Source organism: Astatotilapia calliptera, chromosome 6, assembly GCF_964374335.1.
Source record: "Astatotilapia calliptera chromosome 6, fAstCal68.1, whole genome shotgun sequence".
NCBI lineage: Eukaryota > Metazoa > Chordata > Actinopteri > Cichliformes > Cichlidae > Astatotilapia > Astatotilapia calliptera.
The window spans coordinates 33,263,470-33,326,232 of NC_137427.1; the positions used below are offsets into that span (position 1 = coordinate 33,263,470).

The window sequence follows — 62,763 nt, forward strand, 5'->3', positions numbered from 1 at the left end:
AAAAAGTAACAACAGTACACAATAACGTAAAGCTGAAAATGTGCTCTACACACATCCACCCTTACTTACCTCTGTGAGTAGGTGGAGGTGTGTGTGGGTGTTTGCTTTGTTTTGTTCGCGTTCTCTTGGTTTTCAACTTGTGGATTTAAATGAATTTGCTTATTAATGTGTGACTTCATAGTTGATGTTTTAACCAAGTCCACATGCTGAATCAGCAGTTAGCCCTCTTTATTCATCCAGAGAACCCAAACAGACGCCCACACAGAAAATGGGACATCACATGCACGCACACACACGTCCTATAAGGAAAGGGGCAGGACAGGGCAACTGAGCTACGACATAATAACCACTGGGCCAGAGAGGACAACGACGGATTAGAGAGTGACAGAGAGTGCAGAAGAGAGATCAGGGTCATTACAGAGTGACAGTGCTGAGAGTTAGCTAGAGCTGATAACAACACCAAAGAGTGAGTGATGATGAAGCTGGTGGTTACAAAAAACTGCAACACTGAGGGTTTGCTTTTTCTTTGGAATGTAATCATCACTGATAATATGTTACTCGTATTTGGACATGCAATAACCACACGCATATGTACTTGATAATGTCATTCCCTTTCAAGCTAACAGAACAGCTTGAGTTTTTTGTTTTAAAGCATCCATTTTCTACCACCTATCTGGGTCCAGGTTGTAGGGACAGTCAGGCAGACATGTCCAGAAGTCTCTGTCTCCAGCCATCTCTTCTAGCGCTTCTGAAGGAATACCATGGCTTTTCTAAGTCAGTAGAAAGACTTACAGTCTTTTCCAGTGAAAAACCCACTGCACCTTTACTGCTTCCAAAAGAATTAAGAGGAAAATTAGTAGCCAAATGGTGCTAAACAAATAAACTTGACTAATTCATCATTATCAAGTGTGACTAGATTTTGGCACTTTACTAGTCTGGAGAATTTAGGTGTATAGTCACAGTCTTCCCAGGAGTGGACATTCCAGCAAATCCATCCCAAGATAAGACTGAGCAATCCTGAGAAAAAAATGCAAAAAGAGGTGACAGACAGACAGACAGACAGACAGATAGATAGATAGATAGATAGATAGATAGATAGATAGATAGATAGATAGATAGATAGATAGATAGATAGATAGATAGATAGATAGATAGATAGATAGATAGATAGATAGATAGATAGATAGATAGATAGATAGATAGATAGATAGATAGATAGATAGATAGATTCACAGTTTCCCCTACACTGGTAAAGAATAAAAATGATAAAGCATTTAAAAAAAAAGAAATGGTATAATCTACAATAAAAGCAGTAGAATTAGAAAAAGACTGAACAAGTATGGTTTGTTTGGAAGAGTTTTTAGGAGAAAGCCTCTTCTCCCTGGACATGTTTCCATGTCCAGGGAGCAAACAATGTGTGCTGTATGCAGTATGTCAGAAAAGCTAAAAAGGGTACGGTGATGTGAAAAAAAGAATTACCAAATGAATTGGCTACCTTTGAATGATTAATGGGGCTGAAGACTGATATCAAGCAATATGTTTTTTCCACAGTCAGAAATCAACTTTCTCATGAAGGTTTTGGATATTAATGCTCAAGTTACGAATTATGGAGTGAACTTAGTTTTTCACAGCACTGCAAAGAGTCTTATGGTGAAAACTTTCTCTTTCACTTGCCTGTAACCCAGAAACCCAGCCCAAAACTGCACCAAAACAAACACGAGCACGTGAATGTTGTCATGTGAAAGCAAGAACTGTCCTTCCCCAATTCTTTGTACAAAGTTGAAAATCGAACTGCTGTCAAAAATAGAATAATTATTATTTTTGTAGATATTTTTCTTTATTAGCCAAGCATGGTTTTACTTAATCCTATCCTTAGTTTGAAAAGATCAGAATGACCCTTTACAAAAGACCATATAAGAGAGCATATAATTACATAATATCATACAAATATACAGCAATTCAGTTATTTTTTGAATTGCTTTGCTGTGAAAAACTTTCACCACCAAGAATGCCACCATCTCTCTGCAACTTTTCCAGCTGGCATCAGCACAAACGTGTGCAATAATCGTGTGGTCATAATGAGGATTTAAAATTTTAAATGATGCAATGCAGTAAAAGATCATTTTTAATGCATTTATAGGAAACAATAGAATAGATGTTAGTTTCAAACATGTTTACTTGGTGGAGACTTTATTTTTTAAAACACTACATACAAATACTTGTACATATAGAAACCTGGCAAAAAAAAAAATGTGACAATATTTTCCCATAAAGGTTGTTTTTCACGTTAGTTGATTTGGTTCCTTTTTTTCACTATTAAGTAATCTTCATGTGACTTTTTGAAGATGCACTGTCACAAAAATTGACCGGTTTTCTTTAGAAGCAATTGAGCAAAATAATTTTGAGGTTACTGTCGGATATTCAGGATTTTAAAATTTTCAATGGTTAGATTTCTGCACAATAAGCCATAAGGAAACGTATGTGTGGGTTTTGAGGATGTGAATACAAGCAGCGTTTTGCAATGAGGGTACCACATTACAACACCTTTCCCCAAGAAACCAGATACAAATATAGTTCTGGTTAGAAAGAACAATTCCTCATTTTAAGTTACTTCCCTTCCAATTTCATGAGAAGGGCAAGTGCACAGCAGTATATTGAGAAGGGTGCGATAAAAAAGAGGGAATGGAGGCAAATTGAAATGGATTTTAGCACGTCTCAGAGAAAAACAGGACAGGGAGAAGAAATGGAAGAGCAAGCACTTCATGTTTCACTTCTGCAAACCTCACTGGATATCTGGAAATGAGATAATGCCTAGTTACTGTAACTAAGAGCCCAGGGACAAATAAACTGGTTCTTAAAATACTTCTAGCTATCATGGGGATCTGCTGGCACCAGTACAACTCCAGTTTTTTTTTTTTTTCCAAGGACTGAAAAGAGGGTTAATGAACAACTGACTTAATGTCCCGGAGCAAATAAACTCTCCACAACCATTTTCACTCCAAGCATGAGGACACAGCCGATACCCTGTCCAGACCCTGTGAACTGAGTTCTCTGTGCAGGAAAGTTAATTTCTCAGTGGACCAAGGGGGAAAAAAGACACCTTATACATCCACCCTGAAATGACTGATTTGTGCAGACATGATGTATAAGAGAACAGCTAGTTTGAAATGGACAGACAAATTTTGGAGAAAACACTCTTACTCTATTGATTTTCTCTCTCACAGATATGTACAGTCCTGTAAGTATGACGTCAGCTCTTTGTAAGATAATAACAGGAAACTGTGCAAGAGGATGTGCGGGAAAACCGAATACCAAGCCATTGTATAAAGAATTAGAATGATGACAAATTTGGAGCACAAGACTTTGGACATATTTGTGCAGTCTTTGGGAGGGCCTGATATTTTGAGTTTGTACATTTTTAGAAAGTGAGGTCATTTGGGTGCCTCCTGCTACAAAAGGACGTTGTTCAATTAATAGTCTGTTCCAAAGTATTGGTTAGAATTGAGCTTTTCATCATAGTGGTAAATTGGTCTTAATTGTGACCCTAAACCAAGTTGAATTACAGCTGCTGTTTTGGAAAAGATGGGTTTTTCCAAGGATACCTTACTACATTATTAGTAAGCTATTACTAAAGATGTTGTAGTTCTCTTATAAGCCTAGCCCAGGGGTGGGCAATCTCAGTCCACGAGGGCCGGTGTCCCTGCAGGTTTTAGAATTGTCCTTGAACCAACACAGCTGATTTAAATGGCTAAATTAGCTCCTCAACATGTCCTGAAGTTCTCCAGAGGTGTGGTAATGAACTAATCATGTGATTCAGGTGTGTTGACCCAAGGTGAGATCTAGGTAAGATTTCAGCACACCTGAATCAAATGATTAGTTGATTACCAGGCTTCTGGAGAACTTCAAGGGATGTTGAGGAGGTAATCTAGCCATTTAAATCAGCTGTGTTGGATCAAAGACACAACTAAAACCTGCAGGACACTGGCCCTCGAGGCCTGGAGTTCGACACCTGTGCCTTATAGCCTACGTTATCTGGGAGTTAATTGGGTCATTAGGTGGGCACCATGCTTCATAGGTGTTTCGATGATAGGCCCACAATACCTCCAGAGTCCTCATTAGCAACATCTGGTGTCCCAGGTGTGCCCCCCCCCCCCCCTTATTTGGGTCCAGGTGCTGTCTCCAAAGTCAACTAATAGGCTGTTCGCAAATTTAGTAGGAGGTTTACCAATGAGCTTTTCCTTGAACGCCCATGTCCTTCATCAGCTTAATAGTTGACTTGCCCTCAAGTCCTCTGCCGCCAACCTGAAATGGACAAAATCTGGCTTTCCATGCATTTTGCTCTGCATCAGCTACTAGTTCAGCATACTTCAGGCTCTTGTATTCCTGGGCCTCTTCAACTGCGTCCTCCCAGGTCATTGTCAGCTCTACCAAGCAGGCAGTTTTAAGAAGTATGTTCAAATTATGTGATCAGGTCTAAGGCTTGTCATGATCTTTGTTGGGATCATGACACTGTTGGTTCTGTCCTGTGTGGATGTTTCAGCCTTGCTCAGCTCTGTTTAGAACCCAACCAGGAATGTTTATGTCAAGAGTTAGAATGACACACTTAATACACTTGTTCTGGGCTGCATGTCTGTGCAACCTGACTGTCTTACAACTTACACCACTGAAAGCACAGGAGCTCAATTTTACCTGGTAAGACTTGGAACTAAATTAATAAGTATTTAAAAGTGTGGGGCTAATTGTTGTTTAGTGGCTGCAGTTTAACAACTGAAAGCCAGACTGGAAACTTCACTTTCAAATGACACGAAAATCCCCTTAACAGGAAGCCTGGCACAATGCAAATAGCTGGAATGATTAAAACTAGAGAAGATTATGTGTTGGGGCTTTCCTCCAGTCACATTCAGCTCCTCAGTTTGTGTCCATAGCAAAGCCAGGACGTGTTTTGTTGTCTTGTTAAACTTAAAAATGCATTTTCAGAATAATGCGCACATTGATGTGCATGTGTGTGGTCTCAGACAGAGGGTGGACTGAGGACAAAGTGTGTGTGTGGGTGGGTGGGTGGCTGGTGGTGTTAGACAAGGCCGCACATGGAGCCACAACACCCTCACAGCAAACAACAAGGAGACCAAACTACCAGCTCAGCCCATACAAACTCACTCTCCCCACTTGACAACACTATTGTGGCAGAGGGAAGAAGGAGACTGTGTGTGTGTGTGTGTGTGTGTGTGTGTGTGTGTGTGTGTGTGTGTGTGTGTGTGTGTGTGTGTGTGTGTGTGTGTGTGTACAGACTCTGGGGTGGGGTGGTCATCTGAATTTCCTCCAGAGAGTGAAACAAATGGATTGAGGGAGATTCACTTCCCCATTGGGACAGACAGATAATATTGACACAGTCTGTCACAATGAGAGGCAGACTGAGCAAAAATTTCTGACCTGCCGTTTACTGAACGAACTAACTGCCTGACGAACAAACTAAATCAGAGTTCTTATGATGATCACTCACAGGATGTGTTTTGCAAGTAAACAATGCAAATTCAAAACAGCACCCAATTAACTGTTGTTACATCATTGTGAGCAGATGACATCTCCTCCTTCTTCTTCCCTGAAATCCTGACATCTGTCTGCTGCGAAATAACCCAAATCACTGCCAGGATGTAGGAGAAACAGTGTATCAAGCACTCCTTCACATTACTTCTGCTGCCATTCCTGTAATTCTTGCTATTGGTCCTTTAGGGATAACTGTTTAAGCTTTAAATCCTTAAATGCACCTTTACCTGTTTTGTGCAAGACATTTTAGATTTTAATTTCAGTTGTTTGAGTTTATTTTCAATAGGCCGACATGACTAAAAGTGTAATTTTATTGCTGCCAGCTTAAATAAAGCTTGATCATTTGGCAAACTGTATGAATTTCAATGGTCAGGCGCTGCTATTCAGTCAGATGCTGTCATCACAGAGACAAACAGGAGATGTACCTTTGTAATGGTACCTTCATACATTACCTTCAAAGTACACATAATGATAAAGGAAACCACAAAGATGCCACAGTGCAACAGCAGAAAGCTACCCATGCCTCCTCCAAGTGGACTAGGAAATCTGCCGTCCACAGCTGTCCACGTGCATGTGCACAAGATAGTATAATCCCATGCTTATGTCTGATTTAGACTTCTGCAGTAAATCTTTGTAGAGCCAGATATAATCTACGCAAGTGGCCAATGCACTCGCCAGGAGTCAACCTTGTGCATTATGCAAGTGTTTTATATGCAATGCTAGCCATAATAGAATCAAAGAAAATGCTGGGAGTTTTTTTTCCTCCTGGGTCTCCACTATTTCTCTTTTTGTGGCAAACTAAGTTCTCAAATGTTTTCACTTCTTTCCCTCACAACCATTCTGGTGGTTTCAGCAATTTCTCTCCAGGAATTTGCTGGCATGTGTTAGTACTTGTATTGAGCAATGGTCATTTTTTTTCTATTTTTAAACTGTTGTGAAAATTTTAACTGGATGAGTTTAGGAGGCACTGATGGTACTGAATAGGCCAATCACTACACGCAATGTGTAGTGACATTTCCAAGGAGGTGCACGTCAGGTTACAAAGTGGGGTCTCAAGCACAATTTACAATTTACATCATCAAAGATCCTGACAGCACAGATGGCATGTCCATCTGTGAAATGCTGATTGGAAAGGAAATGAAGTGACAGCAGAGTTTACAGGAAATGTATTTGTATGTTCTAACTTTGCTCTTCTCTGTGGCTGGCTGATGGACCAACAACAACACAAGCACGAGTGCCCCACAGACCAGTGTACCACATGTTTTGTACACTGCCCCCTCTGGCAACAGAGCTGTCTGCACACAAACATCCCTGGACTGCTGTCTGCTAGCATAAAGTATAGAGCATAATATAAACTCTGTGTCAGAGCGATAATTGTCGTGACATAATTGGTATCACAAGTATGTCACCCAAGAGACTGTTTCACCTACTGTTTCACTCTCTTCACTACTTAGGTTTAGATGCTAAAATCTACTACACTTGGTTTGGCTTGTGCATATTTAAGCAAGCAGCTTTGACAAAACAGCAACTTTTGACTTCATGGGAATGAAAATATCATGTGAAACTTCAGCGATCATGGGAGCGTAGTTCTTACTGTCCTGAGTTTTGGTCAGGCAGAGATGATTGCAGAGAAGAGTGACCCAGATAATCACCATCGTGTATTTACTTTCATCGTGTAAAAGTTGCATAACTTGTTTGTTTATATTCCACATTCTGAATAAAATTACACACAGCTACCCTTTTCCACAGCCCACAGATATTTACTGTTAATCTTACTGCAAGCAAGAAGAGTCCCTGATGTACTGGTTTGTGTATTCCCCTCATTCAGCCTGTGGATTTCAGGTGAATTTCTTTCTGATTTCTTTTATTTTTTATTTTTTGTGTGTGTGTCTTTAATTTCTCCTCTCCTCGCGCTACAGATATGTATGCACTCCTACCTGGCGTCCACGTATGTGGACATCACATTTTGTGTTGTCTAGACCAAAATACTGAAACTGATATCAGGCCCTCTACAAGGGCCTGATATCCGCTTACAAGGAGGTTATACTGCCACTCTTCTATCGAAACTTAAAGCGAATGTCCTCATATGTGGATCTAATTTTTCTCAGAAACCAAAATCAGGTAAAAAAACAAACAAAAAAACATCACTAATTCTTTGTTTTTACATTCATCAGGTCCCAATCAGCCCAAATAGCAAAGAGAAATGAAAATGCATGCCATGAAAGAGTGTGGGCATTCGAGGTTAAACACTCTTCCTGTAGATATTTATACACAAACAAATGTGTGTAAATCTTTTTAGCAAGTGCAGTCAGCTGGGACAGACTCTCTCTGAGTCACATGCAATGAAACCTGCTGTCTGTGTCCCTTCTCGCCTCAGATACAGTAATGGCGCACACAACGCAAACACACATAGTGGTGCGTCAGGAAGGTGTGTCTACTCATGTGTATACTGTCTGCATGTAATCATCTGTGCATGTTTTTCTGCTAAAACTGTGCCCTAACCACCGTGACCTCTAGATAAAGTGTGTGTGTGCGTGCGCGCATCTTGTCAGGAGTGTGTCAAACGTGGGAGTGACCGCTGCGCTGTTTACACACGACGCCTTGGTGCGACCTCGGAGGTTGCCGGTGACCGTGATTGGCTGCCAGCTACCAGCTCATTAAGCCGCTAGCATGGGGACAACGTACGAGGAGACACACTCTCCATTTGTTTCACAACACATGAACATAGTCACACACAGTCGTCAGAGGGACACCGCAGGCATGGCAGGCGGCCACGCGCACATGCCCGGTCCTGCGTGTGCGTACACACATCGGAGCGCACCGGCAGCAGAGAGTCTATCTGGCCCCGGTGACCCGGCTGAACTTTGGCTCACCCTCACTGGTTCTCTCCACCACACAACATCGCACCTAGATGCCTGTTGGCTGCTGGACCAAACCACGGGGTCATGACTTTGAGAAGAGAACAGAACTAAATCATTACAACAAAACTGGAAATGTCATGTTTTAGAAGAAAGAAGAGGTGAAGTAAATGTATGTAGTTTGGGGAAAGTCATTAAAAAATGGGAACTTTGAGGAACTAAGAAAAAAAAAAGAAAACTGAATTTTATCCTGATGACCATGTCTTTTCTTGACACCATCCAGCGGGTGTTGAAAGAGTGCTGTCAGCAAAATCACTGAGAAACTGTTGTCCATTAAAGATCACCTCAGGACAGGAGAATGAGAGGTAATCAATGAGTCTAAAGGACGAGTCTTGCCTATTAGAGCACAGGGCTTATTTTCATTCCTGTCACTAACAATATCATAGTACTCACCAAGTGAAATTACAAACTTTGAGAGCATGGCATCTTGGTGCCCTTTCTAACTGTCTGACTGCTTTTGCTGCTCCCACTATTGATTTTCTGCCACTGTACTCCGAGAACAGAGCAATTACCTTGGAAAGTAGAGTGACAGCCGATAAAAGTTAGAGTCCACATTATGTCAATTAATATCAAAGTGCAACCCAACGCAAGTATTATCCTGCAAGAAAAGAGTAAACTTTATAACCAACATGACTGATTTCTGAGCATTATAAGACTTTATTTGTTGCCAAGCCATAGTTCACAACATGTTTGTCTGAATTTGTAAGAATGAAGGAGTATTAGCACATAAATAATGGCACCGTGCACCGCATTTTTTTTCTGCTTTGTTATTTTGTTTGCTTGTTCTCACAGGTTGTTTTTGAGCATGAAGGGTGGATGGGAGAACATCAGCATCCATAACTCCTTATCTGTTTCTCAGAAAAACCATTGTCTTCATTTTACTCGTCTCAGTCGAGGAACAAACATGCCAGTGCAGCCTTTGCTGTCTATGGCCCACATCCAAACAAGGCCCTACACCTCCTCACTCCTCCACATTTACATGGCATATCTGCCACATTAAGTAACCTACTAGCCTTGAATGGGAGTGAGTTATAAAGCCCGAGTCTTTATTGATTTGGTGGCTGTTTACTAATGATGTTCTTTGAAGGTGTAACACCTGGTTTTTGTCCACTTCTTATAAATCTTAAGCGAACCTGGCCAATTAAGAAGCATAAGTCCATCAATCAATTAACAAAAACAAGAGGCGGTACAGGTGGTGACCACAGACCATTGCTCTCTCCTCATCTCACATGACTGATTTTACTCTAGTGATCAGGGGGCTCTTGGATGCTATTTGGGTGGTGCAAGATACACCAACACATAATGTCCCAGACGATTCAGACTGGGGGAAAATAAATGCCTTTAACTGGACTTTAAAACTACTTGAGCACTCTGGTCACATGAGGCCACCCATTGTAAAAAAAAAACAAAAAAACACACACACAAACAAAAGAAAAAACCCAAGGCCACTACACCAGCACAGCGTCTCAGGATTCAACATAACTAACAGCGCTCAGGGTATCTTTGGATAGCACTGCATAACTGGTCATTCCAGATCTTTTGCAGGCACCATCATAAAATTCGCCACAGCACCTTCAAGCGCTTTCTTCTCTCTCTGTGAAGAGAATAGGGCACCAGTAACAGACTAGCAAAGTTGGGTGTTCTGGCAAATCTCAGTTGATCGGCATGGTGCTTCTGTTCCTCATTACACAAAGGAGTAAGGAGGAACATTTGATGCTGCATTAAATGCAGCATCTAAGGAGCTGATCGCGGACTTCACTACAAAGCAGGCGAGGAATTACAAACCCCTCATCATCAGTGGCACGCCAGTGGAGAGAGTGGACAGTTTCCGATACCTGGGTGTCCACATCACTCAGGACCTGTCATGGTCCTGCCACATCAACACCCTGGTTAAGAAAGCCCGTCAGTGTCTCTTCTTCCTCAGAAGACTTAGAGACTTCCATCTGCCACTGAAGGTGCTCAAGAACTTCTACTCCTGCACCATCGAGAGCGTCCTGGCGGCAAACATCTGCACCTGGTTTGGGAACAGCACCAAGCAGGACAGACGAGATCTGCAAAGGGTGGTGCGCTCGGCAGAACGCATCATTCAATCAGAGCTCCCTGACCTGCTGTCCATCTACACTAAGCGGTGCAAGGCCAAAGCTAGGAAGATTATGATGGACCTCTCCCATCCCAACAATGGACTCTTCTCACTGTTGAGGTCTGGGAAGCGCTTCCGCTCCCTTAAGGCCAAAACAGAGAGAATGAGGAGGAGCTTCTTCCCCCAGGCTATTCGGGCCCTGAACCAGGTGTAGGACTGGACTCCCCACACACGTCACTATAAGACTGGACTCTCACACACGTCACCACACGCACCACCACACATTTCCTATAATCCTATAATTCCTATAATTTACAATCCTTATCTTTATAATCTCTTCTGCTATTTGCACATTCTTTGCTGTAAATTCCTAAGTTAATTTGTAAATTCTGTAGTAAACTGTAAATTGTAAATATTGTAAAACTTTCTTCTGTCATTTAATGGTCGGGCAGTGTACAGCTACAAGCATTTCACCCCCATGTCATACTGTGTATGGTTGTGTGTGTGTGTGACAAATAAAATTTGAATTTGAATTTGAATTTGAATTTGAAATATATTTAAATACACACAGCAATGTTTGCTGTTCTTATAAGGATTGCTACGAAACAGTAAGGAAGGTGAACATGTGAGAATGAAAGTGAAACTGAACAGATGTTTTTTCGCTTAGATCAATGAAGATCCATCTTCTAGTTTTATAATACTGTAGGAAACACTGACTGAGTTTCTGTTTCTGTCAGAGAAAGTGAAGTCTTGTGTTGTTTCACCCTGCTCCTTACCTAAGAGACCCTCCAGAGCTACAAGTGTGAAACCACAGAGTTACACTACATGATTGAGTGGGAGGTATGTAGGGGCCAGTCTGGAAGTGGGCCTTTGTGTTGGAATTCAATTAAGAACTTTCCTGGTTACAATGACCGAGGTACACCCTCTGGTTTATGTGGGAATGTTCTAGAGAAAGTGGAAAGACTCTTCAGCCTTTCTCCTATGATTTTACAAAAAAAAAAACATGCAATATCTTGTTTGTTACTATACTAAATATAGCTAAGCACAGTAATCTTCAAGCTTAGATTTGCAGCCTATCTCCAAGGCAAATTTGCCACATGTGAGCTATTATGAAGTGTTTATACATGTCAGGTCCTGGTAAAGGACATGCTGAGTCATCGTCCTTAAAGAAGAGAATCTGCTGACCAAATTAGCTTTGCAGGGGGAAACCCCCGTTACACAAGAGAATGACATTTAAACTGCTTCTCTTTCTTAAATCATCTTTATAACGAGTTTCCATGTTGCTGTCTCTACTTGCTATAGTTTCACAACTGTATATTTCAATGAGTTGATTGTTTTTTTCTGTTTGCATTCCAGCTCCTTCTCTCTTCTTGTTTTTTCTCGGATGCCATTTCTGCTCCACTCCACCCCCAGCTGAGCCCTCACCCGCTCCCTCCCTTGTCGTTCATCTTCTGGCCATTCCTGCACTGACACCCTCCCTCCCTCGTCTCTCTTTCACCATACGATACTCCTCTGTTGACATGGCCGTCCATGAGTTGCTATAGCAACCAGACATTTCTGCTGACCCCTACCTTGCTTTGCATGACAGAGCTGCAGGACGTGCAGTCATAGGGTGAGGATTATCGGTTCGGTCTGATTTATTGGCGCATGCACACAGCTGAACATGCACGTGAACGTGCACTTGTATTAGGCATGCGTTCACCTCCATTTAGAGACTCATGCATGCATGAACAGTCAAGTGAAAACAAAATATTCATTCAATATTTTTATTTTATATTAAAAATAACATTCATTACAGTAACAGTTGTACAACCAATAATTATAATCTGAAACAACAATAATTACACTTGAGAACCAGAGGATTTCACATCCCCCCTTTTTTTAAATAAGTTAAGAAATAAAGTTTTTCTTTTTTTCCCCGTGGAGATCATTTTCTAAAAGCATTTATACAATACAGTGTTGGCTATAACTGGCTCACAGCGATCTCTAACAGGCCAGGTCTTTAAGACTTGCTTTAATGTGGATATTCATAGCAGGTTATCTAAGCAGGCATTTAGCTGTTATTCCATTCCATTTTGATCTGGCAGTAGTACAAAATGAGCAGGTTATCGATATTTTCCAGTATATTTAGCTACAGTACACGGTAGAGCACTTCTCTAAAGTCAGTGTTGTATGGTCAGTGTACGGCTACTCCAGTGTTAGATAACTTTAGACATTTTAGGATAAGAGTAAGGTTTGGCATTGAGGCCTGAGCTGCACTCTGCAGTTTCCAGTTATCACCCCAGTGTAAAAATCCAGTTCTCCACGTCTCCAGTCTCAAATCGAGACCCAAACACTTAACTTCCAAGTCCAAGTCGGGTTCTCCATCTGATGAACCACAAAGTTGAAGTGAAAGGTGTTACAGTCGCCAATCAATGGCTGCAAACTGCAAAAAGAGTCGACTCTGTTTCAGCACCTCACACACTTCCACTCATCAGTCCAGATCAGCTGGACTTGTGGTTCAACCAAATAAAATCCAGTGTGTCAAACACCCTCTGGTCCACAGAGTTCATATGATTGCACTTTTATAAAATCCTTAACGCTGGATGGGCCGCGGCATCTCTGGAGCAGGTGACTCCGTGTGAAGCCGTCCATTGAAAACAGCAGCACTGTTTGCACCCTCAGCTCTGTCCACACAGTCCGGACTGTCCAACGTTTAAGAAACCCATTCTTCTGGTGTTTCCACATTCCTTTGGAGCAATGTTTCTGGCTGAAATCTTCCTGTTAGAAAGGCAAAAGAAAAGTCGGATAAGTCACATACGTTCACTGTCAGCTTTTTGTCTACACTGATATAATATTTACCTAATAACCCTTGGGTTACAGGGTATGTTGCATATCCCTACATAATAGGTTTGCCCTTACTTTTACCAAATTTATGTTTTGTTGTTTCTGCGCATTAGCTTTTGAAGCCTGCTGCTGATTCAAGATTCTTTATTCGTCACATGCATAGTTATACAAGTATAACACGCAGCGAAATGTAATACTTGAATCTTGAATCTTGAATTTAAATGCTGGCTGCCACAAAACTCTGAAGACTAAATATGGACAAATTCCTGTATTACTAATTACTGACAGAACCCAGCAGTGGCAGATGGATTTCAGAATTTTTACATTTAGCGTATTATCGAACAAAATATTAACACTAGTAATTAAAATAATGGCTCAATTAGTCTTGAAGACGTTTCACGTTTCATCCGAGAAGCTTCTTCAGTTCTAGGGTCAAATGGTGGAGAGACCCAGATTTAACCCCTGTGGGAGTATTCCCCCAGGAGGGGGAATAGGACCCCCTAATGATCCTCTACCTAATCACATGAGCTAAGGGGGGATACTCCCACAGGGGTTAAATCTGGGTCTCTCCACCATTTGACCCTAGAACCGAAGAAGCTTCTCGGATGAGAGGTGAAATGTCTTCAAGCCATTTAAAGAAGTCCAGACGCTTTTCTTTCCAAGCTCCTTAGACTACGATGACCTGGATGACTGAGAACCTTCACAGACAATGGCTCAATTATTTTATCAGCGATCCCAGCATCCATTCAGCTTCCATTTAAGACTTCCAAGTACCAGTGCACAGATTACCACCCTCACGTTAAACAATATTGTCCCTTCTACAAAGCTTTATATTCACCTCTCTCTTAACCCTTAACCCTGTCTGTCTCCTTGATCTTACCTCGCAGGTTTACATGATCATAGCTCTAATGGCTGCTTTGCTGATGCGTTTGCGGTTCTTCCTCCTGCGGCGTGGTGAAGCGGGACGAAACGGAGCTTTACGGGCTGAAGGCGAAATGGGAGCCGCCGTAGAGGAAGCTGGAAGAGATAAAACAGGCAGTAGAAACAGAATGAGTCAACTTTTTTCTGCAGTTGTTTGGCCAAGTTTGAACACAGAACCTTTTCTTGCACAAGTAAGTGAAGCAAAGAATTAACACATGGTATAGAAATTGTGCAGTGGCTCCAATTGTACCCTGCAGGGCACCAGATAACTTTGAAGCCTGTGTAACAAAGCCTGTGGCTGCCTGCAGGTTTTCCCACAGTCAGAAGTTCAGCCTTCTGACTGCAGAGCTCTCAGGGGATTGAGGAAGAATGGCAGGACACATGTGGCCATGTTGTTCAGTCATACATGTACTCTGAGCTGCTTCCTGCCTGGGAACGCGCACGAGGTAAAACTTACAGTGGAGTTGTGTGACAGGTGGCATTTGTTTGCTTGACTGTCAAATTGCATGCAACTTGCTGGAGCAGTGGAACACGAGTAAAGAAAGAGCCGGCTAGATTTTAATGTGGATCCTGACCACGTTCCTTAAAGGTGCGAAATATGAAAAAACAGAGCACTGGCCACCAAGATATGTCTTTCCAGTAAAAACTAAAATGATTGTTAACACTGAGTACAATCCACACATCCAGGGTGGTGGTGTGTATCCAAAAATCTGTCCAGCAGTGAGTTTGCTTTTCACACCTTCCACTTAAAAATGTATTAAAAAAACAATTTGGTTTTTTAATTCAGTTTTCAAAAATGCTGTTTATACACACACACACAGACACACACACACACACACACACACACACAGACACACAGACACACACACACAGACACACAGACACACACACACACACACACACACACACACAGACACACACACACACACACACACACACACACACACACACACACACACACACACACATATTTGAACAGTACCTGTTTTAAATGTAGTTGGCTTTGGTCTCTGGTGAGGATGAAGCGGATGTAGATGAGTCTGCTCACTCGGTTCTCTCTGTACCAGCTCCAGAAGTTTCTGCCTCCTTTCTGCCTCTGTTAAGCGACCGTCCTCACCGGTCACATTAGAGTCTTTTTTCTTCCCCTGATTGGCCAGCTCTGTGGTGGCCGAGTCCCCGCTGTTAGCTGAGCCACTTTCCTCCCTCTCGTTCCCTTCTTTTTGACTGGCTGTTTCAGTCTCAGCCTGTTTGTGATTTGTGACCTCTATACTTTTTTGGCTGGTCACAAAGTCTTTCTGAATGGTTGTTAATGGAAGGGTGGAGGTTTCTTCAAATTTGGGTGGCTCGGTTTGGCTGGCAGGGGGTGAGGCACTGTCTGACTGGGGAGTGTCGAGGTGATACTGCGTTCTCAGCTCTCGGTCCTCCGTTGCTCCGTGGTTGTACTGCTGTGGAGGTGACTGATGATGATGATGATGATGATGATGATGATGATGATGATGATGATGATGCTGATGATGCTGATGCCTTTGCTGATGCTCTAATAACTGTTGCTGCCTCTTTGCGTGATCGGGATGATGCACTTGGCCCCCACTGTGTGATGTATGCACACCACTTTCCTCCCTGCTCCCTTCAAACCCACTACCGTGCCCCACTTGCTGTGTACTTCCCATGACACTGTGCTCCGCCCTCGCTTCAGATGGCCAGCTGCTGACCGGCCTGGGCAACCCAGGCTGGGGTATCTGATGCACCCTGGGCTGGGTCCAGTGTACAAGCTGGGTGTAACTGCCATGCTGCCACTGCCTCACCGCCGGCTCACGCTCTTCAGGACCGTAATGCTGCTGGTTGTACTTTAGGTCATCGTGGCGATGGAGGTCAGCCTTGGAGGTCTGAGTCTTGGGTGAAGGGGGCTGAACGAGCCGGGGAACGTGGGAGGACAGTGGCGGCTGTTGTGGGGGAGGTGGAGGAGGAATGGGGTTAGAGGGAACAGATGAGGAGGAAAAGGAGGACAGGCTCTGGCACCTGCAGCTGACGTGATCTTCCACTGGGATGATGGGTTTTTCATAATGGGGCTTCTTGTTAATGTACTGAATCTTTATCACCTGGCATAAAAAAGGTGGAAAAAGATCACAAAATTAGCACAACTGATTGTGATTTTAAAAAAATCAGAAATACAGAACTAAACTGTGAAATTATCTCTGTATTTTTAATGAGGAAGTTTTTGAATGAGTAGCAAAGAGCTCTAATTGCTGTTGACACTTTCAGACACGTTAGCATTTCCAGGCTATTTGATGGATCCTAGTCAAGACTTGTTTTCTCTTTTTAAAAAGAAAAAAATGTTGATTTACCTGTTCTTTAAGCGTCATGCATAGACTCAGGTTGCAAATAAATTAACAATGTCAGTCTAAGTCACTTCAGGCAATCAAATAAAAATCACAACTCAGACCTTAGGCTAGCTTTTAGCCTTTGTACTCCTTTAAACTGGCTAATATGTTATATAATTCTGTAAATGTGCATCCAAAACCATATATTAGACAATATTAACCACTTGTGACTCTCAGTTACTCCCTGAAGTCATTAATGGGAGCTGCATGATCTGCATACCTGTAGGTATCTGGTGGAGGTGACTATAGGGACACACTCCATCCGTGGACTGTTGCAGCAACCTGAACACCGCTGCACCTCCACACATGGCGGCCACAATAAGAAGTTGGCATTGCGGCGATCTAGCATAGACCTCGTTACTTCCATCACCTCTGTTCGCACTTTACAGGCCGCCTGCTGGGCTGGCTGCGCCTCCACTGTTAGGAGAGAAGAGAGGCAAAGGCATGGATGAATTTGTGAGTTATAGTAGAACTAGCATACGAGGTTAAAAAAAATAAAAATAAATAAATAAAAGATTTTGAGGGATAAAAGGTAGATGCAGAAACTTACCAAGACTTCTAATGTAGCGACCATGGGTGCCTTTTGGGATAATATCATGCACGTCCTCTTCCTCTTCTGCAAAAGAAGAAAGGAGAGGGGATCAAAGGATGAAAGTTAGCAGTGAACTTAATAGCAGTCTTGGGTAAAATTAAGCAAGCACTTTCACAGGCAACAGAAACCCTGTAACATGCAAGTCCGTTAGGGCAGTTTTTAGCTAAACTCATTGTTCACTACACAAAGGAAGCCATTTTTTTCCTCCACTAAAACAATTAGGCTATTTTCTGCTACAATTTGTCTCGCTGCTGTCAAGAATACTGTTGAGGCGAGATATGAGCAGTTAAATATAGCTCATGCATGGAACTGTGAGCGTATGTTTGCACTCTCACATATGTCGTCATTTCACACTCTACCCTCTAAGCCCTAATTATATCCCTGGGTATAGATTGCATGTGGCTACTCCGTGTGTCTACGTGCAGTACATTAATGTATGAAGTGCTATTTGGCAGCACAAATTAATTGCCTGGTTCAGACAGAGAGCAGATCGTTAGGTTCTCAGAGGCTAATTTCTCATTTTATCTGAATATTTGTCTGTTTCTAATTGGATTGGAGAGCTGAATCTTGTCGTCCTCATTCATATATTAATATCTGACTCATTTAATTTTTGCTAGCCGGCTAATCAGCAGGCTGTGTAGCTCATTCTGCTAATTCTGATAGCATTTTATTTCATGTTAAATCTCTTTCTGAGGGCCAAGTCTTTCATGTTTTTATTAAAGTGAGTACATATATTTACACAGCGATAACAAGAAACTCTTCTGCAGAGAAAATGGAAAATGCAAAACTGAGAAAAATATATTTCTGAGCATAGCATAATGCTAATGAACATGTGCCTAAATGCTAACAGTAACAGTACTAGCTTTGCTAGCATTTTAGCTAACAAAAAGAATGGTAACAATAGCATTTCACATGATGGTGTTTACACCAGTTTCACATCATAAAGCAGTCAACTCTTCAACTGTTCAACTCTTTGCCTCATTGATTTTAAACACAGCATTATTGTTTATTATTGTGTATTGTATTTATCAATACACAATAAAAGTTTAATGGATAATTTGCACTAAATACAAAGTACAGCTCAGGCTTACGTCACTCATTTTGAAGATGTCAAACAACTTTTGTAACCTATTTGTGCAGGGAAAAGCCCAAACGTTAACCATTCAGTAGTACCAGAGAAAAATTCAGTGATTCAAGTTTGGAACAAAGCAAACTTAAATAAGATAGACCTGAAGCAGAGTTCCAACATCCACTGAGTCACGATAGAATTTAAGATGCTGAACAATTAAATTTGAACATTGGCATTGCTTAAAAAAAGAAGAAAAAAAGGCAGTAAAATGAGTCATTCGTACTTTGTCATCTCAGAATCTTGATAAAACTAAAACTCAAAAAATAACTGGCTTCATCCAAAAAAGGGAAAAAATAGTTTGATCTGCCATAAAAACAAACTTTGAGTCACTTCCTCGTGTCCTGTTTCTGAGCATCCTTCCCATTGCTGGTTCCTCTCTGTGGTTGACGTTATGTCACTGTTTTATTTATGCATTATGATCAAAAGTCTGTCTATTAATATATGTATCTGTGACTTGAGTCCTCTAAAGGGTAAGACTATAATTAATTTTTTAATCACCCGCTGGTGCGCATTTGTGGACAACTTAGTTTGGACTCTGTTTGAGGGTGCAGGCATAGCGGGGGGAGGTCTGTGCCTGTTATACAAACATCCATAACTCAAAACCAAGAGAGGAATCCAGAGCAGGAGAACAATGTAGTGACCTTGTGTTGAAGGCTTTTCTTTCTCTCTCTCTCTCTCTCTCTCTCTCTCTCTCTCTCCTTTTCAGTTTGTCAAACACACAAGGTCACTGCTACTCTCTCCTCCCATCTTTCCTCTTGTCATCAAACTGTTCTGTGGGTACACCCAAATGCTTACCTCCTCCACGTCAGTCTTATTACTTTCTGTATATGTGCGTGTGTGCGTGTGTGCGTGTGTGCATGTGTGCGTTGTGGTCATTAGTACCTATTGCATCGGTCTCCTCCTGCAGAAGTAGCTTCAGGTCTTCCACAGAGGAGATGGGAGAGTTCCTCACCAGGTCGACCAGAGATGAAGGGAGTGGATCGCCCTGTTGAGACAAACACAAGCATTTGTAGTAAATCATAATAATTTGCTTGGAAACAACTTCTATTGTGAGGTAAGCCCTACGGCAAATAGAACACACATGGATACATGGAGGTTTTTGAATTTCAGCATCTTTCTCAAAGTGACTTTGATACGCAAGATTACCAAGCCGCTAATCAAAGTGACATTGCATCCTGTTCAATTCAATACCCAAAACAGAGACGAAACCCCAACAACAGATAACCCCAGAGTGAGCAGGCACCTTGTGACAGTGGGAAGGAAAAAATCTCTTTTAACAGGAAGAAACCTCTGGCAGAACCATGTGGAAGAGAGCCAGAAATGAATGATAAAAAACTAATGACTAAATGCAGAGTAGTGTATAAACTCACGGAGAATGAAAAGAGGTGAGTCAAGAAGAAACACTCAGTGCATCATGGGAAACTTAACTGATGTGTGTCCCAAATCAGGACTTCCACACCAAATACATCGTCCTTCTTGTCACATACTTTGCTAAAGGTTGAGGCATGTTTAAGTAAGGGAAATGGTGCTTCATATGTTCATATAAAGTTATATAAAGAAGTACTCCCCAGGATCTGTAAACAAACTATGATATCTGCTTTAAGGCAGTTTTTTCTCACTTTGCATGTTTGCCTATCAGGAGATAGCTCTGCAAGTCAAACCTAAACTGCCCTTTTTTTCCTTCTCAATTAGCAGCGTGGATATTTTGCTAGTGAAACAAAGCTGGTGTCAAATGCCTTGTCACAAAACCTGCACGACTCCAACACCAGCACAAGAACTATATTGGCTGTTTGAGGGCTAAGGTCAATCTTGAATTGCAATTAGCTGCATGTCTTGTTTGGGAAGGAAATGCAGGTCTAGTCTGGGTTTCAAGTCCAAGAGCCTGACCCTGAACTGTGGCACAGTTATTATTTTACACAGGAGGCAGGGAGTGTCCTCTTTGTAGAGGAAAGAATGCATTCATGGGAAAACAGCACCACACATATACACCATGAATACACGGGCTCGCTGTGTTTTAAAGAGTTCGGATCTTCGATTAATTTGGGTGATTATTTTTCACAATGCGAAATGAGGAAGAGGATCGACGTGCATGAAACAGCAGAAGACAGTTGCAAATGTATCACAACAGTTACACAACTAGACAGAATTGTGCGCTGGCGGATTGAGAGAGACACGAGGGCTGGCGTACAATATCTCAGTCCTTGATCTCCAGTTGAAATTTGCTCCACTTTCGCTTCCTCCATCAAAGGAAATGATGGTTGTGATTGGTGTTTGTTGCTCCCTCCTTGGCCGTTTACCCACAAGGACTTTTTCCCCTTTTCTCTGAATCAATCCTGACCATTTTTGTTCTTTTAGTTCAGTTGCAGTCCACCAGCCTAAACCATGAAGTTTGTGTTGTAAAACAACACAAAAAGGAATGAAAAATATCCTTTAAGTTATGCAAGAAATCTCATTATTACTCGAAAAAAATAAAAAAAATATATATAGAGAGAGAAGTCATGTATTAATGAATGAAGTTTTAATGAAAAGTACTGCACGATTTCATTATGGATTCAGCGTCGCTGTTTTTAAGGGCAGACCCTTGTGGTTTCTTTATCGAGATCAAAGGCGGATGACTCAAAAGTCATTGGCACATTTTGCTGTGGTTGGCTCTAAGTTCGCGCTATCTCCAAGCAGTTGGAATAACACTTCATAGTGTCACATGCCAGAAAAATGCCAAAACAAATCAGGCAGTGTTACGATCATGTGGATAACTCTCAGAGAGAGACGGGAAAATGAAAGCAGCGAAGTAGATACGGTCTCTTTAATGATGATGAAAAAATGTGTGGCCGTAAACGTGTTTATATTATCCGTTTTATCTCCCGTGAACACTTCAACTGCAGCAGTCATCACGATCAGGATCTCTCCTGACACAGCTAGTCAGATGAGTTTTATGTAAAACCAGACTTGTGTCTTTACAGATTTACTGTCCAATTGCTCAACGTGTCTCCTATGGTTTTGTGAAGCTTATTCGCAAATGCAAAGGTCGCCAAACTTGAGATGTTTCTTGTGATTTTAACAGTAAACCGATCTTTCTGATGAGGTGCACTCGAGGGGCATCATCAGTGTGCACCCTCTCTGCTTTATTCCTTTCTATATTTCAAAGCAGCCGTTTTCAGTTACAATTCTGCACCTAAATTGAGCAGAAGCATCATTAATGTTGTTAGGAGCACCCGTGTTAGGTTTTTCCACACACACAAGTGCAAAGATTCAGATCTTCACTCTGATTATATTTGATTTGCAAGCTGTAAGTCTGGAAAAGCTATGTTAATGCTGCAGACATCTAGAAGAGGCAGAGCAGCTCATCTGTTAATTAGAAGGTTGGTGGCTCGACTGGCTCCTCCAGTCAACGTGCTAAAGTATCCTTACGCAAGATACTGAATCCTGAGTTGTTCACCGGAGTGTGAACGTTTGATAGAAAGCACTTGGACACAGACAAGCAATCCTTATATGATTGTGTGTGTTTATGAGAGACATTGTATAAAAGAGTAGAAGAGCACCACACAAGAATCAGTCCATATCTACCATCACAATAAAGAACCTTCCATCTCCATCTTCCACCTTCTTAGCCGTTACATGTTTTACATGTGCTTCATGCAGGCTAAATATAAGTCAGTACAGACTTAACAAGCAATTGAAACCCTACCCTCCCAGGTAAGGCCGTGCTGGACTGCTGAACCTGCAATTAGCCAAATCCAAGCCTACCATCAGTGGACAAGATTTTCTAAAGCTTCAAAACAAAGCTAAGAGGCAGTGTAGTGGCCTAGCTCCCTCTCAAACTACCTGATGACAGTAGGCTCAGTGATCACTGTGGTTTTTATTTGTTTGCTTCTTTGTTGCCAAACAGACTCCCCGTTTGTCATGAATATACCAACACTGTCTCTCAGATGAGCTGACAGATATGACTGTATACACTCTAAGAATAAATAAATTAGTCAGTGTAACATCTCCTTCTCCTCACCCCTTCCCCTCTCTGAGCTGGGATCTGCAACATGCTTCTTCCTGTTAAAAAGGAGTTTTTCCTTCCCACTGTCACCAAGTGCTTCATAAAAGGGGGCTTTGTCTGTATTATTGTAGGGTCTTTACAATATAAAGCTCCCTGAGGTGACTAATGTTGTGATTTGGCATTATATAAATACAACTGAATTAAAATTAAAATCAATGTTTTCCTTAGGATGATCACCTGTTTAAAGTCTATCCGCTGTCTGATCCAGAATGATTTCTTTTATCATCATTTCATAGCCTCCTATACGTTCATTTCCCCGACTAGCTTTCTGTTCTTTTGTCTCCTTCTGTCTGCTTTGTGGGCGTTGATGGCTCAGGACACCTGGATGACTTTCACGAGCCACTGGCTGACCTAGTTAAGCAAACACACATACACATACTCACAGTCTCTTACACACACAACCTCGCCCCCTCTTTTCCCGTTTATGTACAGATGCTTAACCACTTAACTGTCTGCCAAATTTGTCCAGCGAGCACTGCCACAAACTTGCACTCACACAGGCTGTTTCCTCTATGCAAGAAGCTCTCATTACAGCCCTAGTGCTAATTGCAAATGCACACAAACACATGCAGGCACAAACACTCACAGAGAAATTAGAGAGCTGAGCAGTGAGACAGGGAATAGTTTCTCACTTGGACATGCAACAACCCCCTGGTTATAAAAATAAGGAACACGAATGAGAGGACAAGTTAAAAACAGTGGTTTGAGCAGAAAATCGCTCAAATCGCTCAGCACAATAAATTAAATATCCTGGCTTATACAAATCTATTTTCTGCTGAGTGTGTGTGGCTGAGCTTATGGGTTAAAATAAGCGTATATAGGATGTCACGGTCTGCGAGGAGGTCATACACACATTCGTGATAACACACTGCATGGGGCCTGTGAGGAAGCCTGGAAGGCAAAGAGCTTGCATGGAATGTTTGAGGAGAAAGGCGAAGTGTAATGGAATGTAATTATGGGGCCAGCTGACTGCTCTCTCACACACACACACACACACACACACACACACACACACACACACACACACACACACACACACACACACACGGAATCAGAAGCACAGACCCTGGAAAAAAATAAACACAAAATAACAGCAAATCTATATCTGTCACTACTGACTCATAATCACACCGTGGTATCACAACACATGCCTCCTTTTATCAAAGATGAGGCAGACTGCCAACTTACTACTAAATAAACTGATAGACTTGAAGACAACAGTGGGAACTCTCTCACTTATGCACAAATATACAAACAAGCTGAATACAAAGATCATGACCGCCACCCAACACACACACACACACCCACACACACACAATCCAACCATGACTGTAGAGATGAGGGTACGGATGATGGATGGGGAGCCAACATGAGGACAAGGGGGAGCGGACGGGCGGGAGAAGAGATGAGCTGAGATGGGAAGAATAAGAAGGAGGAAGAGATGTGAACAAAGTGACTGCAGCTACACAAGTCTGATCATTACAGCAAGTGCCACTTCTATAATTTGGCGGCTTTTAAGTGAATCTTGTGTTTGCACGTTGCGTAATAAATTAATCAAACCGCACTGAAAACTCAAGGGAGTTCTACACACACATTATTTGCACAGTAACCAAAAGGTGGAAATAATAACTTAATTAGCCATTTAGTCACTTGTCAAACAAAATTGAGAGATCGTCTTTCCTCTCAGCTCCTCACTTGTGAGCTGCTGCTTCTCTTTGTCTCAGCAGTCTTGTTTGGATTTTGGCCTGACAGTTTTGCCCAAGCAATTTCAAACATTTCACTCCAAATAGAGTTGAATTAATGATAAAAAATAATAAAAATAATAATAGACTTCAACCACTCAGGATAAGTCTTCACTATGTAAGGGGCTAGTAACCTGTTTCAAAGTAAAAGCCTGACTGCTATTTTATTAACTTCTGTATTATCTTTATGGGATTGCTCAGTAGGTAGAGCAGTGGCCCCATGATCAGAAGGTCAGGGATTCAAATCCACTGCACGGCTACCCTGAGTTATCCCTGAGTAAGGTACTGTCCCTGCACATTGCTCCCTGGGTGCTAGATTGGTGGCTGCCCATTGCTTCACTGTGTGAAATGCAGAGAGGCATTTCCCCACAGGGATCAATATATTATTATTATTACGGTGGCCCTGAGAGGTCAAAACACTGTAACTTAAGAAAGCATCACCAAATTAAAAAATACTGCAAAAGTAAACTAAACTATATTAGAGCTGGACCCTCCAATGGTAGCCCACAAAACAACGGCGGTATCGCAGTGGCTACTGCCATCTTTTATATACAGTCTACAATATTTCCATTGTTTTTCATTTTCATTCTGCATTACATAAGACTGACTTTTCTCTAAAAATGAACTGCACAGGCTTACAAACAAATACTCTTATGTGCCACTGCACTTTTTCTATTTGACACACATGCACTCACTCAGAGACATAACCCCTCTGCAGTACACACAAATACAAAAAAACACAAGCACATATGTCCGCTAACACATACACAGCTACGCCCGGTCACGTATCCAGATGTGCACACACACCACAGAAATACACACACCGCTACACGGGACACAAAGTCCATGAAATCCCTGGCAGATTAGTTGTTGTTCTTATGTAAAATGGATCAAGCCGACAGGCAGCAGCAGCAAATCATCCCCGCTCGCCCGCAGAGACAATAGTCAGACAACAACCTGTTCAGCAGCCACCAATCAGCATCTGTGATTTGAACAGCAGAAGATGAAAGAATTAAGGTCTGACCTGATGCGTGGGGGCTTTTGTGTATTTGACTCCAGTTCCATTTAAATGGATTTTTTAAAAATGAAATGTTACAACTCTGTGTGTGCATTCACACTTGTACCTGTTTGATGCATGATGATGCAAAAGAAGTGACAGTTTGACTGCATTACCCTTTAACAGCAGGCAGAAAAAACAGTTCTTGCCACATAAATTAAAATAAAGATTTGGGGTTTAACTGATAACATCAACCTGCAATGTCACGATGTAGCTGGATTACCTCCGTGTGATTGAAGTGTTTTCCACCAATAGATGTGACCAAACTAAGACAGCCAAAGACTTCATTTTGCAACGAGTGGGCCAAACACTGAGAGATACACTGACTTAACAAGTAAATTCATAATGCTAATTAACCCAAGTGTGCTGGCCTACAATCTAGGGGCCACAAATCTAACTCACACCATACTTGGGTTCAACACAGTGAAGTTACTGAACCTCTGAAGCAGTAGCACACTGTCAAAGGTGAACTGTGCAACACTGAAGCCTTCGTTTATTCAGAGTAAATGTTCTAAGTGTATAAAGGAAGACTCCATTTGTTAGTTCCAACCCTTACAGGATGATGTGGTTTTGAGGAAAAGAACCTAAGATTGGTAAAAAGGAGATCACACAAAATTTCAGGTCAACTAAGGTCTAGTCACACTTTCATTCACCTCGACGGTGTTACAACGCAAACAATGTATATACTGCATATATGCATGTACTGAGTTGCCTTGGACAGAGCTAACCATGTAGGAGGCTATCCTGAATAGAAGTGTTAACACGACTAAGTGTGACATTCATGCAACACTGGGCTAGATCTTTTGGCATGTTAACTGTGACACTATATTTCTTGTATCAACTTAATCGTTGAGTTTAAGCAGAGCTAAAAATGTAGCTTGACCTTACTCAAATAACACTCACGGGGGTGTTTAGAAGGTGCCAACATTTTTTTGTGATTTAGATGTGAATTATTTTTTTCCAGGGCTCCAGGCAAACAAATGAATGACACTGCGAAACACTTGTGCACCATCTCGTAAGGGGAAGTCCCAGCTGGTTAAATATTCTTGTGATCATGATTATGTGCTAAAGTGGTCCACACCAAGTCCAAACAACTACTACATATGTATAAGGTATTTACACATTATGTTTGGTTTTTTTTTTTTTACTGTAATTATACATGTACAGTCTTTATTTGGCCAACTATGCATTTCTGTTCGCAGAGATATACATAGCAGCTGGAAAAATGGGAATCCTTAAAGAATCAATTCCATAGAAAGATGATTTTAAAGGTGTGGCGACAGAGGTCCTTGGTGTATTTGTCATGACAACAAAAACAACAGCTATGTTGATGGATGGATTTTGGCTCCAGCTCTTTAGACTGGTATAACTCCTGATGCTGGGCCACTAGCCAAGGCCCACCCTCAACCTGGCTTCCCCGCTCTCTCTGTGGCACTGTTACGCTCAATACATCGGGAATATGACCTTCTCAAAACGTGACAGAGAGAGAAGCAGATAATGCACAAGCTGCAGAGGCACACAGAGATTATTGAACAGACTCGTGCACAGGTTCACCCATATAAACACACAAACTTTACATTTTCTCTTTTACTTGGCCCATAATGTGTAACAGGAAACATCCACCAACCGTTCGCAGAATCACCTCAGGGAGTAATATATGTCAAACACTTACTCACAAGTCAAGAATTCACGTTGGCTCACTATGTGACATATCAGAGTCTGAACATGAACTCACAACCGTGTTGACTGTTATTTCACTGATATTAAATCCTACCTTTGGAAAACTGTATTCTCAGGTTAGTAACGATCAGAATAAGAAAGATATCCCTGCCAGTCCCATCCAAAACATCTACGTGCTAATGGTTTCAAACTCATGACCTTTTGCAGGCTTCTCAGTGTGTCCTGGATGTCTCACGGGTGACCCTAAAGCCAACCATTTTTCCCACGCAGACATAATGTTTAAGCCTTTAAATTAAAAAAAAGCGGACAAAAGTTTTGCTACAAATATAAAATACCAATCTCAAATCAAAATTAATTTTGTTGTGGTTGCTTTTCAAGACAGATCACCTCGGTCTTACTACCTCCATCATCCTTAAATCAACAGTGCGACTATATTGATTCTTAACCTGTGTCCTCTCGTAAATATTTACCAGCAAGTCCCACAGTCTTACCTCAGCGCTGCCGAGCCGGAGACGGGCCGCCAAAAGCGCAGCCAGCAGCAGCACCAGGACCCAGGACCTCATGTTTCCGCCCAGCCAGAGGAGCCGCAAGCGACCGGCTGGGCATTTAGCACTTCGGTGTCCAATCCCCCGGCTGCACCGAGCGTCCTCCCGGTGTTGTGTGCTGACCTCTGGTGCAAAGCACGCACTGTTAAATATCCCAAAATGTGTCACTGCCTACAAGCGCCGCTTGTCCAAATGTTTGCTCACGGTGACTCACGCGCAGGCTAGACGTCTGACTCTGTCCATACCGCTTTTTTAGAAAACTCGGGAGACGTCAAGGGTAAGTGCGTAACGCCGGGTGTTGGGAAACAACAAAACATGCAGCTACACAGTTTCTGTTATATCAGCATGTAATGCAAAAGACAGTCCAAATAACGTCCTCCAAATATGCAGATAAAAAGATTCGTGCGCGTGTGCCAAGGTGTTCGATTCGTCCACTTTCTGGATAAGAAAAAAAAATCCAGTAAAACTGATTAAATCGCAAGTTCTCGCTCCAAAACTGCAGTTAAATGTAACAATGATGCAACTTCATGGTAACATTTTGAGCCCCACATCTCCAAAGGTCCGTGCGTAAAAGTTGGTTCACCTTGGACTTGCGCGTCGCGCGTAATTCTCTGGACTCTGCTGTAAAATAAAAGTCAGAATATTCTTATCCCAGCGCGTTTATCTCACTGCAAAACCCGAGCGCGTTTCTCGTTAATAGCGGCTCTTTTATGTCTCGTGCTTGGCTGCGTGTCTGTTCCTCCTCCGGGCGCTCGCACGCTCGTTCATCCGCTGGATCAGGTTGTTCTCTCCCGTCGTGCCTCTCTCCTCTCTGATTGCGACTCGAGCGGCGAGTCGCTTTTCCGAATCGAAACAGCTTGAAGTTTAATAATCAAGCTCGACTGATGGAATGAACTCGTACCGGAAAGCATCTTATTTGAAATTTAAAAAAGAAACTATTCGTGTTTTGATAGTCATTCAGCCTCGTATTTATCATGACATAGCGATAGTCTACGTGGAAATCCACTCAAATCACGAATTTCCACTAAATTCTAAGACACAGGGTTTCATTTATTAATATATACGGCGTGGGAAAAATTTATTTTGAAGGTTTTCCTGCGGAAGTCTGTATCTTTATGTTGCCAAGTTGCAATTGACGTAAAAGTCGTAAAATTTTCTCCGGGGGTTCGGTTTTCTCTTTTTGCCACCTTCTTATTAGTCGCAAGGAAACCCAAGAGCCTGTGGGTGCTCTTAAAGGGAAAGTCTGTACTATAATAGATCGAATATTATTTCCATCTGAATAAATCTCAGTCTCAGTCTGTGTTCATAATGTCAAACTATCATATTTGGTGACAAAGTCTTTACGCCATATATTAAAATGCAGCTGTGTGGTTCAGCTGGGGAATTTTTCCTTTCATCTCAGTGATAATCCACTGCGGAACTTTTAGAATATGAGAATGAGAAAAGAGATGTGTTCAGCAAATTCAGCCCGCTTTATAAAGTTAAGAGTCAGAGCTCAAACAAACAGTTTCACTAAAAAGTCTAAGCATTTGCTGGTTGGATTATAGTTTAGATTGAACGACTGGGGGTGGGGGTTAGCAAACAGCACAAACCAAACAGAAGCAGAAAGTCCAGACAATCCTTTGATTGCATTTTGAAAGCACTTCACTGGCTGCGCTGCTTCAGTTGTTTAGACAAGGTGAACTCCACCTGTTACCAAGGTAGAGATGGACTGTCTGTCAGACACATTAAAAAAACGACAAATTCAGATTTCTTGCTCTACCGAGAATGTCAGAATGTGCAAAATATGCAAAATACCTTGGTTTGTCCTCACACACTGCCGCAGCATCACGACAAGCTGATTCTTATCACGTTTGTTTCACATGTTTTCAAAAGGACTGCAGGCAAATTATTTTTCATCCTGCTGAGATAAGCCGTCAGCACTTTGAATATCTAAAAGTACTAGTAAGATTTACATTATCCTCTGGTACAGAACTTTACCTACAAGGCTTTAAAGATGGACTATTATGGCATGTTTCTCTTTTTCTTTTTAAAAAAGAGCATCAAAGGGCTTTATTTTACTGGCCTTTAGAAAGTCATCCTGCTCTATTGGGGAGAAAAAACTATTTTTGCTTTGAACTGAGAAGCTTGGTGACTTGAAGATAAATGCACTCTCGCTGTAGACAGTGAATGTTTTCCAGGAAGCTCATTTTGGGGTCATGGCTTGATGGACCACTATGGAAGCCGGGAGTCACGTTAGATTCTTCCTCACTGCTGAGGGAAGACAGAGGAAGCAGGCATCCCTCTTTAGCTATTCTTAGACCGCATGCACACACATGCACGTATACTTCCACACTAGCAAATTGGCAGACCTTGGGATCACTCTGCTGTCAATGACAGGATGAAGTGTGACCTCTCAAATGTAATAATGAAAGCATGGTGCATATACAGTTTGTGTGCATGTATCAACTTGAAAGCGTATCACGTTTACAGCGCTGCTTGCTGTCAGTTCTGAAGGTTCAGCATAAAATTCCTGGTATGTCAGACAGGAAGGATAGAAACCACACACACGCACATGTGTTTGAGCAGGTGAACTACTGCAGAACCAGACAGAGCAGAACAGCTTGCACAGCTGTCCGTGACACTGGGGGACACAGATGTGCGAATACAGCCTCTGTTGTTTGTGGCATGTCAAAGCCAGGGGAGGCACAAACTCACCTGCAAAGTCATTTTGATAAGACTGTGAAACAAAAGCAACAGAGCTGCACTGAAAATATACTCAATTCAATTCTATTTATTCAGTTTTTTTTAATATAGTGCCAAATTACGACAGTCACCTCAAAATCTCCGAAAGAAGTCTCAAGTGGACATTCAAGGTACTGCAGCTTTTTGACATTTTAGCATTTTGTGTGTTCATTATGAATTGGAAATAAATATGTTTACTGGAGGATCCACATTCGCGTGGTTGCAAAAATAAGATCAGACTAAAGAAAACCCCTCAAAAACTGAATACGGACAAAAAAGACTAATTCATTTCCTTTGACCAGCGGCAACAAACAAGTAATCAAAAGAAGGTTTAAGCCTCAAATTTCTGAAGCTGAAGTTGGTTTAATTCAAACAGCATATCTGGCTTGTACCACATGAAGGTTATCGTACCATTCTTTTGCTTTCACTCTCACACTCTCTTTCTTTTTTTAAACCTTGCTGCACATGTGAGTCTGTGTAAGAGCGTTAATTAACTTCCTGTCTAATATCCTTATCTAATTAAAAGGGGAAATTTCATCCCCTCTCTCCTCTTGCTGACTTCCTCTTTCACCACAGCCAGTTGTAGAATGAAGAAACCAAATGCTGCGCTCCTACCAAAGTTCAAGCTCGTGTCAAAGATTTAACACACAACATTGGAAGCTTGTCCTGCTGCTATCTTGGTGGGCTGTCTCATTTAGGGCTATTGAATGTTATTTTCCTGTTATATCCTATAGGATCAAAAGTTGAGAAGTTTTGTTGGGATACATGAGTTATCGTTAAAAATCTCTCCTTTGTTTAAAGCCAAGTGGGGTCACAATGAAGAAAAATGGGCAAAGATAAACTCTGAAGTAGGCATTTAAGGATCACTGAAGACTTATACTTTATTTTCATCTGCTCTAATATCTGCTCTATTTTTAACTCCATAAACTCATCCTGCACAGTGAAATATTCTGATGTATTTCCATTCTAGTAAATAAAATGTTATAATTATTGTTATGATGAACTGATGCATTCAGATGGTGTTTCATTAGCCAGAGGACTGCGTTATAGGATGAAAATGGAAGAAAACTGGAAATGTCACAAAGTGGACTTCAGCGAATGGCTAGCTTTTGAAGCTAGCCATAAAACAGCTAGCCATAAAACAGCTAGCCATAAAACATAAAAGTGGTATTTGTTCCTTGTGAAGCATTTTTAATTCCATTATCTTTCCAATAATATAGCAAGTCATTATCATTGTGTGAGCAATTAGCAGTGAGTGATTGTAAGTCGGAAGTGTTAGCATTGCTAACACTAAACTTCCCAGAGAACTAAGCTAGCTAGTGTTACATCTACCTCACCCTCTCTTGTGCGGTAAGTATGAGTCACATCTGGTATTTTTTTCAAGGTTTTCATGAAGAAGAAAAGGAAAATATTTTATTTTGGGTCCCTACTTTGTATTAGAATTGGTGTTAATCAAATACTAAGTGTGCTCTGGAAAAAAAAAAGCGTACCCATTGACATTGTCACAGCTCTGTGAATCAATTTAAAAAAAAATTTTCTCAAACCAAGCTTTAATGAGATCGAAAGCGAATGAGCGACCGCTGAGTCAAAGCAAGGGAAGAAGGAAAAGGCAGGGGGATGCTGAGAGGAGAGGAAAAGAGAGGGCGGGCAGCTGCCTCACAGCTGTATTGTTGTGTGTGTTTTCCCAACATCAACAGCAGGGGAAGTGGAACAGAGCAGCTAAATATGCAAACGGCACAATGAGGCAGCGAGTGTGAAGCAGCTGTAGAGCACAGCCGTCGCCAGGTCCATGAGTATGAAATGCTGAGGACCGCCTTCGCTTTGTACAGGAAGAGCTGACAGAGCGTACACACTGCTTTTCAGACAACAACCCCACATGGATAACATTGTTGCTAATCTGAGCATCTCTTTTACTGAGAGAATATTGTGTTAATGAGACTTTGTGAATCTTTTGGTCTTTGTACAGCCAAGAAACAACACGTGTTTCCCTGTTCGGGTAACACTGACAAAACCAAAACCAACAAAACTCATATTTGGCTCAGTGGCATTTAAAGATGAGCCTAAATAGTTGAATGTTGGGGAAATTTACTCTAGATCATAGGTGTCAAACTCTGGCCCGCGGGCCAAATTTGGCCCGCAGCCTAGTTACATTTGGCCCGCGAAGCCATACCAAATTATTATTAGAGCTGGCCTACTGGTATTATACAGCTAATATTTATATTGTTTAGTATTAAGCTTTTCTTGTTCCATATTCAGTTTTTCAGCAAAACTTGTTTGAGTCCATAAGAAGAGATTCATTCTTATATCTGGAGGAAGATTTTTTTTTCAATAAATATTAACTTTAGCCCGCGACCTTGTTCCAGTTTTGAATTTTGGCCCACTGTGTATTTGAGTTTGACACCTCTGCTCTAGATTGTTCCTTCCTGCAGACTGGCACATGCGAGGACGTATAGCTTGATGGTAGAGCATTTGACTGCAGATCAAGAGGTCCCCAGTTCAAATCTGGGTGCCCCCTGACAGGCTATGGCCTTGTGTGATACGTGACATTTAATCTCTGCCAAATGTCCCATATAAAAACAGCAGCAACAGTAACAACAGTACATTAATGGGGCGATTGTGGCTCAAGAGTTGGGAGTTTGCCTTGTAATCGGAAGGTTGCTGGTTCGAGCCCCGGCTTGGACAGTCTCGGTCGTTGTGTCCTTGGGCAAGACACTTCACCCGTTGCCTGGTGGTGGTCAGAGGGCCCGGTGGCGACAGTGTCCGGCAGCCTCGCCTCTGTCAGTGCGCCCCAGGGTGGCTGTGGCTACAATGTAGCTTGCTGTCACCAGTGTGTGAATGTGTGTGTTAATGGGTGGATGATGGGTTGTGTAAAGAGCTTTGGGGTCTATAGGGACTAGTAAAGCGCTATACAAATGCAGGCCATTTACCATTTATACTCCTACCTTAGATTGCTTGCCACCATTAGTATATGAGTAAGCTGGTGAATGTGATTTATCACATGTTGTGTACTTAATCTAACACTAGTACATAATACATTATGAGTGTGTGTGTTTGTGTGTCTCTTGATAAATAAATAAACTTAACAGTGACATTTAGAGGTGATCAAGTACTCAAGGATGAATGGAGGATTTGATTGCTGACTGCATGAGAGCTGTTGGGGTGAAAGGAAAGACTCTTCATGTGATAATTGGTCGTCTTGGCTAATGCAAAACAAAACAAAAGGAAGCCACGCAGTAGATATTTTTCCTTATTACCTTAGCAACAACAGATGCAGCGTTTTTTAAGGGAGTTTTTTCTTAGTGTTTATTTTTAGACTTGTTGTGTTACCTGATAAGTGATAAACTTGTGACATATCTATTGACGCATATGTGCCACTTGCTTTTATTTGCAGTGCCTGACGGCAGCAATGTGTGATTTCCTTCAGAAATGGTCCGTGTCACCACCATCATCACTGCTATCCTTATTGTTGTCATTGTTGTTTTTTTTAACCTACATCCTCCATACCAACTTTTCATTATGTTCCTCTTTCCTTCTCCTCCTCCTCTTTGCAGCGTTATTATAAAACAATAGTTTCCACCAACAGTTTCCTGCTTATCCATATGTTCCACCTCAGTCTCTCTTCCTAATCCCATAATAGCAGTGAAAACCTCGTGTTTGCCATGTAATCATCTGAGGCCATCTGAATTGCTAGAAAGGTCCGATCAAATGTGCTGCTTCAGTCCTCTCCCTGATTTTTATGAGTAAAAACACTCGCTGTGTTCCCAAGCACAGCTGCCTGCCGAGTGAACGACTCTCAGCAAGATGATCAGACGCCAGTGCTCAGTTTACTCATCACTGCTGATGTTTCTGGTTAATGAAGTGCTGTGCTGGTCCTGCTTCACCAGCTGTGCCGGTTTTCTCCAAGGCGTGCCGGTTAAATAGAATTAGGCAGGTTAAACGTACGAGAGTGTGCTTTCAATATTTAATAGCGTCGTGTGTTTGCTTTGTGTTTTTATCACAGTTATCTTTCTCGGGCAAAGAAAAAAAGAACAGTAAATAGTATACATATGGTTTAAGAAGGTCATACTCTTTTTCTTGGCTCAGCTTGCAAACCAAGAAAAAACTTCTTTTCTCTACTATTATAAACAGTATTACAACAACAAATGAAAAGTAAATAAATTAATAAATAAAAGTATAGTAATGAACAGATTTAAATTGGAGCTCGTTTTGTTTGTTTGTTTGTTTGAGGTAAATTTCTGAATAAATCAATTAAGTATAACTCAGTGACCTTGGACTACATTTTTACTGCTCCAAAACTACAAATGTGGCAACTTTCTTTTACTCTTAATTGCATGTTGCCACTCTGATCCCAACAGTATATGAAAACATAGGATTAAAAAGTTGACTTTTTAATTGCATCCTTTGCAAAATAATGATCTGAAATCTGCTGACTGCAGTTCCTTCATATCAGTCAGGTATTATATTAAACATGGTGCTTACACAACACTCTTGTACTCTAACTGAGCTCTCCTCATGTTCTTTTTTTTAACTCTAAACAGGTCACACACATTCATCGCAGTGTTTTCTTCTATACCTGAGCATCTCATCTAGCATTCACACACACTCACATGCTGATGGAACCACTGGGCTACCTGCTGACAGTCATTAAGTATGATGAGGTTTAGTTCAGTGGCAGAAGGTTTTACTGCTTATCCTATATTGTATTGCGGCTATAGTGGGGGGGGGGGGGGGGGGGTATATACAAAGTGATAAAGTGACTTGAAGAGAAAATATGAGTTGTTCGGCAGAGTTAATGTACTTGCTGATCGTGGTTGGGGGTATAGCTCAGTGGTAGAGCAATTGACTGCAGATCAAGAGGTCCCCAGTTCAAATCTGGGTGCCCCCTAAGCCATCTCAGTGAAGGGCAAATAATCATTCAGAATACTTAGAAACAGCTCCTCATAAGACTTTTCTCCAATGACTTGAGTGTGTACAATTATTTGAGTATCAAATGTTTATAACCTCTACATGGGTGATGGGTTGTGGTTTTATTGCTCAGGAAAAAGTAACAACTGTTGTTTCACCACATAGGACCTCTGCTTCAATTAAGAGGGAAGAAATATTCTCATTTTAAGAAAAATTAACTGTTCTCATGTTGTGCTGTAGTTAAATATCTCTTCACAGGGGAATCTTTGTTATATTGATGAATCTGCAATGGCTGAGCAACCACTGATCTTAGACGAACTATAAGGCTGCTCAGAGAAGTGCCATCTGACTAATGTTAAAACAGATATTTTTCTCTTCTACTTCTGAGTAAAACCATCTACCTCGTGATTTGAGTGAGTGAATCTCTAAACGCATTGTTCTGTGGCATTAGCCACTGACTGCATCTGCTGGCTGCTGTGTGGTCATCTTAATGCAGTCTGAACATTTAAAAAAACGTTTCGATGATGGAGTCAAATTCACGACCTTTTTGCTGTGAGGGAATAATAATAAGAATAATGGATTGGATTTATATAGCGCTTTTCAAGGCACCCAAAGCGCTTTACAATGCCACTATTCATTCACTCTCACATTCACACACTGGTGGAGGCAGCTACAGTTGTAGCCACAGCTGCCCTGGGGCAGACTGACAGAAGCGAGGCTGCCATATCGCGCCATCGGCCCCTCTGGCCAACACCAGTAGGGTAAAGTGTCTTGCCCAAGGACACAATGACCAGGACAGAGAGCCCGGGGATCGAACTGGCAACCTTCCGGATACACTTCCCAACCCCCTGAGCCATGGTCACCCCAACAGGGAACAGTGCTAACCACTGCAGCACCGCACCCTTGTTGCCTCTCACGCCACCAGTGGCATTTAAATATACTGAGCAAAATAAAACAGAAGCAGAGTGTGTGAAGATCAGCAGGGTAAACTATAACAAACTGTTCTGTTAAGGTGCTCATCGGGGAGTGGAAAGTGGTGATAACACTCATTAGTCTGGTTACAATGAACTGAAGTTGGCTGTTAATTGTTATGAAAAAGGTTTCAACAGAAAGTTCAATTGTAATTAATCTGTTACAATCTGTTGACTTCACATTTTCTGAGCTCTTTTATGAGATTTTTATGCTACTTCTGCAGAGTTCCACTGACTACAGTGTGGTGCTCACACTGAACATAAACAGTAGTGCACTAATGCAATGTTCTTATGGGCTCTATTTTACACAGTATGATGGCATTGGTCAGGTGGAGTCCACCTGCCCAAATCTAGTCACAGCCCCACCTTATATACCCAAGATATCTTGTGAGTACTGACGAGTGGTCAGCATTTAGCCCACCCAACATTTGCCGGTACACTGACTGAGTCACTAATGTCAAAAATGCCAAGATTTAGCTGTAATGTGTGTCTGCTATTGCAGTTGGTGCAGTTGTACAAATGGAACAGAAGAAGAAGCTGGAAAATGTTACCAGCAACAACTTTCAGGTTTCTTATATAGGACCTGCTGTGATAGAATGCGATACAATATAAAAAGAAATTCACATTTCAAATTGTTTGACCACTCACGGATAATTACGTTCAGTTCAGTTTTATTTTTATAGCATCTGACAGGTTGGAGGTGTAGGGAGGGAGAATGGGGAGGGAAAAAAACTCAATCCCTTTTGAGTTTAAGTTTTTTTTCTCTCTGTGCTAGGTTTTTGTATTAAAAGCATCTTGGTTAAGGTTGGGGAATTAGGGAATGTTAGTTGACAAATGACCATCATTCTCACATATACTATAATCTAGTTTAAAAGACATCTTGAAAATAAATCAGCCAGATGAGCAGCTTTGTTTTTACAAGAACAGGGTGGAGCTGAATTCTGATCATGGCAGATGGAGGCCCCGCCCCTGAGCCTGGTTCTGGGGTTTTCTCTGTATTGTTTTAGGGTCTTTACCTTACAGTACAAAGCACCTTGAGGTAACTGCTGTTTATAATTGGTGCTATATAAATAAAAATTTGCATCACATTGTTTTGGGTCTGCTTGTCAAAGGTGCAACATGATGGTGTCTGTTTCCCACAGTTTATACAACCCTTATTATTCCACACCTTTAAGCTTTTTTTCTAATAACCTTCTAAGGTGCTGATGCTCCAGACGCAGGTGCAGAAGTGGCTTCATGCACACAGACACACAGAAACACACACATACGTAGACACTTTGATCTGAGAGGTGGATGTTCAATTGGTGGGAATTTCCCCTTATATCGCTGTAGGAGGCTCTTCTTCCTTTACCTTCCAAGAAAGTAAAACATCTTCTATTCTTGCTTTCTTCTTCCAGCTCTTCTGAAGCTCGGTGAGATTGCCCTTTGGGGTTGGAAGCCTTTCACACTGCATGTTCAATTTTTTTTCTCCTTCTTCTTCTTCTCCTCCCTTTTGCAGACACGCTCAATCCAGTCGTTGTCCGTAGTCCTGTGATCCTTTCTCAGTGAAGCCGAGTGTTTTCCATAGGTCTCCTATAAGGTCTTGGTGTCACACTTCAAGCAGCCCCTTTAAGCACTTCCACGACACTTTGTTGCTGACAAGTGCTTATAGGATGAAGTGGAGCTGCCAGCAGTGAATGAGGCTCACTGACTTTCACCAGAGTAATGAATGTGAAGTTTTCATTTGAGCAGTGCTTGCAACACCTCGTCTACAAATTAGCCCTGTGACAATTTGACATGATTTTTTTGTTGTAAAGACAAAATGATGGTCTTGAAAGAGGGCGCCATTCTTCCCCCCTTCTCCCCTCAGGTGGAGAATTTCCTCCCCGAAGGCCAAAATGTGAACTTGAGAACAACAAAATTAGATTTAGCAAAGAATTCACCCGCTCTAGCTGCAGTGGCCTCCCGTCTTTTCAAATTAAAATAAATACTTAACTAGTATCCAGCTTTCAAAATCACATTTGCACTAACTCACTTAACAAAGACAGCGTTTGTGCAAAGATGCATGAAGAAATTTAAACCTGTACTATTTGATTATTAAATGGCTGTGGTGTGAAACATCATCCCTTACATAGCAAGAGTCGGGTTTAAGTTAAGGTTGCTAAGGTTGTGGTTAAAGAGACTGTTGTATAACTGAAATGTCACAGGTGCAATCTGTGCAGCAGCCACGCAGAACCAACTGTTCTGATAAAAGCTCCTGCAGCAGAGTCACTTTCTTTCCTCTCCTTATTCTTCATTCATTGAAACATAGTTAAAAATGAGAAGCAGACTGCACCGACATCTGAAATATCTCAAGATTTTCCTGCACCTGCATTTCCCATGTTTCCAGCAGTTAACCTTTTGATTCTTTTTCTTTTTTTTTCTTATGATGAACGACTCTCAGTGAGGCGCGACCGCAGTTCTTTCCAGCTAGGAGTTATTTTGCCATCGCGAGCTCAAAAAAACAACAAAAAAAAACCTCTGACTCAAGTTGTCAGTTTTTAAGGAAAGGGTCATGAGTGCCAGAGAAATAGCACAAGATGGTGCGAAAGATGAACACACAGTGTATGAAAAGTGCGCACACAAGATGCAAATAAATATGACACACACCTCGAAGGGAAGCCACTTCCCTGAAAGTTGCCATCTGGGGAAGTTCTCGTGGTTTTTCTGTGTAAATTTACACAGTTGTGGCTTTTACAGAGTTGCTAAAAAAAAATCTGAACTGAGATGTGGAGCAGAGGAAATGCGTCAGCACAGGAGAAATGCTAACCTCTCAGTACAAGCTCATCCATTCACGCACTTGCATATGGGGCCTGTGTGTGTAAGGGTGTGTACGACCCTGTATAGTTAGGGTCATTGTCTTAACAGGCTGACTCTCATCTGGTCAAACAAGTGAATGCTATAAAAGCTGTTATGCAACTTTTTTTAGGTTAAGGCTGTGCTAAGCCACTTTTTTGTTCTGTTTATTTAGAGCATTTTTTAAAAAGATTTGTTTGATTTGGTCAAAGTAAAGATCTATGATAGATTTCAGTGTTAAGCCAAGAAGGCAAACACAAGCAGTAACCTGCTGCCCCAGGCATCTGCACCACACTACTTGATTTAAGACACAAAATCAAATAAACTCAGGTTCAGGCAGGTCTTGCATATTGAATTATCAAGACTTGGAAAGGACATAATGTAAGATCTTAAAAACACTGTCATAAAGAAGAAAGTAAATGTAGTTTTAGAGCTGAAGAGCTGCTCCCTGGCTTATTTTAATGCAATTCAAAGATGACCTAAAGGAATTGAGAATGGACTTGGGAGTGTATTTGACTGATTTTGAAAACCCAGTATAGGGTAAGTGCAGTCTCTTTTTCCATGTGCATTGCATGGATTCATTCACTTAACCCCAATTTGATTTATTTTTCCATATATAGGCGTGTATCAGTCATAGCTTGATTTATTTTTCCATATATAGGCGTGTATCAGTCATAGCTTGATTAACATGCCTTGTCCCGTGCAGGACACTTCCAAAATCCAAATGTGCAAAACTGTTTTCAAAGGTAAAAAAGACTATTGTAATCCTCAATAATTCAACAGGTTAGCATGGTTTTCGCTTTCATACAGCCTTACAATAGTTAGAAGTCTTATGGTTCCCAGAAGAGAATCAAAAGTTGGAAGTGGAAGCAGGTGATGTGGATGATGAAAGATGCAGAGGTAGGAAGAAACAGAGATAGAGAAACTAAAGGAGAAAATGACTGTGAGATGAAAGTATCTCCGGTATGCATCTTCACCTAAAGTCTAACCAGACAAAACACACACACACACACACACACACACACACACACACACACACACACACACACACACACACACACAACCTAGCTTATTTCTGCAGTATATGATAAGGTAATAGGAGCATTACAGTTTTTTACAGCCGCTAGGACACATTTCACAATACTTAGGCCACTTTTGCAAAACTCTTCACACAATTCTCCTAACTGACCTTCAGCTTGGCAAAGCAGTTCATTTCACATTCAAAATGCACTACAACTACCAAAACACTTTATTCAGGTCTCAAATAAACTCATTCTTCCAGAACACTAGCAAAGGTTGACCACCGACAAACACACTTTGTCACCCACAAAACAATGACCTAAAAAACACTAACAACATGTAGCATTACACAGTGTTTTCTTGTGTAAAACAAGGACACATCTCTGTTTATAATTTCAATATATGTTACTGGAATGAATCAGACATCATGCAGAATTCGTTAATATTTGTTTATGTATTTTTTATTTTTTTGCATTAAGTAATCCCAAAATACAAGAATTTGTATACACACCATCCACTGATACACATACAATAGTAATGCTAATCTACTCGGTCTCCTCCATTTGGCCACAGGTTCTCATCCACATCACATCTTATGTCATCTAGGGCAATACACCTAGGAAATAATCGTCTGGCTGCCAGAATTGAAGGAGTTGAAAAATTGAAGGAGTAACACCTGTGTAGATGTTCATCTACAATGAGAATCAGCTGTGGCTGGTTAAACTGCATTTTTAGATTTAAAATATGTTTCACTAAAATATTGCTGTTGGATTTTGCTGTCTTTTTAAGTTTTGCATTGTGTTATTGTTTTGGCCATAAGTTTAACAGTTTTGAAAACAGTATGTAAGCACATGCAAAATGTCCTGCACGTACAAAGGTTTTTGACAGTTGTTGTGTCTGAGTGAGAAGATAATTCATGAAATTTGAGAGATGTAGTCATTGAATGCATTTTGTGCCAAAACAATGATAACTGGTCCTCAGTTTAGCCCACATAGACTTCTGTTGTGCTCACTGTGTGAGGAGTTTTGCAAACGTGACCTAAGTATTGAGAAATGTGTCCTAGCGTCTGTAGAAAACTGTAATATTTGTTTATGTATTTTTATTTTTTTGCACTAAGTAATCCCAAAATACAAGAATTTGTATACACACCATCCACTGATACACATACAATAGTAAAGCTAATCTACTCGGTCTTCTCCATTTGGCCACAGGTTCTCATCCACATCACATCTTATGTCATCTAGGGCAATACACCTAGGAAAGAATCGTCTGGCTGCCAGAATTGAAGGAGTTGAAAAATTGAAGGAGTAACAACTGTGTAGATGTTCATCTACAATGAGAATCAGCTGTGGCTGGTTAAACTGCATTTTTAGATTTAAAATATGTTTCACTAAAATATTGCTGTTGAATTTTGCTGTCTTTTTAAGTTTTGCATTGTGTTATTGTTTTGGCCATAAGTTTAACAGTTTTGAAAACAGTATGTAAGCACATGCAAAATGTCCTGTACGTACAAAGATTTTTGGCAGTTGTTGTGTCTGAGTGAGAAGATAATTCATGAAATTTGAGAGATGTAGTCATTGAATGCATTTTGTGCCAAAACAATGATAACTGGTCCTCAGTTTAGCCAACATAGACTTCTGTTGTGCTCACTGTGTGAGGAGTTTTGCAAAAGTGACCTAAGTATTGAGAAATGTGTCCTAGCGTCTGTAAAAAACTGTAAAGTAATCTAGAGAATTTATTGTGCAAAGTTCTTTAGACACCCCGCATTTCTTTATATTTTCCTAGGAAAATGGCAAATAGGTGCTGCGACTTAATCAAACACAGGGCAAAAACAGAGCCTGTACAATTCAAACAAGCTTGGAAGGAATATTAGTATGACGCTTTATTCTTCAACACACCCTGAAGCTTTGTTGTTAGTTCTTTATCTATCCAGGTATGTTTTTACCGCTCTGCCAGTGTGTTTGTGAGTTTGTCGTAATTATTGTTGTGCTGAAAAATGCAGCCATTGCAAACCGCACACTTTTGGTGGAATCTGATAGAAACATTTCTGGATTCATATTTCCATCAGTCTTGTCACAATCCCCAACACCACCTCCCCACTGGCTGAAATGCAAGCACAAACCATGACATATCCTCTGCCGTGTTTAACACATAGAGTCACACTCATGGTTGTGCGTGCTTCCTGACCACTTTCATACATATATACAACTGGAACCACTAAATCAGACCTGTTGCCACTGATTTTCAGTCCAATCCCTGTCTCTCTTCCTTAAGAATGTGCTCTATACAACTATATACTATTTGTCTATAATGGTGGTGGAATAGCATCATAAGAAATAGCATGTGAAGAGTTCAAATTTCAGTCAGGTTGTATTTTCAGGCTGGATGTAGTTCTGTGTAAGTGTGTGTTTAAAGTTGGATTGACTTCCACTTCCTCTGTTCCTGTCATATCCACTGCCCTCACTCTTTCCTGTTTACATGAGGCGACTTCCGCCTGAACATCGGTAGAACCTCTCTTCTCTCTTTCTCTTTAGATCCAGATAAGTCCCTTAATAATAATGAAGGTTGATTACAGTAAGAAGGCTATTTTCTGGCTCTTTTGTCCCCCTGAGAGAATTGATCAATGAGCAGGAAGTTGAAAGTTAAAGCAGCTCAAATGGCCAAATTTTCTTTCATCTAGCTTCCTTTCATAATGGTTAAGTGCGTAATGCGCATAAACACACACACACGCTATTATGAGAGCCTTCTAATGTCCTGCCATGCAGGTGTGTGTTAATCTTCTAAATCCAATAATAATGGCAGTCCTGATCTTCATATGAGCCGATCGGGATCAGTGGAGCAGCTGTACAGTATGTGTTTACACATTAATAGGCACACAAAGGTATAAAAACACACACATATAAAGTACTGTAATACAGTACTTTATATGTGTGCGCTCCATCTTAGAAAGAGTATGTTAGAAAGAGAGGTGGGGCCTTTTTTGTCTTCATAATCCGTTAATTGTAAGACAATTTAGCTCCTTTTATACTGGAACATATATATATTACAGGCTTTTTAGTGTTTCATTAAACTGTCTCACATTAACAGAAGACTCCTTTTTTAATAATGTGATAGTATTATACTAATAGCAATAATATCATCAGTTAATGTGCAGTTGTTTATTCTGACTGACCAGTAGAATAAACTAAAGTTTTGTAAAGCTTGAATTAAACTAGAATCCCCTCCCAAGACTGAAGGTCATCTTTAGCTGTATTTTTAGATCTAAAACGCTTCCAGCAGATAACCCACGCTGCTTCACAAGAAACTGGATCATTTTTATGTGAATAATTCTCTATGAAGGTGAGATCTGCAAAAAATACGAACAAGGTGAAATAAAAAACAGCCTCTTACGCCATCAGTATCATTGCTGTTCTATAAAGTCGCAAGCAACACAACAAGGACATTTATGCTGTACACCTATTATGCATATTTCAGAAAACACACACACACACACACACACACACACACACACACACACACACACACAGGTTTCCATCTGGTGAACTTTTTAATCATCACTTTTGAGGACCACCCTTTCTCTAGAAGCCTTTTGTCCCCATAATGTCATGATTACCAGAACACACACACGCACACACAATTGCAATGGCCCACTGTATGGAAAGGACTATTTGTTCATAATAGATGGGGGGGAATTACAGCACTGAGACAATGGAAGAAAAGGTGAGAATCGGAGGCAGTGACATCACTTGCTAAACCTCATAAATATTTCAACGTGTGAAAGAAAGAGGGAAGATGAAACAAAGAAGAATGATATCATACATCTCAAAGGAAAAATATAATAATACATTTATTATAAAGTGAAAATCATGGAAACTGGGAGGACAGTGATAAGAATATGAGCAAAACAACTGAGTGACATCACAATGTACAGAGTGACAAAATAGTGCTGATTAAACCAGGATAGGACAAGAGAATGGTTAAACAGAAGACAGTAGATGTGATGGAGAGATGATAAAAAGATGAAAAAGAAGTCAGTAAAATCAGTTAAATATTATTTAGCACTAAATCACAACAACAGGTGTGTTATATTACTATATTACTACTATGGTCAAGACCCTACAATTAGAAGAAATAAAGGAAGGTGGAAATTACTAAAGGAAAAGAGAGATCAAAGTGATGATGATAAATGATGCATTAAAATGCATAAAAATAGTGTGTATATCCAGTGTATAGTGTGTAGTGGAAGCAGAACAATGTTTAGCAATCCATCTTTTTACATCTGTGAATCAAACATCATCTCAACCTATTCGAGTACAAGAGCAGCTTTTACAATAACGTGCTGGTCTTCGTGATCTGATCAGCGAACCTTACAGCAGTGCAGTGCCTTGTAGATGTTTGCCAGTGTGGTCATCAACTCAAACTACTCCAGTCTGTTTATCGACATCCTGCCTCTAAGTCTGCTTTCATATTGAATTTATGCTTTGAGAACAATTCTTCACAGGAAATCAGAGTCAGAGAAAAGGTCAGCAGAAACATGCGCACATCTCTTTTTGGGGTTAGAGTTTTTGAAGCTTCTCAACTACTTGACAACTTACAAAAAAGGAGCAACTTAGCAAATTAAGTTCAGCAAAGCATGGATAATTTGTTTTATTACAATGCTATCAACGTTTTTTAATGGATTTCTTAACAATACGAGTTGCATATTCTATCATCATCACCATGTCTCTGTCCTGGTAGTCAGCAGCCAAGTTCTTATATGATTGTTCTGTTCTATATGTCCTGTACATATAATCATTAAGAACACTGTTCTAACATCTAACCAGCGCAGTAGGTTATTATTATCCAAGAATATATGATACATGAGACACTAGGGTTGTGGGAATAAGTGGGAGTGAAACTCTAGTAGTAATTGTCAAGGTAAGCTAGCAAATGGAGCCAAAGGTTGAGTTCTAATCACAGTTCAGCACAAAGGATGGGTGCTGAAATGTCACAGCTGAGCTTTGGTTTCCAAATGTTTGAACACACCACCCATTTCTTCTGCTCAGCAGCTCTCAGTGGGCAGAATTCAATGAAGAGATTACTTGCTAGTGATAGAAGGAGGAAGCAATGTACTGGTAATATGTACTGATAAAAACTAATAATGGCCACTCCGTGTGCTGATAACACTTGAAACAGGAGGGTCTACACTCTCTTTACTCTCACCCTCATCTGTCTTGTTATTAAAATCCAACTTAACCATCACCAAATAGTGATGCCAGTCCAAAAGGCACAGTCCCAGTCTACCAGACTGTCAGTCCCTCCATAGTTATGTACAATGACTTCTCTGCAACTCTTAGCAGCCTCCTCTGCATAGCTTTGCAGAGATGTCTCAGCAAGCACAGCTGCTTCTCAAAGATGGAAAAGTTGGTGAAAGGAAAGAAGAGCAAAGAAAAGAGAGGAAAGGAAGCAGGCCATAAAGGATGTAGGGAGGGAAAAAAGAATCCAATTAAATGGAGGGAGCGAAAAAGTGGGAAAAACAAGCTGCTCATTAACCCTCTCAAGGAAGGCGTTGCAGATTTGCAATAGTTAAAAGCTAAATACTTGATTACCCCACATACAGATTTTATGAGGTTTTTTTACTCAGAAGTACCACTGCAGGTATTCTTTTGTGCATTAGCAACAAAAACTTAATTTGAGCCTGAGAGGGTTAAGTGAAGGCAGAGAAAGTAACACCGCACCTCTTTCAGCAGTGCTTTGGTGTGTGCTTCCGTGTGTAAACGTGTGCATATCTCTGTAGCTGCATGCCTGATGTTACGTGTATTTAGTCACAGCCCGAAGGCATGACTGGGAGAGTGACTAATTGTGCCGTCTGCTTAGCATAACACACATACATGCACACACAACGAGATTATGCAATCGCCATCAGGATAATCTCTGTGGCCTGGTATTTTTTCCCCCCAGAGGATGACTATCGACACGTCTAGATTACTCGCTCGTCTGAAAATCCTTCTCTCTTTTTCCCTAATCCCTGACCTGTACTTACATTACACCATCCATCCGCGTATCCATGCCTTCTCAGTCCATTCCCATGCTGACACAAACTATTTGTTCAGCAAGGTGTTAACTCACAGCTGTCATCTTGTAGTGCAATATTCAAAAGAACTTTGATGTAGCCTCTTTTCTTTTGTTTTCTTTTGCAACAGCTTAGTTTCATTATGGGGATCATTAAAGTGTTATCTTACCTCTGATGTCACAAATAAAAGCTTTTTGTAGTTTGCTGACTCCTCTGTTTGATGTGGAGTGAAACTCTGTGGGTGATCGTGGCTCAAGAGTTGGCAGTTTGTCTTGTGATCAGAAGGTTGCCGGCTCCGACCGTCTTGGATGTTGTGTCCTTGGGCAAGACACTTCACCTGTTACCTACTTTTTGTGGTCAGAGGGCCCAGTGTCGCCAGTGTCCGGCAGCCTCGCCTCTGTCAGTGCGCCCCAGGGCAGCTGTGGCTACAATGTAGCTTGCCATCACCAGTGTGTGAATGTGTGGATGACTGAATGCAGTGTAAAGCACTTTGGGCTCCACAGGGACTAAGTAAAAAGCGCTATACAAATACAGGCCATTCTTTTATCATTAGTCACACAACGCCAAGTTTGGAGGGAGCAATATCTGATTACTATCGATTTCAAGGAAGAGCATGAAACGTAGCAGGAGTGCACATGAACTATATTCCTAAAATAACAAAGATTGGGGGGGGGTTTAATCAGGTAAGCCCCTGAAAATATTTCTGAAATGTTGAGTTTGATGTTATGATGTCTGTTTTGATCTTGCATTTTTCACATCAAGGCCATTTCCTACAACACCATCGCCTGCATCTCCTGCCTTCACACTGTTACCTTTCTGTTCCACCTATTTTCTAAGGAAAATTAGCAAAACAGTGATGGTCCTGGTTATGTGACATTGCTGGGGTTAGGGGTTGGAATTAGCTACAGCTGATGATCTAGGGGTTAAGATTTAACATCGACTGAGTTGTTATGCTTAAAGTAGTAATATTTGAAGTTTTCCTCTAATCATTCCTCGGGGTTGAGATACACATAAGTGTCAAATTCAATTTATTTTTATTAAAAAAAACACCTTACTTCTAGAGTGAGCTCAGCGAGCTCAAAGTTAGAGAAGGGGTCACTGCAAGTCGATCTGAATGACCACCATTCTCTTCTGATGAAATGTTCCTTCGGGATGGGAGCGGTCTGATCGAGGATGTCCCCATCCGTAGGGCAAAAAGGGGTCACTGGGTAAATATGCTATCATCTTAACAGTCACAAGATCTCAACCCAACGGAAAACACATGAGAGATTTTGTGCCACATATTAGACAGCGCTTTCTACGAACAAAAGGGTTTAACGTTAGGGTAAGGGTTACTATGTGAGTGTGCATGTGCTGTCCTTGAGGTGTGAGATAAAAGAGTGTCAGCCACAGTTCAGGTAACACTGAAGAAGAGAGCAACAAGGGAAAATCAAAACACTGGCAGGTGGTCCCACACACAGAGCAGGCAGTTTACTGTGGAACAGTTAGCAAGGACAATTGGAAACTGCAAAGCAGTGCAGATAGATTTGTGGAGGTGACAGACTGGACAGGAACAAACAGGAAGTACAAAAAGAGTTCAGTTACTAATTGCACCTATTCGTCTCTCTGCTAGTGCTGTGCGATACTGCAAATGTCAGTATCGATCCTATGCCAAGTAAATACAGGGCCAGTACTGATACTTTTGAACTTACAAAGGCAGCTTATGTAGGGCCGGGCAGAGTGGAATCACTTATGAGATGAGTCATCAGCTTATAAAACCTCTCAGATTTTCATGTATTTTGAAAGTTTTGAACTTTTCTCTAAAGCACTTTGGGTCTACTGATGTTTTTTAAATGTGCTATAAAAAGAGCTGACAGTCAACACACAACGATTTAGACATTTTTATACTTCATGTTTATACTTCAGGTAGATTTCTTTCATTCACAGTAAAATAACTTATTTAGCACAATTCAATGGTCTGAATATGTTATTTGAATGAATATAGCCTATAGGTAATACATCTGCCAAAGTAAACTATGATACTTTATCCTTATCAATAATTAATGTTAAAGTGTGACTGCATGAGAGGGGCTGTGTTTCCACACACTTAAGACTAAGATGACAGAAACAAACTAAAGTATCAATCCTATTATGCTCATATCTGATCCCAATACCAGCATTGGGATCAATACAGCTTTTACTGTCTGCAGCTCAGTCTTTCCCACTTAAGACGGGGGGCGTGAAGGAGTCATGGCAACAGACATTTAACAAAATAAGGCTCGTCTTCTTGTGAGCTGTCATTTTAAAGAGGCAAATTCGGGGGTGGGGCACTGCTACATCATTCTGTTCCAGCTGCTACAGCTGTGCTTTGCGATCTTTGTCAGACGAGCAGAAATAACGTTTATGATCACTAATGTGGATGATAGACCAGCTACGCTAATGTGTTCTGCCTCATTGCTCCTCCAACCAACCTTCTCTGTCCTGTGCTCTAGATTTAAAGTGAGACATCCTTCAACATGTCATGCTGAGATGCACTTCTTCAGATCAGACGTATGAGAGGGAAGACAGGATAATAGCTGACATTTATTTTCTTTTATAAGGAAAACATGTAAGCCATGTTCTACATTCAAGTTAGTGCAATGTGCAATGGGCTTCTCACAGAGTGATTCCTGTAATGAGCAACATGAATGCTTCAGAAAATGCTGACAGTCTAAGGTTTGTGATAATGAATCAAAACACTGAGGGCTGTTTCCATGGCTTTGACTGTGTGGTTTTTATGCCATTTAAAGTTGTAATTTAAAGAGACTAAATGAAGGAACTGTTAAAAGTGGTGTCAAGATAATGAAACTCAGCCAAATATTTTAAGTAGCAGCAAAACATGTGAACAATGTTTGGAGGTCATTTAAAAAATCAAACTCTCTCTGAGGTCGTGACCCAGGCAAACATGAATGTCTGGCCTTTGCTTCGCACTCCACATCTGGTGGATTTGTTCTTGTAAATCTTTCCCCCTCACATACTCAGACACTCGCGTCCTCTCATAGTCTCCCTCCATCAGTCGTGGCCTTTCATGTATCAATGGCTCCATTGATAGGCTTGCATGAGTCTGTCTGGGTGGATCCTGCTTTTGGGATTTTAGTCCTCTGTTAGACATCCTTACCTAATGTTTCCACACACAGACACACGCTGTCCCTCTGCTCATCTACCAACGATTCTTCTTTGCAGTCACTGGGTTTAATGCAAGTGCACACTTTTTATGTCCAAAAGATAAAACCAAGTCATAGAACCTGCAGTTCCATAAACGGCCACACGAGGTTTGAGTCCCTTTGGACTCCTTTGATAATGACAAACTCTACAGTAGAAATGAACACATTTCCTGACAAATGTAAATATTAATAGTTATACACAAATATAGCATGAATTGCATGAAATCTTTGCTGCAGTTTGGGAAGTGAAATTGTCGTATTTTGCTTTTACATTATTTTGCACTAATTACTAGCTATCTCTATGTAAATCCACACAGTTTATTAATGTGCTTGGCTAACCAAGTTAGCTAGCATTTACTGATAATTTAATACTCCACCTTCATTCATATATGGTCATTTCTGCCTCCAAAAAACTAAAATGTTAATAGACAAAATACTAAACCTCAGTCCATAAAGCAATGGGTAATGACATCATGGTGGTTACTTTCATCCTTTATAAACAGTTAATAACTGAATTTTTTTGATACAGTTGAGCAGTTAGAAAAACTGCAAACATTGTTACAAGAATCGCAAACAATGAATGCATATGTTTATGATTCTTTACGATGAGTCTTTCGATTTATTTTTGTTTTTGTTGCAAATGATCCCTCTAAATACAAACAGTGTTGCTGTTCTATCCCTTTATCGGGCAGGCTGTGGCAGAACTCCAGACATGAGCTCATAAGGAGACTCCCTTTGTTGTGGTGGGGAGGTGAGAGGTGAAGATTTGTGATGTCTGCAGCACCCAGGTGGAGATGCACAGTTTAATAACTTGTATACCATCGTGACGCTCAGAAACACACCCACCGGGGTCTATGCGTGCATACACTTGCACATCTGCATTCATCCATAGACTAGTACTTCATGTGTGCAAAGGTAACTCAAACACAGTGGAAAAATGGAGGAAAGTTTGGTGACCTGAATGCTGACCGTTGTAAAGGAATGTGTGTCGTGAATAGACAATATTTTCCACTTTCCCAAACACACATTCGGCAAAAGCCCCAAAAACCTGCAGCTGCCCAGTTTCCAACAGCAAGCTTGTGGTGTTCGTAGGTAAATTCCAGGTAGAATCCTATTTATACTCCCTCGAGTCAGTATGGTTAAAAAATAATAATAAATTGTCTCCTTTTAGTCACACACTCTCTCATGCAATCATCAGACATATGTCAAATTTTCCCTGGGTATTGTCTCAACACATTTTACAACCCACTCTTCCCCTTGATGTTTCTAAATTGCCGTCTCTGTGTATGTTTACTGATGCGGTTGTGTCTGTCATTAGGGTACATCTTACTCCAGCTATTCATAGATTAGAAGAGGCTTATTGTGATGCACCCCGTGTTTCTTGTTCACACCCCGTCTTTATTTGCAGTGATTCATGGAGTTGTGCAAGTATGAGTCTGAAGATGACTTTTACCTTCTGTATACAGGAGGTGAGTGACAGGCTTATGCAGTGTGCAGTTTTCTTTTTCCTCTTTTATCTAAAAGTCAATCTTGCAGAAGAAGAGCTGTGAAAGAAACTAATGATACCCCACGAAACAAGAGAAGCAATGCAAACCTATTCCAAATAGGCTGAGGCAGTGAGCCAATAATGGCTTTAACATGGTACATTTTCTCAGTTTACAAACTTGATATTGTGAATAAAATACGGGTTTATGAGTTTTACATGTAACTGTCGTTTCCTGTCACCTTTCTCTGTATTTTCCATTTTTCAGCGTCTTTTTTTGTGAGCAAAACATTGAAAAAAATTCATTAGCTCTAAATGATGATTTACTGTGACATTGATGGTGCAATTACTTAAATGTTTAAGCCATTCTTGACGGCGTAGCTTGCAGATACATACGTGTAGCGACTTGTAAAATAAGTCAAACTGAGAGGAAATGCTTACACCTTCTCCCTCAGTTTAAAAAAAAATGAAGCAAATTATTTTCACAGTCAGTGACTTTGAAATAACACTGAGGTGACCTGTACTTTTCTTCCGGTATACTCATCCTGAGGACAATCTGAGGAAGCGGAGATGGTGTTTCTTAATGGGGGTAGGTCCAAACAAATAACAACACTGATCTCCTTTTAAGGATTCTTTCCTCTTATTGCATGAAACCCTTTGTGCCGCTTTTCTGTCACGGTCTGTCCACTACCTGTGGTGTCGGTGATAAAGAAAATTCCCCACTGGTGAGATAGCAGGGAGGCTCTGGTTAATAAGTGACAGTATGTGGAAAGGACTTACTGGTCTCCTGTAACACAAAAACACACAAACAGACAGTGTCTCGTTTTTCTCATTCGCTGAAGTCTGTCTTACTTAGACACATGAAATCACACACATAACAGTGAGTAATGTCTTTCCTCATTGCTCATTAGACCTTTTTAAAGCAGTAATAATAATGGGTTGCATTTATATAGCGCTTTTCGAGACCCTCAAAGCGCTTTACAATTCCACTATTCATTCACTCTCACATTCATACACTGGTGGAGGCAAGCTACCGTTGTAGCCACAGCTGCCCTGGGGCAGACTGACAGAAGCCAGGCTGCCATATCACGCCATCGGCCCCTCTGGCCAACACCAGTAGGCAAGTAAAGGTAACATTGACACATTCATAAAGACCATCATAAAGTTGTGTGTCATAGAAGTTTCACTCAGCAGACTGGGGTTAGACTCCATTATGGAACCATTGCTTTTTGTTTTACCTCCTGATTTCAAACATTGTATTTTCACTCTGTATTTACTTCATTTGCTGCTTTTTTTAGGAACTAAAATCACTTAGCTGGGTGAACAGGAAGGTCCTAGTTTGGGCTAGCATAGAGCTTTTCACTATGTTAACCACATTAAAAGCCTACCAGAATTATTGAATCCAACACTGTCTACATCAGCGGTCCCAAAACCTTTTTGCACCATGGACCGCTTTAATGTCAGACAATATTTTCACGGACAAGCCTTTAAGGTGTCGCGGTGTAACTTTATTAGCAACATCCTCCTTCCTCCCCTTAATGCTCTCTGGTTGCTTTGGTAACGTGTAAATATTTCTTTCAAAATAAGACACACAACTACAACATGGGAAAAGACCCAGGGAAACCGAGTTAACGATAAAATCCCTGAAAACCATAAACACACCCGAGCCTCAACTCTCGAGGCCTGGTACCAAATGACTCACGGACCTACCGGTCCATGGCCCGGGGGTTGGGAACTGCTGGTCTACATGTACCATGGTCCTAGGGTTTTATGTTGTTTTTTACCTCTTCTAAGGGACCTTTGTTTTTAATAGCGCTTGCATAGCGATAGCTTGAAAAGTTCAAATCTGGTCAAACTTTGTAGGGGTCATGTTAACAATCCACAGAAATTTGATCAATTGATCAAATAGAAACTATGATTCTTACAAGTGCAGTGTCTTGGGAACATTTAGAAAGAACCGTATGATGATTTAAAATAACACATTTGACCTTTGACCTCTCCTTAGAGGCCATTAGATTGATCTATTAAAGCAGCTATTCGCTATCTGTTTCTTTCTGCCACTGATTGCATTGATAGCACAGAGGTATATATGAAAACTCTAAATATCATGTTAATATCATGTTTTTGACCTTTTTCCTCTTCTTCAAGGTCAAATAAGGCCAAACTTTCATAACATGTCTTTTATATTTAAAACTGTGTTTAAAATTCTACTGTTTTTGTCTTGGCAACATTTAGGAAATGATAGTGTTGTACAGGGATTTTATTAATCTTTGAGCTCACTTTACATTTCTCATCTGCCTGTTTTTCAAGTTGACCCCAAAATGCGTTATATCTTTAAAGAAAGTACAGGCGAGAGAAAGAGCTGGTTAGAAAAAATACAGAAGTACCATAATAAGCTCAACTTATTCATTCCCCCTTATTTACCGCTTTTTCTGTGTTTGCTTTTTTAGGCCTCAGTTTGGTTTTTTAACTCATATTAGGCTTTGTTCTACCCATTGTGTGCTTCTTCTTCTTGTTATTCAGTAGAGCTCCTTGACTTCTCATTTTTGGCTACAGAAATGGCCAAAATTGATTTTTAGATTTCGAATAGTCCGCTAAAGAAAAACTATACAAATAAAGTAAAGATGCTCTGTAAAACCAACTCTGAAGACCTTATTTGATCCAATTTTGATACAAAAGCACAGATTATTTCAGGTCAACCAGAAACAAGAGAACTTGTTAATCCTGTATCATCCATCTGTCCCCAGATGGAAAGTAAGTCCTTTACCTTAACACTGCTCCTCCTCCTCCCTGGCCGTCATTACTCTCAGACTTGTCTGACTCACCTTGATGACATCACCGCAGTGAGATCAGTGTCCTGCTTGGCTGGGAGCGGATTAAATCGGTGGCCTGTGGCGGTTGTTGCACAGGTCTCAGGGTAGCTTAAGTGTGACTACATGCGGTCACTCTGTGAGGCTCAGCAGATTAAAATGTGTGCCACACTGCTGGTGATGTCATGAATTTGAGCCCTGCACCTGACCCACACCACCTAACATCCTTTTTCTTTACTTTTTGCACAGTTTCCAAAGTCATCTGTTTAAAAAAAAAAGCAACAACAAAAAACTGATTTTTAAGAAAACATCTTAGTTAAAGTCTTCCATATGAAAATAGTTGCAATGTTATTTTGCAGTTTTGCATTACTGTGTGTCCCCATTACATAATGTGCTGTCAACACTTTTAATTTGAACAACTTCAAATGAAAACACCCACTATGTGTAAGGCCGCTATGAAAAGAAAATCCATCCTGTTTTTGCACATTCCAAAAATTCCAAAGGTCATACTTGGTCATTAGGCTGACAGAAAAACAGATCGGGAGATGGAAATGCCCCTTGGTTTTCTCAGGAAAGACCATACAAGGGAAAAAAAAGAAGAAAATAGCAGATGCTAACATGGCAACACTAGTAACAATGCATCGGAATTTTCTTTTTATGTTTCATTGTTTGATCCATCAGGGGAAACTCCACCGATGTTTCATGGTCATCATCGCGGACACAGGAGATGAAGCAGTTTCGGCAAGTCATGGGACAGGACAGGAAAAAATATTGCAATCATGTTAATTTATCATTGTGTTTATTTCTGATAGCATTCCATGCAAGTGCAGTAATCAGCTGCTTTTAATTCCTCTGATAATGAAGTAAACATAACTTCAAAGAGAACATCAGTGTTTGGCTGAATTCTGGATAATCTTTCTAAATTGGGCTTTTTTTATATATATGCTACAAAAAAGGAAAAAAAACAGCCAAAAACGAGTCTGTTGGGATGTTTATATTCTCTTAATCATATGTGTGCAGTCAGTGCTGCAAATTCTTACTCCAGCATTGCAAACGCTGCCACACAGGTGGGGTCCAAATCTAACCATCTAAATTTAAGTGTCTCACCAGACTCTGTGCCATGAAATATTTACTGAATGTGACCCAGAATAAATGGAGCAAAGCCAGTGAGCCAGTTCAGGCAGACAGTGAGCTGCAGACACTCACATGACTGTTCCACTGCAACGTACGTCCAAAGCACATTTTCAGCAAAGGTGTCCTCAATCAGCTGTGCTTAGACACTGCTGGGTACAAGCTGCAGTTCCTCTTCAGTTTGCCTTCAGTTTCAAAATGATGCCCCACTCCCTTACTGCGTATAGGCAGGTTTCTAAATCCTCTTGATTTGTAGGTGTGCTGTACTGTGCCAAACTGCAAATAGGCATCAGAGATTGTTCAGGGTGCTAAGATCCTTCCTATAGGTGCCTCAAGTGAGGTGTTTCAGGTGAGTCCAGCTGGGAAGAGGCCTCAGCACAGACCTAGGACATGCTGGAGAGTTCATGATTATTTTGGTAAATGCCCCTGAAAGACCAGGAGGAAGTGCAAGGAGAGAGGGAGGTCTGGACATCACTGTATAAGTGCCAGAAGAGATGGATATCAAACGCATTGCAGAAATAGATATTTTGCCCTGGATTGAAGGTATAACAAGTCCACAAACGTGTGTAGTAAATTTCATGTTTTGGTAAAAATAGCAGTTTTCACACGCAACATGTAATCAGCATCATGAGAGTACAGTCTGCGCATCCAATGCCCTGTAATGGATTTAATGCCCGGATCTAGATAAGAAGTTGTGGTGATGACTCAGACTGTGTGTGTGTGTGTGTGTGTGTGTGTGTGTGTGTGTGTGTGTGTGTGTGTGTGTGTGTGTGTGTGTGTGTGTCACCATCTATAGGTGTGCCCCAAGCAGGGCCGGCCCGTGGCATAGGCCGTATAGGCAAATGCTAAGGGCGCCGTCCATCAGGGGGCGCCACGCCAGTGCCACAAATGTTGAAGAAAAAAAAAAAGTTGGTACTATTATTTCTAAATACAAAAAATAATCCCACGTTAATTAAAATGCAAAGTAAAGCTTATTTAATAGAAATATTATTTGTTACCCTGCAGGTAATAGTCACTTTTCCACCCCTGTATATATTATAGTTGTAAGCCTAGTTGTTAAAGTGCACATCATTAATGTTAATTAAGCAATATCACATGAGAGGGAATGCTGTTTTTTAATATGAGCACTGCTGTGATTCGGTCAAAGATAATCATAACATAACATTCTCATATGATTTTATACTGTTACTTTGCATTCTGCTATTCAGCATTTCACTGTAATGATGACAATAAATTGAATCTAATCTAATTTGCATATCAGTTAACATCATACATATATCTCTTTGGTTTTTCATTTATATTATATCATTTCATTTTATTCCTGGAATCATATGTTTTTATTATTAGACTTTAATACTCAGTGGTGTCACATACTCCTCTCTTCAGATGCACTGTTGAAGTTTCTAAATCCCACCCCTGGGCCATCTACCACATCTACCGCTGCTGCCTCCACTTCAGCAGCACAACCCACCAGTGATGCAGCAGCATCAAGCGGTGTTCCTGTTGCCTTATTTATATAGTATTTTTAATTTATTTTATCCAACTTGTTGACACGTTTTATTGTGTTTATGTATGTAAAATTTATTGTATTTCATATATTCATTTTTTATTTTTTGTATTCATTTATTTATTCATATATTTTTTTATCTTGTTAACTATTCTGATAGTGAATTTGCTTTCTTTAATAAAAATAAAAAGGTCAAAGACAAAGCTATTCAGTTTCTTGTGAGTACATACACTACACTCCCGATTTAGGGGTGCGCCACCTAAAATCTTGCCTAGGGCGCCAGATTGGTTAGGGCCGGGCCTGGCCCCAAGTCTGTTTAAAGATTTCACTCTCTCTTTCCCTTTTTGGCTCTGCCCATGTGACACCCCCTCCCAGATCTTCCCTCCATCATGTCCCCCTTTTCTCTCATAGGCATCCCTCTATCACTCTCGTGCTCTCAAAAACAAACCCACCCTACACACACACACACACACACACACACACTTCTGGCTGAAGTCACTGAGTTGGAATGCAATCAGAAATAGAGTGAGTGAAATGTGTGTGTGTGTGTGCGTGTGTGTGTGCGTGCGTGTGTGTGTGTGTGTGTGCCAATGACGTCAGCTGTTTGTTTGCGTACTGTGGTTGTGTCTGGGGCACCAGCTTGGTAGATAAGCAGTGTGTGTGTGTGTGTGTGTGTGTGTGTGTGTGTGTGTGTGTGTGTGTGTGTGTGTGTGTGGTAGGGTAGGGTATTGAGGGAAAGAGGGAAATGCCAGACATGAACGTGCGCATAAAAAAGGTTTTGTTTAAAGTCAGTGGGGCTGGCCTCAGGAGTGATGGGCTTGTCAACTTTTATGGACTCTTCATTGTTGAGCGACTGATGATTGAGTGTATTCCAATGTCTCTGTCTCTCCTGCTCTCTCACCCCGGCCAAAGGAAACTGCTGCATAATGAGAACACACTCTGAGACAATGGGTTCAACTGGCATAAATACACGCGCACGTGCGCACCCATGCAAGACGCGTAAACATGCGCCATAACTGCCAGAGCTCAAGGGTCAGGGGTCGGGCCTGTGCTCCTGATAGTCTTCAGACCTTCTGAAATTATTTATCAAATATGGAACAATCCGGACATACCAGTAGCATTTCAGAGGTTGGTTTTTTTTGGTCACTTTTCCTTAGGTGACTGTTGGAATAAAGAATTATCCCTCTCCCACCTTCCCTCCCCTGCCTGGACCTGGTCTGCCCAGTGATAAGGTCAGATTAGATTTATTTTTGGGCTCCTTGCAGTATTGCAAAGAGTACCAGAGCCCTGAGGGTTTCGCTTAAAAGCATTTTGTTGTGTTTTTTGGGACTTTTTGCCTGTCACGTGTGATGAAGACACTCAGAGGGGGAAAAAAGAAAAAGAAAAATCCAAAAAATGGCCTATTTTTTTGAGTAGTTTGACCTTGATCTGGTTGCATTACCTGTTCCTGGAGCTGCAGTTTTTCTCTCATATTGTCTTTTAGTCTTCTGTGTGTACATTTTAAAAGAAATGAACAAAATAGAAGCTGCATCATTAAATCAAGAGCACTAGTACCAATTAGTGTCACATATCCAGTAAGCATTTCTAACTATACCAGCAGCCATTCTAACCTGAATTGGTATAAAGCAGAATGTATTATTCTAACTAAGGCAGGGGAAATAGATGCAGTGATACAAGATTACACATAGGATAATAGATAAGTGTTATCAAATGTTTGAATTGCCCTCACACCTAACCAAAACAAATAAATCGACTGTGATAGGCAATCAAAGAGTTTAGTGTGCTTTTAAATAACCTGTAATAAAACATGAAAGAATATTTTGGAGATTAAAGATTTCACAGAGAGTCATGTGTGCTTATGAGTAGTTTGTCTGACGTTCTCATTTAAGTGGAAATCTGGATTCAATGTGTCCTTTTCCTTTAAACTCAGCTTTCAGTCTTCAGTCTGATATTCAATTCAAACGCATAATGCATGATACAGTATAGATTTAAATGCTGTTCTAAACGCTGCAAACTGCAAGATGATGGTGCAACAGAGACATTAACTTGCGGCAGGCCTGCTCAGCACGTAAATTACTCGCGGAGAACTGGCGCCACCGTGTGGCAGCATTTCTGAATAGCAGCTTATGGAAAAATAATCCCGAAGGAGCACACTTGTCGCCGCTAGATGGAGCCATTCGTGTATCTGTTGTTTGCTACCGCTGGAACGAAACCGGAAACGGTTTCAAAGTGTGCCGCATCATAGCTGCGGTCGTGTACAGAAAATAAAATAAATAAATAAACAGCTTTAAAAAGGCACTCTCTGAACAAATTTCCGGTCAAAATATCTCTTTAATCTTGCCATTTTTCTTTTTAAAAAATAATTGAAACAACAAAAGGAAGAAACACGAGTTTGGGTTAATTATTATTAATTTTAGAACAAATGATAATCTGGATGCATAGAATAATATGTCTCTCAACTCTGAGAGAACTAGACGGATGTGGTGTCTATTATTCAAAGCACACTTTAAATGGATTTTAATGTTTAGCCCACTGTCAAACTTATATTCTCTTTCGGAAGTTAGATATGCAGAAAAAAATGAATTTACATTTATTTTCGTTGTTTCGTTGGGCGACCGCTATTTTGCAAACCCTTACCGGAAGTGCTTCTCTTCTTCGCTCTAGCTTGACTCCGCTGCTGTCAACATTTGTTGCGGTGAAACATCCGAGCTGTCACAGCAAGCGTCTGTTGAGCCCAGTCATGCCATCTAGGTTTAGACTTTACTTGTGGAATTCGTCATGAACCAGGCTGCTATTTTGGGACTAACTGAACAGAGTTGAACAAAACGGGCATGTTTGTTTAAGTTCAGTCTCCGTGCGGATTAATATTTCTGGTTAACCGTCTTTGCTGTTCGTTGGCGTGTTTTTTTTTTTTTTGTACTATTATTATTTATCTGCGACGGACTAAACAGTTTAACGAGGTAAGTTACGGGCACGGGGTTAAGGAATCCAAGTGGTAATTCGTGTTTTTTCAGTTTCTTAAGGTTGAATTTTGGACTTTTCGTGTCTCCCTGCATCTCAGCTGCGCTTCAGGATGCTTTTGTCCGTTGGCTGCCCGTTGAGTTTAGCGACTACAGTTTATTGTCAACATTAGCTGCCTGCAGCTCCTGCTCACTCTGAAAGCATGTGGGGTTAGCTGTCTGCTGGAAATGTGTGTTAATTTAGCGATGAATGTAGTTAAACAGCGAAGTTAAATGTCAGCGTGTCATATGTAGGCGGAACTGGTTTGTTGTAATGGGTGATTAACTAACCTGCCATACTTTTCTGCATAGGCTGCTCTGCTAGTCCCCATAAGACCACTACTTAACAACTTTATGTGGGAGTGTTTATGTCTTATTACCATTTTGTTATTATTATTATTATTATTATTATTATTATTATTATTATTATTATTATTATTATTAGTTGCCATATATTACTTGCGTAGCATTTAGTCTTATTTGTCCACAGCAATACATAACATGAGCTTGGGCATTGAGGGCTACTTTAGCCATACTGAGCTTGGTGCAGGTGCACAAAAGGTTAAATTTCACAAAAAGCAATTATTTTTCTGTACTTCGATCAACGGAGGGCATGCAGGGAATATTTAAGGCCCTCAGAGGGTGTGTCTAAGAAAGGCAAGTGCAAAATTGGCCAAACTGGCGATAACTGTTTTGCTGTAAATAACATGTTTTAACCTTATTGCCATATTAAGTGTGTTGTGTAGGGAAGCATTGTTACATGTACTGGCTAAACAGGTGTTTATCTTTTGTCTCACATCAACCACATCACAACACCAGAAAGAAAAAAAACTACTGGGCTTGTCTGTCGTTACGGTATCATACTATTGTCTTTCAATATGTAACCACAGTTTATTTATTTATTTATTTATTCATTCATTCATTTATTCATTTTTGTAAAGGTATGTTTAGGTATTGCAAAATCTAATGAAGTGCATAAATCATCCCTGCGGAATTTTCTTTTTGTTTTTGTTTATTTCATGTAAGGATCATAGACTGTATGTAAAAAAGTAGATGTAAACACTATTAAGTTAGACGTGACTAGTGAGGGCTTGATCCGACAGAGCAATCAAGGGACCATTCACTCTGCTAGGGTAGCAACCCCTCAATCTTTAAAGCACACCCTGCTTCATCATCCTCAATCGCTTTTAACTAGAGTGTAGTTTACAAAATGAATATCGTGTTGTATTCAAAAAGCCCCCAAACTGCAGATTGAGATCATTAGTATATGCGTGTAGTGTTTACTGTGGTTGCATCTTTGAGATATGTTTACCATAGACTTTTCCACAGTCTTATTTCTTTTTACTCTCAGAGCTGTTGTCTCCTGCTGGAGTTTAAGAAGAATGCTTCAAAATAAGTTAGCATTTTCTACTTCTGGTTTCCTTAGCCTGAAGTTAACATTTTAATTTTTTTAGAGGCTTTTAACTTTTGTGATCAAAACACACAATATCTTGATCTATAGGATGTATTTCAATAAATACACAATCATGAATATTGAAGCCTTAAGTGTTTTTGTAAAGGCGTTCACTAACAAAGGACCATGGAGACATTGAGCACAGGGTCGTAGTGAAGTCATACAACTGTCATGTAGTAATTTTCTAACCTAACATTGGTCTTTTACTTTAGGGATTGCAATTATGTGTTAAAAATCAGGGTGGGCTAGAAAAACACATCATTCCTGCAGCGGTCTATATTACAGATAAATGCTACTATTAAATGGGGGGAGATTTTGGCAACATTGTATCAATAATTAATACAGGGACACCAGATATTAATATTTTATTAAATAAATTTAAATACTCTGGGAATACTATGAACAACAGGGGTCATCTCACCATCCTGAGATAACAATAATTCGGCTTAACCAAAAAAGTCATCCAGCACTGGACACGAGTAAAAACAGGGCAGCAGGAAAACTCTGTAAACGGCTGCAGCCTAATTTCGACAAATTTGGATCAGCGCAGTTCATGTAATCCAGCTGTTGTTCAGTGTAAGGGAAGTTAGACTTTTTTTACAGTTAAAATTAAAATTGGGATTTTTTTTTATGCAATCAAGGGCTTGATTTGGAATTATTAGTATGGAAATGGAAGGAGATTAATTCAGAAGATCTTTAAAATAAAGATTGTTTCAACACATTACTTGAAATATATGAGTTTTGTGTGAGGCTGGAAGAAAGCAGATGGGCCTGCCTGAGAGTCTCGGGCAGGGATGGTAAAACAGCTTCGCAGCCCTGACAATAAAGTTTCTTTCATGCAGCAGACTATTTAGAGAGACACTGAGAGAATAAACATTAATTAACTGGGTCACATTGTTGTAAACAGACCTGGTTAGGTAGCAACTTAGCTAAAAAACTGTGCTTAATTATTTTCTCCCCTTAAACTTTACAAAGAGATTGTGGTCCTTTTGTTAGAAGGCAGTGCACACTGATGACTCATCCGCTCTCTGTGAGTGAGTCATATTTCACTGGCACGGTACTAATGTTAGCCACAAACCATGTGCCAGGCTGGTTTGGTTTGATGAAGACTAATTCTCGGCATTCCTTTCTTCCCCCACTCCTTCTTACCGTACCATTTTCCCTTCATTTCTACACTTTCTTCTTCTTCTTCTTCTTCTTCTTCTTCTTCTTCTTCTTCTTTTTTCTGAATTGTTTCAGTCATTCATAAAAGTGTGAAATCATAAAAGTGATTTCACACCTTCTCCATCACCAGCCAAGCTTTCATCTTTGTTGTTCTGCCTGTTCTGTCTCTTCTTTTCTCTCCTGTGTCTCAGTGTCTTTGTCTCAGTCTGCATCAGCTCTTACTCTTCCTTTCACCCTCTACATCTTTGTTGTTACAGGCCGTGTCAGCGTTCCTTCTTTGTCGCTGTCCTGACAGTGAAACAGTGCCCCTCTTTGCCCAGCCCTGAGCAAATAATGCTGCTACATCTCAATCTCCACTCTTTGATTTTGTCCAATAGAGATTCCTGCCGTCAGCTTTACAGGCTCACATGTGTTTTTACATGTGCTTGTGCTTGGGCTGTAATGGTCCTGAACCATTTGGCTTGCACAGTTCAGTTTGGTATGACATTTCCTCGCTTTTATACAGCCTGTGAGTCATACTGTTACTGAAATATAGAAGTCTATTTTTGCCGGCATACTTGGGTTTCTGGAACAGACATTTGAGGCTTTATCTGTAATCATCTGTTATCAGCTGCTGATAGACAGCCTTAGCATGCTAACAGGAGTGGTTGTGAAAGATGGACAGTACTTCCACTTTTACTGAACATTTATCCCTTCATTTACACACAAACAAGTTTGGTGTGTGTGTGTGTGTGTGTGTGTGTGTGTGTGTGTGTGTGTGTGTGTGTGTGTGTGTGTGTGTGTGTGTGTGTGTGTGTGTGTACTTGGTTCTCAAAATTTTTTGGACCTGCCCCACTTCAGAAGCTGAAAAAAGTTCAAGCAACACACTGATTATTGATTATGAACCACTAACTAGCTTAGAGTTCTCTCTTATAAACAGTAGGCTTGTTATGACAAACTAAATACCTGCACCCAAGACAATACTTGATATTTTAAAAAAGGGTCATTAGTGTCTCCATAGCGTAGTGGTTAAAACATTGGCTTAGTGAAGTGAAAGGTTACTGATATTTTATAAAGGGGTAATTATTTCTCCTAGGTCATGCCAAAAG

At 40.7% G+C, this 62,763-nt stretch overlaps 2 protein-coding genes and 1 non-coding gene across 5 annotated transcripts in view; 2 read left to right on the forward strand and 1 right to left on the reverse strand.

Annotated features, from left to right (window-relative positions):
• Nucleotides 1-12,294: 12,294 nt before the first annotated feature.
• On the reverse strand, nt 12,295-28,273 carry pdgfba (platelet derived growth factor subunit Ba). The gene is made up of 7 exons (XM_026171808.2): nt 27,407-28,273; nt 19,274-19,376; nt 17,221-17,286; nt 16,891-17,087; nt 15,272-16,388; nt 14,249-14,385; nt 12,295-13,302 (listed from the first exon to the last, which is right to left on the reverse strand). The coding sequence occupies exons 1-6, from the start codon at nt 27,476-27,478 to the stop codon at nt 14,258-14,260; spliced, it is 1,683 nt and encodes a 560-aa protein (XP_026027593.2). The 5' UTR covers nt 27,479-28,273; the 3' UTR covers nt 12,295-13,302; nt 14,249-14,257.
• A 6,724-nt stretch (nt 28,274-34,997) lies between these two features.
• On the forward strand, nt 34,998-35,069 carry trnac-gca (transfer RNA cysteine (anticodon GCA)). Its single transcript has one exon. It is a non-coding gene; the product is annotated as a tRNA-Cys (tRNA).
• Nucleotides 35,070-58,709: 23,640 nt separating this feature from the next.
• The window catches only part of sun2 (Sad1 and UNC84 domain containing 2), a 19,948-nt gene continuing 15,894 nt past the window's right edge, over nt 58,710-62,763 (forward strand). For 2 of the 3 annotated variants that reach the window (XM_026171810.2, XM_026171809.2), the window contains exon 1: nt 58,710-59,019. The gene's annotated coding sequence lies outside the window, so the exon portion shown is untranslated. The remainder of the gene's footprint in view (nt 59,020-62,763) is intronic. The other variant, XM_026171813.2, reaches the window with a different exon arrangement.

Excerpts from the sequence above, each read along its gene's own strand:
- pdgfba (XM_026171808.2), bottom strand. The coding sequence starts at position 27,478 with ATGAGGTCCTGGGTCCTGGTGCTGCTGCTGGCTGCGCTTTTGGCGGCC. Across the intron at positions 17,287-19,273 it reads GGAGGAGACCGATGCAATAG|AAGAGGAAGAGGACGTGCAT; the intron begins GTACTAATGACC and ends CTTCTTTTGCAG. Across the intron at positions 17,088-17,220 it reads TCGCTACATTAGAAGTCTTG|TGGAGGCGCAGCCAGCCCAG; the intron begins GTAAGTTTCTGC and ends CTCTCCTAACAG.